Source organism: Mus musculus, chromosome 3 (genome assembly GCF_000001635.26).
Source record: "Mus musculus strain C57BL/6J chromosome 3, GRCm38.p6 C57BL/6J".
Classification (NCBI taxonomy): Eukaryota; Metazoa; Chordata; class Mammalia; order Rodentia; family Muridae; genus Mus; species Mus musculus.
In genome coordinates this window covers 124,377,534-124,449,622 of record NC_000069.6, presented here as the reverse complement: position 1 = coordinate 124,449,622, position 72,089 = coordinate 124,377,534, and the positions used below count along the sequence as shown (strand labels likewise).

General features: G+C 37.7%; 1 protein-coding gene, 1 non-coding gene and 1 pseudogene across 3 annotated transcripts; 1 reads left to right on the top strand and 2 right to left on the bottom strand.

Moving 5' to 3' along the window:
* Positions 1 to 23,583: 23,583 nt before the first annotated feature.
* Positions 23,584 to 48,633, top strand: 1700006A11Rik (RIKEN cDNA 1700006A11 gene). Of its 2 annotated transcripts, NM_027939.2 has the most exons (12): positions 23,584 to 23,687; positions 28,151 to 28,246; positions 29,689 to 29,867; positions 30,238 to 30,399; positions 32,779 to 32,888; positions 35,122 to 35,311; positions 35,800 to 36,058; positions 37,062 to 37,237; positions 39,849 to 40,007; positions 41,922 to 42,031; positions 43,103 to 43,292; positions 48,210 to 48,633. In NM_027939.2, exons 2-12 carry the CDS (start codon positions 28,171 to 28,173, stop codon positions 48,231 to 48,233), a joined length of 1,635 nt encoding a protein of 544 aa, NP_082215.1. In that variant the 5' UTR covers positions 23,584 to 23,687; positions 28,151 to 28,170; the 3' UTR covers positions 48,234 to 48,633. The 2 variants fall into 2 exon arrangements, with proteins under 2 accessions (NP_082215.1, NP_001344124.1); NM_001357195.1 differs by lacking the exon at positions 29,689 to 29,867.
* On the bottom strand, positions 38,859 to 38,968 carry Gm22575. Its single transcript, XR_003954729.1, has one exon. It is a non-coding gene; the product is annotated as a U6 spliceosomal RNA (small nuclear RNA).
* On the bottom strand, positions 62,947 to 64,114 carry Gm4617 (predicted pseudogene 4617; annotated as a pseudogene).

Here is a 72,089-nt window from a genome sequence, read left to right as displayed (position 1 = left end):
GTGTTTTCATTAATCCATGATATAATAACCAATGTGTTGTATAAACATTCAGCACTCCTCATGAGTTGTACAATACAGCACAGCAATGTCTATCAAAGTAAGTGAAGACTTCTAAAATATAGCTATGGTAAGTTTTAAAGCAACCAGATTTTATATCAAGGCTGGATAAGTCAAACCAGAAGTCGGAAAACGGTCCCAAGAAAGGCCAAAGGGTTAGAGTCATCCAGCACTTTCACTGTCAGGAATCTCATTAGAACTTCCTAACTATAACATACATTGAGAGGACCTTGCACAGGTCCATGTTTCTCCATGATGGTAGCTTCAATCTCTGAGCACCTATGAGCTCTGCTTAGATTTTTCTGTGAGCCATCTTCTCATGGTATCCTCATCCCTGCTGGCACTTTTAATTCTTCTTCGCCCCTGCTTTGCAGAATTTCCTGTGCTTCGCCTAATATTTGGCTGTGGGTCTCTGCATCAGTTGATGGATGAAGCCTCTCTGATGAGAATTGGACTAGGCACTGATGCATGAGTATCATAAAGTATCTTTAGGAATAATTTTACTAACTTTGTTGTTCTTGTTGTTGTTCAGGAGGCACATTTGGTTCTATCCTTTCAACTGTAAAACTCAGTTTAGTCCCAACCTTCTTTACAGTTACCACCGTGTCACCTAGTTATAACCTTGTCTGCATGGGGACCCTCAAAAGGTACTTGGGTTTTCTCAATAAGAACTAGAACCCTAAGAACAGATTTGGGATAGTGGCAGGAATCAGGCGATTCTTCTCTTGGCTCAACGTGCTTCTAGTGGACATCTGAGAAAACTAGAATACACTGAAGATATTAATACCTCATCACAAATATCATTTTAATTTGATGTAAATTATGACATTGTGAGATTAAATGCTTTTTGTTTCTGGCCCAAAAGGTTCTTAAATAAGTGATCTAAATGCACATAGTCATGTGCTCATAAGCATACATTTAATGGGACCTATAATTTCTTTCTTGTGCTGTGTTCTTGAGTGAAAATGTTTCTAATTATATCCTGTAAAAGGTGGAGGGAAGGAAATGTGTGTGCTTATATACTGACTACTAGATTAAAATCACAATGTGGGGTCTGCTACACTTTGTGTGAAACATAGGTAAACCTAGGGGTATGCCCCTGGACTCTCAGAATTCAGGAAGTATAAATGTAAATCTCAAGTTATAGCCAAAGCTGGAAATTACCACAGCAACCTGCCTAATTCTTTTGTTCATTAAAATTGAATGAAAATTTCAAGTATATATGTTCAAAATAAGAAGAGGATGTCGAACCACCTTGTCAGTTTCCAGAGATACTGTTTGTATTGGACCCACAGATTTAACTTTCAAAATAAGCATGATGCACAGCCATATCCACTAAAAATTGTGAAAGTCGAGAAGCCAGCAAAGCTGTTTGACACTGTTCCAGTGCAAACAAATACTGCAATTGCTGTCATTCTGTCTCTCACTGTAGATTTTGCTCTCTGTGATTATGATACATTCCATGTCTATTTCTGAGAGAATTATGTCTGAGTCTTTTTAGGAAAGTCCTAAACTTACTATCCCTTCTGCTCTTAGGGCAATAACTTTATCTGGCCCTATTTAGAAGTGTTCTTCCTTATGCCCTGGAGATTGTGATAATAACAGATAAACACAAAGATGCTAGGGATTCCTTTATGAGACAAAGCAAACTCAAACAGTACAATTGGAACAGGGTAAACTTTGTGATAGTTAACAAGCTCTGACTGGCCAGAAATGCCAATATATCCAATGCCTCTTTTCACAATAGACTTAGAGCTTTCTGAAAATGTAGTGTAAAGACAGGGTGCCATGAAGAATATGCCCCTGAGGGAAAGAAACTCAGCAAATAAGATAGATTGATTAAATAACTTATTCTTCTCAAAAGCATAAGTGATAAAAGAATATAAATAAAAAGATTTAGGTATTAGTATTTGTTATTCATGAATCATTCAAATATTTTTCCTTGTCTGCAATCCTTAAAAACTGGAAAAAATCCTAGCCTAAAGCAGACTAGCATATAATAAATGTGTTTGCTTTGGTAGAGACCTTTTTCAGACTCTTTAAATTTGAATTATAGGGTTGGTGATAAAAATTGAAATTTGTTATACTTGTACTTTCTAATTGTGACTGCACTTGTGACTCCGGACTTGTGATGAAAATTCAAACAAGTGTTTGGTAAAATAATGATATAAGCGGTACTTCTTGGATCATTTTTAGTCTGTCTTTGTTCTGTGAAAGCAGTATAAATAAAGAAGCAACCTGATTGCTAGTCAGAGCTGAAAGATCCCCTTGATCACTGCACCTGACTTACTACGCGCTCACTCTTTACCTCCTGCTAGGAATCCTGTAAGCCACCAAAGCTGACCCCTGCCATGTCACTATATTAGTTATACTTATGATTACATATTTGACAGGAACCATCTAGGAGAGGATAAAACTAGCAGGTGATCTTCCTGTGATAGTTTCACTGTGGACTGTAAAACTATGGAGTATGAACCCTTCTAGGTAAGACTGAAGAGACTATGTGTTAGGAAAGATTTCTTCCTGCTATTAATATGCTTTTCCTATTATCATTAAATATAACAATCCCTATGTATTAACTTACCCTTTTGAGGACATTTCTGCATATCAACGAAAACATACTGTCTTGTACTGATGCTATATAGACAAATAGATGTTTAATTCTTAATGATAATCCTATAAGAATTCCTAACATTCTACTAATAATCATTATGTCCTTTATAATAAAACTACTACTTAAGCCCTCTATGATATGAAAACTGCAATTAGAACTCTAATAGTTTACATATTTCATGAATTAATTGCTTCTGAGGTAGAAAGCTGGCATTTACAACTTAGAGCACATTTACAAGAAGATGTAAAACAATTAACCAAAGGTCATAAGAGGGAGCTAATGATTTATTGTAAGTGCAATGACAGAAGATAAAATATTGACTGGGTTTATCTAAACAAAACTTTGATAACTTAGTCACAAGAATTACATTTTTTCATTCTCAATGAACCTGTAGAGCTAATGACAGATAATGGATTTCTAGCTAGATAACTAGTTTTAATGAAAACGTATGTAAACATTCATAATTGATTAAGAAGTTTAAGACTTCTTATTCAATTATGATTTGAATTTATGTTTGAACTTTTAGTGAACTTTTGTAGAAAAAAAAAAAGCTTGGAAAACCATGCAAACTATTCCCCTACAAAATATACAAAACACTAGGAATAATTATATTACATGATATTATTACATCAGAGCAGGAGAAGAGATCAAGATTAGGAGAAGGAAGGAGAAGGACAAAAGAGTAGAGTAACTTAGAAGTTAAAAGGGAACTAAGAAATTAAAACTTCAGTATGCAGAATGCAGAAAGAAGAGGGCCAAATAAGAAGCTGCAGAGAGAGCCGAAAGAGCAGACAGGTGTGGGATAGAACAGGTCTTTTCTTACCAGCGAGACAGGCTTAATTTTACTAAAGAAGAAAGAGTGTTTTCTTTTTTTTTCTTTACAGACTTGAGTATAACTCATTTGGCCATAAAACAGTAGAGCTTTTTCTTTCCCTATACAATAAAGTTTGTAGCTCAGTTTTCATGCAGAATGAGTGAGTTCTTTCTGCACTAACACTTGGTCTTTCGCTCCATATGCACATGTAACTATGGATGTGTGTGTGTAAGTATGTAATTATGAGATAAGTATGTAGATTGACCCAACTAGAATGCATGAGGAAGTATGAATATGTGTTCGTGGATTTGTGTATGAATGTATGCAAGTTTATGCATATTTGCTTGTGTAAAAGTTTTTCCTTTTGCAAGTAACTCTCTTCTCCTGGTTCAATAAACGTTTATTGTTCCAAACCTCCACCCTCCCTGATAAGTGAGAGGCTAAGCTTCTGGGCAAGAGAGAAGAAAATCATAGCTGAAGGGGATTGCAACCGCATAAGAAGAACAACAATATTCACCAACAAGACCACCCAGAGCTCCCAGGGACTAAACCACCAACCAAAGAGTACACATGGAGGAACCCATGGCTCCAGCTGCATATGTAGCAGAGGATGACCTTGTCTGGCATCAAAGGGAGGGGAGACCCTTGGTTCTGTGGAAGCTTGAAGCCCCAGTGTAGGGGAATGCTAGGGCAGGAGACTCCACCCTAGGTGGGCTAGCCAGCTGTGGCATAAACAAGGTCTAAATCAGCCTGCTCAAGGATGGGGGAGGGCACAGCCAACCTCTGAACTTGAGCCCAGGGATCCAAATGGAAAAGTTAGGGGAAGGGCTGAAGGAGCTGAAGAAGATTGCAACCCCATAGGAATAACAACAGTATCAATTAACTGAACCCCTCAGAGCTCCTAGATACTAAACCACCAACCAAAGAGTATACATGGGCCTGTCAGTGGCTCCTTCGACATATGTAGCAGAGGACTGCCTTGTCTGGCATCAGTGGGAAGGGAGACGCTTGGTCCTGTGGAGGCTTGATGCAGCAGAGAAAGGAAAGCTAGGGGGTGAGGCAGGAATGGAAGGGTGGGTGGGGTAGCACACTCTTAGAGACAAAGGGAAGAGGGATGGGGTTGAGGAGGGGAGACCAAGAAGGGGGACAAGATTTGAAGTATAAAAAACTTTTAAAACTTAATTAAAATTAATTTAAAAGGCTTTTCAAAAAGAGTATTTTTGCATCTATGATCATAAGAAAGATTGGTCTATAATTTCCTATCTTTGTTGAATCCTTGAGTGTTTGGGTATCAGGTTGAATGTGACCTTATAAATTGAATTAGGAGATGTTTCTATTTTGTGGAATAATTTGAGGAGTATTATGTTAATTCTTCTTTGGGAAGTAAGGTAGAATTCTCCCTAAAAACCAATTGACCTTTTTTGGTTGTGAGTGGGGGGGGGGGGGGCGGCAATGTCTGCTTCTGTTTCCTCTTGGGGATTTTAAGTCAATTTAAGCTGTTTATCTGACCTTGATTTAACTTTGGTAAGTGGTGTCTACAGAAGAAATTATTTATTTCTTTTACATGGTGCTCTTAAGGAGAGGCCCCAAGCTGAGCAGGAAATGGACAACAGAAAACAAATTCTAGGGCATCTTTTGAGGTTCTCTGTCTCATCATTTATAGTCAGGATGTTCGTTTGTTTGTTTGTTTGTTTTGTTTTCTTCTCCACCTCTATACATTCTTTGTATATATACTATGCCTTCTGGTATTTTTTATTTTATTTTTATTATTTGGATTCCTTTCTGTGGCAATGTCTGTGTCTCCACATTCATATGTTTCTAACGCTTTTTTTGACACTTTTTCTCCTGTTTATTTGTTTTGTCTTTTTTCTCATTTATTTTTGTTTTATCTGATTTTATTTCATTTAGACTTCTTTAGATAACTGTTTTTCATTTGTTCCTTTGGTTTCTCCCTAAGAAAAAGAGATTTAAAGGATATGAATTTTGATGAGAATGGTGGTGTAGAAAAATCTCAGAGGATAAGGGGAGGGGAAAAGGTAATCCTCATATATTGTTTAATTATTGTTAATAAAAGAAAAAGAAAAATAGAAAGGAAGCCTGAATATTCTTTTTTCCCAGGGAAACTGTGCAGGTGATATTCATATCTCAAGTTGCTTTATGTCTGCAGTATTTCTGTAGATGTGTCTTCCCAGTGGATGAACAAGAGTTAGCTTGTGAGGGTAAGGATGATTAACAGATTGACAGAGTACGAGAGCTAATCACTATAATTATCAAAATAACATAAATGACATTGGATTTTAAATATAACTCAATAAAAAGAAAATAAAAATCACATAATAATTTTCTTCAGAAATAAAATTTTAGAAAGGTGTTTCTGTCATGATTCTGATGGAATTTAATCTTTAGGGAAAAATGAAATTACTACATAAGAAAATAAAGCTGTCATGGAAATTAATGTTTTTGTTAAGAACAAACAAAAGAAACTCTATGGTTAAAATGTCATAATCAACCTGCCACAAAACTACTAATAATGTATAAGCAAAGGGCTGTTATAATGCTAATTATGTACAGTTACAAACTCAACCTTTCTGATTCTCTTCCCTACCTTTGTACTTCACTGATTTCTTCTTGGCCTTTGACTGCCTAGAAGCAAAGAATTTTCTACCCATGGAGAGTAACTGTATTTTATAAATTGAAATAATTACTACCCTGCTAGAAAACTCCAAGTTGTGTACAGTTTATGGTACTTGTTAGGCATAGAGTCATTTTGACTGATGAGTCTCTTTTCTGAAGACTTTTCTCTCTCTTTTCTTCATAGTGCAATTTCTTCTGGGAACACCTATTCAGAAACCACGTCGTTAAACCTTCGCCTTCTCTCCTGTTAATCCTAAAGCAGATCATGGCTGAATGCTCAACGTGTCTCTCCAGATGTGTATGAAGTGAGCATCTTGGCCAGATTTCCTGTGGCAGAAGTATCCTCAGGTTCATTTTCAGCTGGCTATGAAAGAAACTGCTGCCTTCTGTTATGGAGTTTAAGAATGGCAACAATAGTAGAGAGCTTCTACAAATCATCCATCCATAATTGAAATATTTATGTTTTTACCTTCAGTAAATATCTATTTTCTTATCTCCAACATCTTACTTTGTCGTCAGACCTTCTTTATCATGTGTCAGTTTCAACTTGTTCTTACTTATTCTGTGTTGCAATTATGAACATTATCTAGCTGTTAAGTGACTTATAATTGGGCACAAAGTGTCCCTCTACTACTATATTCATTTTAAATTATCATATTCAATAAATACTTATCCAATACCAGTTTATGGCAAACAATATGTCATCATTTACAATGATTATTATTATAGTTACAATTTTTTTATAATAAAAGTAATACAATCAAGATTTTTGCTTTCAGGAATTCTGACCACATTGATCACAGACTAAACTCATAAATATTTGGTAAATATAAAAATTTATTTATTCAAGAAATAAAGATGATATTAAAAGAGAAATAGGTGACTAACATGTTATCATAGGCATATGTGCACAAGTGTGTATGTATGTGTGGACATATGTATGTATATACAAGCTCAGGTAGACATGTTTAAGCATACAAGAATGTAATCTGGCAGTTTCTGTCTAGTCAATGCTGGGTTACAGAGGTAACTCTTTCCTCTTCATCTGTCTTTCATCCATTTATTTCAGCATAATCAAAACCAAAGATAGAACAAAACAAAACACCAAGCAGGAAGCAGGCAATCCTGTCTGTAGCCACTGACATTCAACACAGATGAAGGTGTCCTGAGCCTGCCCCGGCCTGCAAGGAACTGGTGGACAGCATTCTAGAACACTTACTTCTGATTCTTCCATGTCAAGTGAGCAAATAAATAGCTCAGGTCTTCTTTGGCAACCCCAGTAACTTCACACTGAGTGCAGTTCAGCCCTGCAAATACTTCTTGGCAGACTGTGGACCAGACAAGACACAGAGATGCTTTGAAACCCCAGGTCCTAGGCTACAGCACAGATCTTCAGAGCAACTCTCAGAGCAAAGAGGGCTAGCTTGAGTACTTCTCTACAGAAATGTCACCTTGTGCATCCCATTGTGTTTGTCCCTGGAGCCTCTGCATCTTATTTTTCACCACATGCTAGGTATCAGCACTCAAGTTTGTCTCGCAAGAGCTTGACTCACTGACCATTGTTCCCACCCTGAAATTCGTATCATTTCAGAAAGTTCCATGGGTGCTTTTCTGTTGCTCCTCAAGACAAAGTTTGAGTCTGTAGGTCAGGTTGGCTCGAACTCACTCATGGCAATTCTCCTGTCTCAGCATCCAGAGTGAGGATGAGAAGAATGGACCTACTTTCCCAACTAAAATGTCACTTTAGTCAAGTCTATTATTTTAATTTTATGACAAACACACAGCAATAGCATTGAATACTGTATTCATTTTCTTTTTTCTATTTTAAAAATCATATTTTGATTGAATTAATATATTTGTATTTACCAGATATTACAAAATGTGTGTCATTTTTCACACTTGCATTCCATAAGATAATTCACACTACAGACACCACAGCCTAAAATAGAATTTATATAAAATAACACTTAACCTAAAGTCATTACACTAAATTTAAGTATATATTAAAGAATGTTATTGTTATTGGGTTAAGACATATGTCACTAAGGGTCACACATGTGCATGGATTGAAATAGCTTCAGTAATAATTTTCAAGCCCTTACATTTAAGTTTGTTTCATTGTTCAAGGCTCAAGATTCTGAAGACCCTCTGTTGCTAACTGCTAAGAATAAAAATGTTTCAAGGTAAGGCATGATGCAATCCCTGGTGTTCCCCCAAATTAATTTAAAATTTAAATGGCTTGAACTGCAGTCTCCAATATATCTCTGAATAGTGAACTCATACAAAGTCACAAGAATTTACTTGGATCTTTATAATTGTCTTAAACAAATACCCTTTATGCTTCTCCCTAAATTTCCATCACTTGTAAGCACTTATAGAATACAAATGAATAAAAAGCACTTTGTTACCACAAAAGAAAATTATTTTAAATATCCTTGCTGCTTTCAGAGGATTGGGTACAAAATTGAACACACACACACACACACACACACACACACACACACACACACACACACGAGCAAGGAGCATACACACAGAGAAACAATTATTTAAAAACAAAGTAAAATATATTTTATTGGTTATTTACATTTGGGGGGGTTCCAGACAGGGTTTCTCTGTATAGCCCTGGCTGTACTGAAACTCACTTTGTACACCAGGCTGGCCTCGAAATCAGAAATCCCCCTGCCTCTGCCTCCCAAGTGCTGCTATTAAAGGCATGCATCACCACACCCTGCTAGTTATTTACATTACAAATGTTATCCCCCTTCCCAGTTTTCCCTCCACAAACCCCCTATTCCTTTCCCTTTCTCCCCTGCTTCAATGAGGATGCTCCCCCCACCCACCTACTCTACCCACCCACATACTCCCCTGTCACCACCCTAGAATTACCCAAGTCTGGGGCATTAAGCTTCCACAGGACCAAGAGCCTTCTCTCCCATTGATGAGATAAGGCAATTCTCTGCTACAAATGCAGCTGGAGCCATGTGCCGCCACCCCACTCCCCCCCCCACACACACACATGTATTTTTTTGGTTAGTTGGTTTAGTCCCTGAGAATTCTGGAGGTCTAGCTGGTTAATAATTTTTGTTCTTTCTATGGGGTTGCAAACACCTTCAACCCCTCAGTCTTCCCTCTAACCTCTCCAATTGGGTCCCCATGCTCAGTCCAGTGGTTGGCTGTGAGCATCCTCATCTGTATTGGGCAGATTCTGGCAGAGCCTCTCAGAGGACAGCTGTATCAGGTTCCTGTCAGCAAGATCTTCTTGATGTCAGCAATAGTGTCTGCATTTGGTGTCTGCAATGGGATTGATCCCCAGGTAGGGCAGTTTCTGGATGGCCTTTCCTTTGGTCTACTCCACTCTTTGTTCCTGAATTTACTTTAGAAAGGAACAAACCTAGGTTATTATTTTTGAGATGGGTGGGCAGCCCCACAGCTTATATATCCCAGCAAAATCTTTTAAGCAGTATAAAAAGTGCAATGTGATAATGTCAAATTTCAAATATTATTCTCTAATAATATCCATAGTCTCAGTGTTCACAGTTTCTCTAAAATATTAATAGCCTAAGATATTCATAGTTTCTGTAAAACACCAAAATTTCTTTAATACATCCCAAGTCTCTTTAAATTTTCAAGTTTCTCTAAATGAGACACACACCATAAACATACACACAAATAAAGTAAAAGATACTATCAGCTCAAAAGTAAGGTAGGAGGGGACATGAGATTGACTGGGAAAAAAAGTGAAGGGGTAGCCAATATAATTACATTTTAACTAAAATGTAAAAAACCAAATCTATTAATGAAACACAACTCAAACATTTAATACTTTTAACTCAAATCTTTTATCTTTACCTTTACACATTGTATATTTTCCTCTTCTCACTTGAATAAAATTGCCTTACATATTAATTTGTTTGTAAATATTTAATATGCTAATATAAATATTATGAATATATAATTTATTTTAATTATTAATGCCCTATGTGTTATTAGTTAGAGAACCTCTGAGGTATCAATAGCAAGCCAGTTTATTGTCATTACTCTTGCTTACCCACGACCATATAGTTAAGTTGTTATTGCTGAAGATACCACACACCTTATCTGTATGACAGAGAGAAACACAGAGAAACACATATTCTGTTTTCCCTTCAAAAGGAGATCTATGCATTCTACCTTGTACCATCCTTGTTACTTAGCCTCTCTGGGCCTGTGGGATTATAGTATGATTGATGTGGAAATGTCTGGTTTATTTGAAAATTCAATTATGTCATATGATGTTTTGCTGGAACAGACAGGTGAAAGGATGCTTTGCTGAAGTGTAGGCATGTGAGAGAACGTGTGTTTAGTAGGAATATAAATATGACCCTATAGACAGTGTGAGGAGGCTCTGGCATTGGTTTGCCTTCCTCTGCCTCACTAGTCTTCACTGATGACGCTCTTGTATTGGTTCGCTTTGCATCGCTTTACTGATCTGTGCTTGTCATGACTTCTTAGAAAGTGACTTGCCAAAGAAATTCTTGTGATAGTCTAGTGGCTTCTTGGGGCTTCCATGGACTCAGGCCGATTGCTGGAACTTCATGGTTTCTTCTGGACTGCTGCTTCTTGTTGGTGTTTTGCTAGACAACAAAGATTATAATAGCCCCAAAGAACTCTTCTAAACAGGTCAATGTTCCTCTCATCCTATTAACCATTTTCCCTTCTACCTCTGATTGGTAGGTATAAGGGAGGTTGAAGTGTTTAAGAACCCTTATTAAAGTAGGTTTTGATAATTATAAGCCTATATATGATTATCTTTTCTTAACAGCTAACATCTACTTATAAGTGAATATATACCATGTTTGTCTTTCTGGCTCTTGGTTACCTAACAAGGATCATTTTGTTTTCTAGTTCCATACTTGAGGAAGTATAGCCTAGAGACCTGCAATAGAATGAAAGACAACTGGAAAAAATTTTTAAAATGAATAAAAGAATTGCTACTGATATTCTACTTTACTCATAAATTAATACCTAGCCAAACTGTTATCAGAGAGGCTACATCTAGTAACTGACAGTAGCAGATGCAGAGACTTAGAGCCATTAGGCTAGGTGTAACTTGAAGAACCCCACAGAAGAGGAGGAAGGACTGTAGGAGCCAGAGGGGTCTGAGATACCATGAGTCCATGGAATAGAATAGACAAGTCTTATAGGGGCTCATGGAAACTGAAGAGACAATCACAGAGCCTGCATGGGTCTGCACTAGGTCCTCTGCATGCATTTTATGGCTGTGTAGCTTGGTGTTCTTATGGAACTCCTAACCTTAGGAGTAGGTAATCATCCCATCACCCAGGATTCCTCACTATATATGCTGCCTGTCATCTAGTTACTTATGAACTAGTGTGTTACCAATGAGCATCTGTGGTCATCATTGCTCAGGCTCAAGATACCTAATAACAGTGACAAAACTACAACAATGCTGTTAACAACTCAGAAATGTCAAGGAAGAGCAGAAAATGCTTCTAAGTGGAATGTTTAGTCAGTGATGTATTGTGGAAGAAAGCTACTCAGGGTGAGCTATGACACATTATAGTTCATAGTAACAATCGTCCCACTATCATCTTTATGGTCGCTGTAATAGTTACATGATTTGTTGTTAGGATAAAATAACTGGTTTCTACAAGCAAGGAAGTTCAGGTTTGTATTGTTGGTTTTTGAAGTCACAGCTCATTTTGTCAGAAAGCTCTAGAAGTGAAAACTAGAAGTGCAGGGAAAACCCTGTAGCAGTTAACCAGCAAGAGGACCACTGTTTAACTGGATTTGTACTTTATAGCCTGAGATCCTAGCCCATAAGATGGGACCTCCCCCATTTAGTACAAACACTTCAACTACAATTTATGTAATATTAAATATCCCTCAAAGGCATTTAAAGCAGGCATCCATAGGGGAGGGTTTAGTCACAGGCTCTCAACTTGTTTTAGCCAGTGTCTTTAATAAAAGTACACCTAGGAGCCAGACACCTTGCCAGCATGAACTGTAGATACAGCATAATACAAAACATATATCTACCAATCTATTAGCAATCAGGAACCCCCGCCAGCATCCAGCTTCATATATACTTATTTGTTATCAGTGGAGTAACTTTCTCTTCCTCTTAAAGACCATCAAGCTTAATTTCTATTCACTTTCATTAGTTATGTCTTTATATAAAAATCGGTAGGCTTATCCATGCTACATCACAAGGAGATGTACCTGAGGCTATATTAACCACTACTTTGAAGATGCAATTGTAGTTTAGCAGCTTTTACTGTGGTTTCCCAACCCTCTGTTTGTCCAGTGTTCTCTTCCAGTTTTTCTCCAGTCACTTTTATTTCTTTTGTATTCATTTGGAAACTCAGTGGTCCTTTTTCTTCCTTATGTTAAATGTCTTTAGAGTACAATAATTTTAAGTGTGAATTTGAGATTCTTGTTTCATGATAAACCAAGGTAAAATTTCCCAACCCAAGGTTTGATGGGTGCTGTGAGCAAAGCTCTGTACTGAAAGAAGACAAAGCTTGCAAGCTATCCCAGGATATTACCTCCCCATACATGACTATTGCCTCTTGCCCAAATCTCCCAACAAGTGACCCCACCCCACCCCCCGCACTAAATTTCTTCTTACTAGGGTATTTAGGTGAACTTGAGACTTCACAAGTCCAGAGAGGATACTCAGCAGTTTCTAGGATCCCAGATGCCCAGTCTAACTCAGTTCTTCTGAGGTACTGACATTCAGACATAGCAACTTCTAGGGCAAATTTGGGAGAAAGGGGCTTGAGATTTTAGCCCTAGCAAGCTTTTCTGGCTTCCTAACAGCTTATCTCTTCCACCTATCACGTCTGCTGGGACCTCCTCCTCATTCCTCTTACTGGGACTGCTCCTTTTCCAGGAAGGACATGGAGACTTCTTCATAGGTAATGCCTCAAGTCCCCCAAGAAAGAATCCTAACAGACAGTGGGGCGGTGGTGGCACACACCTTTAATCCCAGCACTTGGGAGGCAGAGGCAGGTAGATTTCTGAGTTCAAAACCAGCCTGGTCTAAAAGTGAGTTCCAGGACAACCAGGGCTATACAGAGAAACCCTGTCTCAAAAAAACCAAACAAAAAACCAAAAAAAACAAAGAATCCTGACAGAGTCCATGGGTCAGGGGCAACACCATTCTTCTGAGAATGGAGATCTCTGAAATGTTCTGTTGTTTCTGATCCATGAGACCAGGTCAGGTGCTAATCTGAAGTCTATGATGTTTTATTGTTGTTTGATTTGTTAAACCTCTCTCTCTCTCTCTCTCTCTCTCTCTCTCTCTCTCTCTCTCTCTCTCTCCCTCTGTATGCATGTATATGTATATGTGTTTGTAGGCAGGAGGGCACATGAGTGGAGGTCAGAGGACATCTTGCTAGAGTTGGTTCTCTTCTTCACTCCACATGGACTTAGAGGAACTGATGTCATCAGGTTTGGAAGAAAGTGAATTTTCCCTCTGAACCATCTTCTGAATGTAAGGCTGAGGACTTTGAAAGTGCTTAAGAGGTTGACAGAAAGAGCCAAATCTCAGCTGGGCACATTGGTCCACACCATTAATCCCTGCTCTTTGGTTATGGAGGCAAGAGGATTTAGATTTCAGGACCACTTGCACTGCAAAACAATACCCTGTCTCAAAACATACACACATCATAAATGCCCATCACAGTGGGCCTCCCAGTACTTATAAAGCAGAGGCAGGAGGATGACCCTGAATTTCAGAAAAACCTGAGGTATCCTGTAAGTCCTTGTGACAAAACAATTCCTTCCCAAAAGGACCAAGATTATTCCTTTTACTACTTCTTAAACCTAACTGATGTCTGCTTATTTGCATTGGTTGGGAAAAACCAATACTTAAGAGAGAACCATGCCAAGTAGGCCAGGCTATCCTACTGTTCGCCACAAGCTGTCTGCTGTCTCATGAAGTCATCTCTGTTATTAATCCTGTCATAAGTTCTAAGAACATCTTTGGAAGATGTTCACCATTATACTGACCAGGAACCATGGGCTTCTCCAACAAACTTGTATTAGTTGCTAAAATGAACCCAGGGAGGCATATTCCCTGTGTTTTGCCACTCTTTTTTGTCAACAGGATCAGAGCCTTGCTCCAGAAGGATCTAAAAGGTCCCAGTGGACTATCCTCAGTGAGTAGGATATCCTATCCCAGCAGGGGGACTTCAACTTTGTCCAAGGAAGAAAGTAAGGCCCTGTTGCTATAGGTGTCCTTTTCTTGGCCTGTGGTATTACAAAGGCTCCAAAGGCTATCCCTGGTGGGTACAATGAATAACTGTCAGAAATGTGGAGGGAAGAGAGGAAGAAAGAAGTGTGAATGGAGGGCTTATAGAGCCATTTGGAGACTGGTTCTCTTCCTTGCCAACCTGGAATATGGTGAGCTGAAAGGGAGTCCTGCAAGTCTATCATCTTCTAGTAATTCTCCAATTGTGGATGGACCGAGGGAGGTTCCTAGCTCACCTCATTCTCTAGGGTCTTTCTTTCAGCATGGCCAAAACTTGGCTAGATTAGAGAGATGCCTTAAGAGAGAGCAGGACCATAGCAGTGTGGGTTCATGAGGGGTGTGTCTCCAGCTTTAGAAGTCCCAGTGTCCTTCCTCTCTCCTCAGTCCCCTTCCTCAAGTCAATTACACAAGATTTACTATGTTGTAAAAGATAATAGAAATGCTTATGCTAAAATAAATACATGCAGGAAAAAATGTTTCATGAAATTCTACCCCTACTTATGATAAGAACATTTAGAAACTGACATGCAACATCATTTTATTATTGTTATTGGAATATATGAATAGATTTGTCTCCCTCCTCCTCACCATGAGTCATGAGGGGAGGGTTTTGAGTCTGAATATCACTTTGAATGCAGAGTTAAACTAATACTAATGCAAATTAACACTATTTTTGAGAGTCTATCTTATCCCAGTCAGAATGTTCAAGATTCATAAAACAAGTGAGAACAAATGATAGATAGCAAGGATTAGAGGAAAAGAGGACACTTTGCTGATGGTGAGTCTGCAAAGTGGAACAATCACTATGGAATTCAATATGAAGGATTCTCAAAAGGATGAAAATGAATACATTTATAATTGTTGTAATGGATCTTCCATTGTTGAGCATTTACTCAAAGGAATCTACATCTTACTACAGATACTCAATCATTTTCATTTTTCTTCTATTTATAATAGGCAGAAGTTGAAATAGCCTAGATGGACATTGTCTGATGAATAGGTAATGAAAATCTGGCACATTTACATGATACATTATTATTCATCTGTTGAGGAAGAGGAAATCATGAAATCTGCAGAAAAATGGAAGGAGCTAGAAACAACCCTCTTGAATGAGATACCTTCAATGTGGCCTTGAGGATTTCGTGTGATTTGTGCTCTAGACAGAATAGATACAGCCTAACTTTAGAATCTACAGAATATAAACATAAAAGACAAGTCTACCCTACTGCTGAGAGAACTTTGACCCTATACAATCATAGAACTCAATGACACCGATTAATGGAATTGTCATGAACCAAGGGAAAATATATTCCACAAGAATTGAACCAGTTACAAATTTAGGGGAATAATTTAATTATTTCAAACAGGTAAATGTTGTAAAAATTTATATAAAAATTGCCTAAGTACTCTCCTGTACTATTGTAGACGCCCGACTCGCCAGTAAGAAGGATGCCACAACAATATTCTTCTGCACACATTTATTGGGAGAGCTTGAATGCAGAAGTGAAAGACCCCAAGCCCAAGAACTGGCGCTGCTTATATAGGCCTAGGAGTGGTGTGTCTATACCTGATTGGTTGTGCTTTCAGCACCTCATTTACATGCCTCTGGCCAGGCAGTGACTCGGCAAAAAACTCTACTGCACAAGCACACATTGGTTGTTTACCCATATTCACGGGTGTCGGCTTATTGAAACCAGCACCATCTTGTAATGGCGTTTATTGGTTTCCCACATACTATACAAGTAAAAGGATTGATATTTGCAGAAGTTGGGTTATTGGGTCATTTATGATAATGCAGGATCTGAAGGACATGGGCCTAATGAAAGCTAAAAAAGCTCAAGTCAAGAAATACTGGTTACAAATATATGTGAAATATAAAAAGCAAACAGCAACATAATCTCATGTGTGCATACGGGCATTTTAGAATTTTCCCTTTACACAATTTGAAGTATTCCTTAAATACAATGTTTACACATGAAAATTCACAGTGATTTTTTTCCTTAAGAATAGGAAATACAATCAATCGACTCAAATTCCAAATGAATAAAACCAGATAAATATTGCAACATTCTATCAAAATAACATAACACTTGTAAATGGCTTTTTAAAGAAACTCATATTATTTCTCTGTTATTGTATAAATTCTCTTTGATCTTTTCCATAAGACCTAATTGATCACTTTTCTATAGGACAATGATGTTCATTAAACATCATATCTGAAGGGAAATTATTTCCTCTTATCAGTGCATATTTTATAGAATTTCATCTATGCTACCCAGAGTCATGTAAAATTAGATGATTCTAATCACATTTATAAAACTATGAAGTACTTTTCATACATAGTCTATAAATGTTTGGATATCTTTCAATTTCTTATAGCTGAATTAACACCAGAAATGCCCATCTAAAGGGCATTTATTTTGACTGATACAGAAGGGTCCGGTGGTGTTAATCCTAGCCAGTTGGTCCGAAGATTTATAAAAATGTACATTGAACAAGCGATCAGGAACAAAATTGTAAGAAGAATAAATGCCCTCCAGACTTGCCTATAGGCCAGTCTTATGGAGGCATTTTCTCAGTTAAAATTACTGCTTTCTAGACATTTCTATGTTTGTGTCAAGTTGACAAACAGTACAACCTTACATCAACGTGACACACATTTATCTTTTATTAAACTATAAACTATAACTTTTCTTTTTCATCCCCAAATTTCATATTAATATCTTAATAGCACAATATAAATGATATTGAGTCCAACAGGCCTTAAAATATCAGTACTTAAAAAAGCTAAGGTGTGTGTGTGTGTATCCTCTTTAGTAAAGTGAAAGAGTAGTACTGATTAGCAATTACCATAGATTCTAACTCCCAAATTCTCAGGGGAAAAATTATATTGGAGCACTTATTACTCCTCTAAAAAAGTCATTCTGTTTAAAATACTCTTGAATTCTTATTTCAACCCACCCAATAAAAAATTAGTGCTGTTTACATTGTGTGTTTTAAAGATAACTTAATAAATAAATAGTATTGCTCTTTTATTTCAGTCACAAGTTCAGAAGCTAAGGAATCAAAATATTTTAAACAGTAGGCAATCATGCTATCTTTGTAAATGTATTTCTCATTTGTCTTGTTATTAATTTTATTTCAAACAAAATGTAAATACCATTATTGTGATTATAAAGCAAGTAGGCAGTAGACAAAAGAGTCCTTTTTAACTAAATAAACATTAACCCTTAATATATAAACCATACAAAATGTTTTCATTCTTGAAAACTTATATTTTATAAAACACACATTTATCAACCTACCAAATACTGCACTTATTAGCAAGACCATTCCTGATACTTTATCTTATTCAAGTTACATAACTACTTAGCCCAGGCCGAGCTCCTGAGTGGTTGGATGAGCACACTCTGGGAAGCAGCACATTACACCTACTGATCCTGGACCCTCCAGGGATGACCCAGCACTGTTGCAGGAGTCACTACCATTGCTGACAAGCCACTAAAGTTCCCCTTAGAACTTATTACAGTCTACAAGACACATTTGGTGTATTAGCTAAAGACAGAAAGCTGTTATAATTATTTACTTCGTTTTAAAAATTCAATCACTTTTTTTCATCGTACTATTCAGTTATGGCTCTTCCTGAGGCTGTGATTGGAAACTCACATAATAAAGTGTATTGTCTTAATACAGGGATAGCTCAGCCACAGCAAATTTCCCATAAATCCCAGATCTTGTCTACAGTAAGTTGTGGACTAATGGATTAATTTATTCACACACAAAATCCCAGAATTGTAGCAAATACATGAAGCATAAAACAAGTAAATGTCAGTGGGTTCCCATTAAATAACAGCTCCTGGTGTGTGTGTGTGTGTGTGTGTGTGTGTGTGTGTGTGTGTGTGTGTGTGTGTGAAATCATAGTAGAAATTGTGTGTTGAAGACTTTCAAGGTACTTTATATTTCCAAAGTAAATTAATATGTGAAGCCACTTTTACCAATCTGTTCACACACACACAAACAAAACAAAATGACAACGTTCTTGTTCTTCTGGATAATTTTTTAGAGTCTAACGTCATTATGAACACATATTTTTAAAGCTCTAATGGTCAAATTTTATATGAAAAGCGTTCGTTTCAAATTGACTTTTGGTTTAACAACTAAAGAATACACACATACCTCTGTGAAATCCACTAAGTCAGCATGATACTAGAAATAGGACCTCCATGTAGAAAGGAAATTTAAATCTTGCTCTGTCCTCTTCAATTGTCAATGCTGGATTTAGAACTGGAGATAGAAATTACTTGCTGCTTCCATGGTGGTGATTTGAGACATTGCTGGTAGTGTCTCCCTTTTATGTATTAATTTGCTATTACTTCTCTTTTGAGTTTTAATTTGTTTAAAGACTGAATGCCTAAAATACTGGATTAATAAGTAAGCAGGGATGCACTAAGTAACAAGTAACCACAGTTCTTAAAAAGAAATATTCAAATCTTACTATGTAACTATATAATGGCCGATACTACTTTCAAAACATTTCATCAAAAATACCACATGACCCCATGCTTCATGATGTCTCAAATTCTTTAGCTTTATACAATAGAAAAAGTTATTTTTCTGCAATACATGTTATGTGGTTCTGAGATGTTTGCTAACAGTGTTTCAGATGTGGAGCTGGAATGAAAATAGAAAATTATGACCTAAATGCATAGAAATTTGATTGACTGGATATCACAGTGTGGAACAAGTGTCTTCCCACAGATAATGCATTCAGGTAACCCATATGCTGGCAACCCCTGCAAATGTCGCAGGTTCTGTATTTTTCAATAACTGTCACTACAATACTCCTGTCTACATTTGAATGTGACAAGCTTATATGAAATGGCAAATCTATTCTTCCTTAGGCAAGTGACATTTTTCCAGGACCACTAAGGAACAGACTTTTCTTTGCTGGCTGATGCTTGAATTCTGAATAATAAAGAAAACCAGCAAGGGTCAGAAAACTGCACAAGCCAACAGGTGACCAAGTATCAAAGGCAAAATACAAAGTTTTGAGGGAGTCTACTTCAAAAGATGCTTAGGTTTGTCCTTAAAGATGTGGCTATGAATCAAGATAGGTAGCCTAAGTCACAGCAAAATTCAAATAGAGTCCCACTGTGGTTCTGGGACACCTGAAGTTCAGGAGCACCAGAGCCAAGGTTACAGGTGGAACAGCTTAGGGCTCTAACCTGACGCCCTAACTCTCGGGAGGGAGCACTCAGATCTGGGCATCAAGATTCATGGCCAGGCCTGGAGTTTCTACTAAACCTGAGCATTCAGACTTGGGTTGGCCTTATTTCCTGTTCTCCTCTTCCACTCCCTCCCTATTCCCAGGCTTCTCTTTGTTTTCTTATTCCCTGCACTCTCTTTTATAAAAACTTGCTTTCTACTGTGAGTTGCTCCTGGCTTCCCAACTCCAAAGCTCTTCTCCTGCCAGCAGGAGTCTATTCTCACTTCCTCTCTGACAAAGAAGTTTATCACAGTTCATTTTACACCCTTTCTCTGTATTTTTTCCCATGTTCACCATTCAGATGATAACCCCATTAGAACCTGAAACAAACAACAAAAACCCTCAAACAAATCAAAGGTCAGAGTACTTTAAATAAAGACTGTTCTTGAAACAAAAGCTTTGAAGGATTGACTTCCTGTTCAAGGTAAATATTTTTCGTTTTATAAAGAGAGTGGAAAGTGACTCTTTCTTAGCCCTGTGTTCCTGACAGATTTTTGAATTCTGCATCTACCCTCTCTCCCATTACTGTCCAGCCTACATCCACCTTGCTCTCTCTAATTTCCACTCCTAATCTGGTAGCAACTGCATTCTGGATTTTATTTAAAGAAGTAGGGAGAACAAGGGGTTTGGGGGGCATCTCCAAAAAGAACTCCGGTGGCTCTGTCCCCCTTCCCCTTTTTTTTTTTTTTCATTACCTCCTCGGACCTCTCTGACTTGGAGTGAAGTGATGAGATTCCAGACACAGTTTCTTTTTCCATGTGGAAAAAGGCTCAGTCTCCCAGCCCAGAGCTCACAATCGTGAACCCACAAAATTGCCTCTGTAGTCCAACTTAGCCCCTTCCAAGGTGCCACCATTGTTTGCTACAAAGTCATCCAGAAGGTTAAAGTCTTAAAAATGTCAAAGATATTTTTATCATTTCAATTTGGTAGGTTCCTTCCTACTTGTCTCTTGCTCTGCCTTTCCCTTTGGTAAGGCCCTAAAGACTGGACTTGCGATCTGCCCTCTACCTGACCCTGCCTTCAAATTGAGGCAGACAAGGGTTACAAGACAAACAAACAAACAAACAAACAAACAAACCTGAAAGCATGTGGGCCGGGCCAGAGGTTCTAGAAGCCCCCTCCTCTACCCACTCCACTCCTCTCGCTGCTCCTCTCGCTGCCTCGCCCCTTTACGCCCATGAAACTGACCAGCCCACTGATATTCATACCCAATCACTCGCAGCCCGAGACCCGCCCACTTTTTAACCAGAGTATCCAGGCATCTGCAGGCTCAGCCCACAGGCTACCCCATCTCAGCGCCAATCTTCAACCCATTTCTTCCCTCTGCAAATCCCAGAAAAGAAAAGGGAGGGAGTTAGTGGCTCACCGTCTCTAATGTCAGTGTTTCAGGATCAGAGGTAGAGATACCCATTAAATAATCGTTAAGTTTCTATAGATAAAGTACGGAGAAAAAAGGACCATGTGCTGCAAAAGTCATGTCTTCTCTTTTGTTTGTTAGTTTTTGTTTCTTTGTTTGATTTTGGTGTGGGTTTGTGTATGTGGTGGGGTGTTAAATATAAGTAATATTTCTCCATCTGCCCCCTGTCATATCAAACTTTCTGTTAAACTCAATAAATAATTGTCAAAACTGGATAAATTCTCAGATATTACCAAATCTCAGAATTTAATATCAATTCTGTAAATTTAAAAAAAAAATCTGTGAAGTTAAAATATCTGATTAGTGAAAGAGTATGTATGGAGAACAATGGAACTGCAGTCACTGACAGAGTTACTACCCATTTCTGGTCCAGAGCTTGCTTACAACTTACAGATTGGACAATTTAATAATCACCTTGGTAACCGGCACTTTTAATGAGTGGGCATTGTCGGGATGTGTGGATATACTAACCTATACAAACATCCCATAGCAGCAGTGAAGACAGTCCTGAGCTTCTGGACCACACAGGAGCCTAAGCCCTGATGCTGTTAGCTTTCCCTGGTTCAGTACCGAGGAAGTTGACCGTGTGCGGCCCCTCACCCCAACCTCAGGAAGGTGGCTTGTAAGGTTGCGCAATTTTCTGCCCTGTTTATCTGAGGGGTATGAAGTCTGTAGGAAAGTTTTAATTTACTTGACGATGTCATTTATGCAATCTCTATATTTTAAACATTTGACAACATTTAATGACACCCTGTCTCCTTTCACTTTCAATCCCCTAACATTCTGTATACCCCCTTCTTACTCTCTTTAAAATTAAAATTATTGGCCTTCCCCCCCCCCGGGTGTTATTGCATGCATATAGCATAAATGTGCACACACATTTATATCCCTAAACGTTGCCTGTTCCATTAGTGTACTGGTAATTGAATGTAAGCTTTCTGGGCTGAGTGGTACCTGACAACCAATTGGTTTGATTTTCCCTGGAGCTGACCCCTCCCAGCTCTCCCAGTTGTCTGAATTTATTTGCCTAGGATTCAGGTCTTAGAGGCTTTTTCCCACTCAGTGTGTCTTGTTTATGGTGTCATCCTTTTTCAGTTTAGGTTTAGACAGTCATGTCCATGAGGCTTTATGGGTCAGGCTCAGGGAACATTTCATAAGTGTCTGGCCTCAGTGGGAGGGGATGTTCTTGGCCCTGATACCCCAGAGAAGGGGGATGCTAGAGGGATGAGGTGGGAATGGGTGGGTGGATGGGAGAGCTCCCTATTAGAGAAGAAGTGGGGGTAAATAGGGGGCCATGGAGGGGGAATTGGGAAGAGGGACATTTGAAATGTAAGTTAAAAAAAGCAAGAAGAAGGGGTGTATTAATGAGTAGTCGGGATAAGTCACGGAATCAGGGACCAAACATTTTTATTTTTGGAACAGGCTTCCATTTTAGTTGTTAATTCAGGTACTATATTTTAGAAATAACTTTCATTTATCATATTACATTTATTCCAATGATTAGTAATTATTTTAGATGAGAAGCATGCATACAGCTCTTCACTTGTGTTAGTCAGAGGGCCACAAGCAAGAGTGATTTCTGTCCTTTCACCAAATGGTGTCTAGGGATAAAACTAAGGACTTCAGCCTTGGTTGCTAGTTTCCTTTACTGTTAAAACATCTTGCTAGCCAAGGTTTGTGCTAAGTGCATTGACACTGTTAACTGATGGAGACTCTACTGTAATCTAGTAAAATGATTTTCAATTTGTATGTCTGTTGACACACTGATAACATAGAGAAACCTTGTAGTAGTGGGAATGCCATATGCTTAATTGTATCAAAAATTACATTATGGTTCTCTGGTTGGATGTGATTTGACACTCATGGGCTAATTTGTTGTAAATTTAGACTCAAGTGTGGGAGTATTGATGTATAGTATCAAGAGACAAGGCCTGTAATGAAGTGACTCTGCCACTGAAAGTTCTGCTTTCTGGAGGAATTGATGCTGGTTTCGTTTGTTTGTTTTTGGTTTTGCTTTCTTTTGTCCCTGGTACTCTTTTTAGTCCTTGCATCAGGACTATTCTCAGACAGTAACCCCCGCCCCCCTTCACGCTGGCTTCCTCTCATAATGCCCTTACAATGAAGACACTTTCTATGATATGACACTATCAGATTGTCATGACCAGAGGACAAACTGATAAAACAAGACTACTGGTCCCTTTAAAACAGTGGGCAACAGAAAATAACATTCTCTATCTGGTTATGATAGTACACTAGAATTTGGGCAGGCATGTAACTGTTGATTTGAGTCACTATAGACACATGTTTATACATCTATTTATCTATGTATACATCTATATGTATGTATATAGTTGCAAAAACATGTTATTTCTTAAAAATACTTGTGTCTCAACAATTGCTTAAAAATAAATTTTCAAAGCCAAAAGTTGGGAGGAAATAAAGCCCATGTGTCATTTGGTCAGTTATGGCACGAGCCTCATGGTCTTGACATGACAGTTACCTAGACTACCACAGAATCTTCAGATTTCAGCAGTTGGTCTGCCAACTGCCATACCTACCTTTGGTCTTTAGTGCCACAGAAGACCATCCAGGGAAAGGGTCTCCATTTCAGCCTCCAGTGTAAAGGTATTTTTAAATAGTTTAAATTCTCATGATAAACTGGTGATATCAAGAAGTGATCTCTCTTGATTCTTCCAGATCATGTGAATTAATTGTTAACTGGCTTCATGAAAAGCTACTCATGTTAGCAATACTTAGTGCCAGTTCTATCAAGAGATAGGATTGCAATGTCAGGGTAGGTGTGCCTATCAATCTAAAATTCCATGCGTGTTTGTGTGTTTTTGTTTCCAAATAATGAGAATTATTCTCTGATGCATGTAACTGTTTTACCCACTATGACCACAAGTGTTTGCTGTGAACTGATCAAACTTCAGTCCAAAATCTAAGAACTCTCTGGTATTCACCAAATTGTTATTGTTTCCAACATATTTTGTGTTCTTGACAACCTGTTGCTCAATATTTACCACTAATTTAGATGAAGTAGAATGAAACCCCAAACATCCTCATTTACTTTCATCTTGTGTATTATGAAATGCAGTTGCTACTGTCCTTCATGTGTCACACTGCTCCGTGTGCATGAGGGTAGCCACTGGCCGTTGTCCCTGACCCTTACATGCTTGATGAGCCAAAGCTAGGGTGTCACTGTCCATAATCCTTGAAATCATTTGTGGAAGGAAACATATACTTTAAGTATGCAAGCTGTCCAAGCAGGAGACAGTAAAGTAACCTAGAGAATAGCCATTGTGTAATCATAAAGAAGGTCTTTATTGTGGCAGGGAATATATCCAGAGGCATCTGGAAGAGTTCGTACCATAGAGAAAAACAAGCAGACTGGAAAAGACCATAAGTGTATGTGAGAGAAGGCAGAATAGTAGGAGAGAGTAGTGACGATAACTACAGGGGAATTCTTACCTGCATAAAGAGAACAAAGGGGATTCGGCAACATTTTGGGAGTTACCATAGTGCAAGAGGAAAAGCTGGTAGTTAAGAAGAGACAGGGGATTAGGTGGGAATCTTTAGATATATAATGAGTACTTGTGAGTAGAAACTCAGGTACTCTAGAGGGCAGAATGGGTGTTGCTATCCTGATAGGCAGCACAGGTATATGTTAACTGAGAGACATTTGTCCCTTTTGCCAGAGGTAAAGGAAATGAATACTTTTACAACTTCTTGATGAATGCTATTTTTCTTTTTCTTTTCTAATCACCAGAAATCCTTCAAGACTGACATTTCCGAATATACATATTCCCTGAGGTCCTCCAAAACTAGTATGCATCATTAGGAAAACCCGATTTTTATTTCCTTCACAACTGTTTAAGTTAGACTACACAGTGATGGGCTTAATTATGGCATTTCAATATTTAGATTTCATTCTGTTTTGTTCATATTTATCACACTCATACATATCATTCATTTCAAATTCAAATTATGTAGCAGAAAATGTGTGTAGAGATCTTAGCAGTTTAATGGAGTTTGGATATTTTAATTAGTATATGTAATTATACATATCAGTACTATATAATTGCACATATCAGTGAATACTCAGTTTGCAGACCTCGGGATCCATTACTAACAACAAATTTCAGTCATTTTAACAATATAGGGATGTTAGTTTTAGTGGATCTTTCTAGATACTGCATATTTTATTATGGGATTTAGCATAGGATCTTTCAGACAATCTTTTGTGGCTCTAGGTTTCACCTAGGAGCATGCACCTTCTCCCTTGTTTTCGGGGATGTCTGACTTCCTATGCCTGAAGCATTTGACTCTACCTCAGTAAAGCACATTCACATTTAAGGTCTCCTGATCCTTGCACCTGTTAGATGCTACAGTTCACAGTATTAATGATGTCTGCATGTGGATGTTGGATAGGTTAAAGGATCAGGGCTTGGGGATCTTTGGGATGAATCTGCATTTCACAGTCTTTTGCACAACCATTTCTGCTTTCATTGCATACAAGTTACTGCAGTTAGGCTTACCAATGGCATCCATGTTGCTACGCCAATAACCAGTTTTCACGAGTCTGGCAGTTTGTCCTTAATTTAACAATTGACATGGATCTCTTCTTTCTTGCACATCCCTCTAGTCTGTGGGATGTACAATAGTTCTTCTACTCTCCAATGGGTGCTTTGAAATCGGCTTGCTGGGTTTTGGGTTTAAGTCATGAATAATTTTAGTAAATTTCACTTGTTTTTCTTTTAAATTGGATATTCTTTAGTATTCAATTACAATTACATGATAACATCTTTTTATACAAGGGTCTTTGGTCTAGTGAGAAAATAATGGGACTATTTCCATCCTTTCTCAGTTGATATGCATAATTTTCCTAAAAAAGTTGAACAACAACAACAACAACAACAACAATCCAAAAAACAAAAACAAAAGCCTGGATATTTTTTTCTTTAGAAAGAAATTGAAAAGTTTTTATTTGTGAATATTAAGGACTATTCCTAGGTTCTAGAAGGATCTATCAATGATTAACATCACTTTTTTCTCTTGTCAAAAGCCTGGGTTTGTTTCATAGCACCCACATGCTAGCTCACAGCTATCCTTAATTCTACTTCCAGGGAATCTAGTCCTTTGTTCTAACCTGCTCAGGCATCAGACACAACGTAGTGCAAAGATATATATGCAAGCAAAATATATGTAAAATAAATAAATCTAAAATCAAATTTAAAACCTTCAAACTAATACTAAGTTTCCTCTATACTATGTAGCTGCTGGTTTGGAATAAAACTCTGAAGTATAGTCATTTCTCTGACATGTGAAAAGACTCGGTTCACATCTGTCTGTGACAAGTATTTTCCCCCAGTGAATGTGAACTTTTTGTGTTCAGATTTCTGGAGCCTTCCAGACTCCGAATGACCTGCTAATCCTTATGTTGATTTTTTCCGGATTTTTTTTTACAAGATTGTTGACAAATGTGTAATAGCAACAGAAGATCTATCAGAAGAATCTGGACAAGAAAAACTTAGACTACCAAGAACACCCAGCAAGGCTGGCCTTTTAAAAGCCACTGAAAAAGGTGCAATTCTAAAACATTTAGAGAGTCTCAGACAAGTGACAGTCATGATGCTTAGTGGAAATCAAAGGACAATGTATTGTTCAAACCCTTCTTGTGTAGCTCAGAAAGAATCAGTGGGCACTCTGTTGGTTATTAAAAAATAGACTGAAACTACACCACTACTATATTTTTCTACAATATAAAACTACTATATAAAACTACTATATTTTCTACAATATTTATGTTCAGAGTTTTAGTACACTGTTTTCTATCTAGGGCATAGGAAAGGGTACCATCCCCCCACATATTTGATAATTTTACCTTTTTATGACATAGGGTATTGCTTTTGAGCGGCAACAACTAAGGTAGTCTGGATCTTCGCTCCCTGACATAATCTAATGAACACTGGGAAGATAGACATGCACAAAAATACGGAAGGGGGCTAGCCACATTCTGAAATAAATTTATTTAGTGATATGTGTCAATTTTATAGAATTTTAATTCTAAGATTTGAAATAGTATTGCACAGAAATCCCAAGAATTTAACCCTCTTGTTTGCACAGTTGTCACTTTGAATGCATATTTCAACCCACTGGCCATGTCTTCCCACCTAGATCTTTCCATATTGGTTACTTGGAAGCTTTTCGAATCCTTTGACTTGTTTCTGTAACTCTTGCTTGGATTTTACCACTGTTGCTTTTTCTGCATCTAAAGGAAAGGGCAAGAGAGAGTTGAATCCCTTCAGGTAAGGGCAAGGTTTCGTATCTCCTGGAGAAGCATAACCATGTCAGACACAGAGTCGTTAAGAATCCTTTACAGAAGAAATAGTTTAAATCACGAGAGAGCAAATCAAACATCTGGACACCAATTCCAATTTTGTAGCAGTTGCTGTATTCTATAGTCATAGTCACTGCTGCTCATCCAGGGAGGCTTCGGTATTTCCAATACCCTGCAGCATCAACCCGGCCATTGTCAGGGGAGCATCCAGGGAAGGTAGGGGAACCCAATCCATCCTGCCGCTCCTGTCCTCCTTGTCCTCATCCTGAAGTGGGAGTGGACTTGCATACATCATGAAGAGAAAATCCTGAAGGGGCGCAGTGTGTAATAGAATTATTCAGAGAGAGCTGACTTCCAAAGCATATAAACATCTTTCCTTTTTACTGTTAATCTCAGTTAAAGGGTGGGAAGGATTTAAATTGATTACTATAAAGATAGATATGCCAAATAAGATTCTCATAATTTAAAAATCTTGTTGATAACAAGGCAGAAAGTGGCAGGCCATAAAACTACAAGAGGCAAACACAAAGGCTGACATTTTTTCTCAGTTTTAGCTCTTCTCAGATTAAATATCTTTGTCTCATCACAGACTCCCCACTGAGGCTATTGTTGCTCTAAGGTGTCCAGCCTCTTTTGTACAGAAGCAGGAAGAAAATGCAACACAACCGTGTGTGTTCAAGCACATCAGCAGGTTTGGTCATACACATTGCCATCAGTTTCAATGTATATTTGTATTTTCTCCTCACAGGGCTTGACAACCCTTATTATATGATAATGAGCAACCATCAAGGAACTTCTGGACCACATGAGTCAGAAAACTTCGTGGATGTTCTCAACCTGCCAGGTGAGGCGCTGACCATCCTTCAAGTTCCCGTTCTCACTTCCATTTCTATGACTGCGTAAAATATCAACGCAGTGTCTTTTCTTGCTTGAGGGAGGGACATTATAGAAAATAAAAACAAAACAATATGCCCCAGCTCAGGCTTGAGAGAATGGTTCTGATGACAAAGCTCAGCTTGTCCCTAGGAAGAACATTTCATCGTTTCAGGCAGAGAGTGACCATGAGCTAGTATGCCAAGGCACTGTTTACACATGTGTATGCATACATCTTTGTCCCATTAGAGTATGGGTTCTAAGACCTGAATCCTCATGTGTTCCCCACTGTTTTTTTTTTCATGATTGGAACAGAAAGTGACTTAATGGCTGCACTGAGACAAACCTGTAAAGAAACCTACACAGAGCAAGTGTGTGTGTGGCATTGCAGGTTATCTGTTCAGGGCTTGAGGAGAAATGGCCTTAGGCTTCTAGACCAGTCTGTAATCTCATTTCAACCCAAGCAACACCCGTGTTTTGTGCATGTCTTTATACCAGCATCTGGAGTCTGGACCACAAAGGGACCTAATATTCATATCCTGGAGCCTCTGTTTTAGTTAAATATGTTATCCTAATTATACTTTCATCATTTTCCCCGTTTTTCTTTTCTTCCTCCAAAAATGTCCATGTACTCCCCTTGATTGCTTTCAAATTCTTGTCTCTAAATTTGTGTGTGTGTGTTTATTTATAAACACATATACACACACATACACAAAACTTATTCTAACAGTATTGGACAGCCAACCAGTATGTTCTAACTAGAGAAAGACTATTTAGTCACAAGTTATTTATGATTTCATTGTGGTCCTCTATTCTATAAGCAGTCTTAGAAAAGCAAAAGACACTTTGATCTCAGCCTCAAACTAAAACTATACCAGCAAGGATCCAGATGTTCGCTGATGAATGTCTTATGTATGCTGGCGATACAGTCACAGGATGGTGCTAAAAGAAGTTTGACAAAGGTTCTAAAATCTCAGTGAGAAAGCTTCACAATGGGAGGAGATGCACTATGACATCTAAGGATAGCCCAGCACTGCTTGGTCCTAGCAGAAAACAGCTATGAAAAAAAATTTACAACCTCTGAGACAACTGACTATATAACTTAGGAAGCTGCTCAAGTTCTCAAGTACCACATGGTACAATGTGGGGTTAGACAGCACTGGCTTGTGAGCATGCTCACTGAAGAACACTCAGATCATGTCTCAAAGATTAACAACAGTGTTGAGTCTAGGGCAGAAAAAACTCCCACATGCTACAACATGACTAATACATTTTAGAAGACATAGAGATTTATATTACAAATGATGCCCCATCATTCTATGAATTGCAACAGACATCTTATGCAATCAGAATTCTTTGATAAAGGTTGTATAAAGAACACCAGTCCATGTAATGCTCTCAAATTCTCTTTAGATGCAGAGAAGAAAACAGTTAACAAAAAACAGCCTTTCATAACTCAAGTATTCCACAAGGCCTCGGTGCCCCACCAGGACCAAGTTTGCACATCCCTGCCAGTTACTAAGAGAGGAATACTTTTTGGAAATGATCTCTCTGTTGTTTGTGATGATGGAAATCTTCCTAAAGCAATTCTGGTATCACATATTCCTTCCCTAGCCACCCTGAAGACAAAATACTGCTTTTAATTATTGCCGTTCATTTCTATCAGTAGGAGGGGAAGCCGTTATGAATCAAATCATTGGCTTAAAATAGGGAGATAAGACAGTGCTATTCACCACAACCCATATCTGGGAAAAGTTAACTTTAAAGCTATTACTTTACTATAATGGGAATCTCGTACAAATGAATATTCCCGAGATTTCAGGATTCACATTAGAGGAATGAGTAGAACAAAAGATAATCAGAGGCACCAATCAGTACAAGGTCCTCTTCCTCAGCTCTTGCCCATGCGCACTGCTGCTCTAGTTCAGATGCAGTGACAGGTGCTCCCCTTCTCCCATTTAGGATATGCTCTCCATTCTCAACGAAAAAGGAGCAATCACTGAAGGCATCTTCAGGATATCAGGCAATATGTCAGCATGCCACGCCCTAAAAGAAAGGCTGGATTATGGAAAAAAGGTGAATCTGAAAAAGGAATGTGTTCTCGCTGTGGCATCTGTCTTAAAGGTATGGAGAGTCCTTGGGTCGTCCACATTCAGGAGTCCTCGGTGTCTGGGTAGGACTTCCCTTCCTCATGCTTTCCCAGGCATAAAGAATTAAAATCTGACAGGCTGAACGTTTCCAAACATTTCCAAAATGAAAGGACTCTCCTTTTATCGTAAAAGCTGCCTATGTTATACACATTTTTATTTGCAATAATACTCCACTCTTTATTGTTTATATGTTTATTGTTGGCCATTCCAGGCCAAAAAAGTAACATTACTGATAGTGGAATAAAATATGATTTGAACCATTAACCACTCATGTCCAAATGCAATGTAGCTAAGTAACTTTTCTTTGATTCCTCAATACTAAATGAGACACTCATTCCCAAACAATATTAGTCTGTGGAGGGGCATTTCTGACATGCACATTCATTTCATCTAGTGAGCATGCCTAGATGGGTGTGTTTTGCCCCCCCCCCCCCGTCCCTGTGTTCATCATCCTTTGTCATTCTGTACTTTATTTCTGAGAAGCAGGTATTTCTTCTGAAATAGGCCATGTGCCCCCTCCAAACATACCTTGTTGACGCACAGCCAGCAAGATCCAATAATCTTCCCCCTACCACCACCTCTATCTCCCACATAATATTGGTATCAAACCCAAGTCCTCCTAACTGTGAAATGCCTTCTCTCTCACTGAGCCAACCCTGAAGCCCCACCAAGTGATTATATTCATTCCTTGTCTTTCTTGCTCTAATTCTCTTATGCTTCTCCACATTCTCCCACTCACTCCCTCTCAAATACACGGCCTCCTTTTTTTCCTTAATTTTAAATGTTCTTATTAATTTTTTAATTTACACTTAGTTATTCCCTTTCCCTGTCCCCCTCCCAGAGTTGTTCATCTCATTCCTGCCCCCCTTTGCCTCTGAGAAGGTGTACCCTCACCCACCAACCCCCCACTCACCTCATCCTATGCCCAGTACTCCCTTCCCTAGGGCATAAAGTCTCTATAGGATTAGATGCATCCTGTCCCACTGAGATGGCCTCCTTTTTTAAAATTGTTATTATTACATTCAGACATAAGAATCCGCAATCCTTTTTAAACAATCTGACGACTCCATTCACAGTTGGTAGTATATGTACTATTTCAGAGTACTGAATTATCAATTAGGGTGTTCATCTTTTGGAAAGACCAATTTTTCCACCCTCATTTGTATGTATCTATCTGTAGTTCTTTGTCTAGAAATTCAGCTTCATGAGATTTTTCCCATTTCAGCTGTTATTAGAGGGATGATGGCTTTGTTCAGGTATTATTTAAGCAACTATATCGCTCCCCCTGTTCACTAACCCACCCACTCCTGCTTCCCTGTCCTGACATTCCCCCTACACTAGGGCATTGAGCCTTCACAAGACCAAGAGCCTCTCCTCACATTGATGTCCCAACAAGGCCATCCTCTGCTACACTTACAGCTGAAGCCTTGAGTCTCTCCATGTGTACCCTTTGGTTGGTGGTTTAGTTCCAGGGAGCTCTGGGGATACTGGTTAGTTCATTTTGTTGTTCCCCCATATGGCTGCAAACCCTTTCAGCTACTTGGGTACTTTCTCTAGCTCCTTCAATGGGGATCCTGTGCTCCGTCCATTGGATGACTGTGAGCATCCACTTCTGTATTTGCCAGGCAATGGCAGAGCCTCTCAAGAGACAGGCTCCTGTCAGCAAGCACTTGTTGGCATCCACAATAGCATCTGGGCTTGATAACTGTATGTGGGATGGATCCCCAGGTGGGACAGTCTCTGGATGGTCATTCCTTCAGTTTCTGCTCCAAACTTTGTCTCTGTATCTCCTCCCATGGTTATTTTGATCCCCCTTCTAAGAAGGACCAACATATCCACTCTGTGGTCTTCATTCTTCTTGAGCTTCCTGTGGCCTGTGAATTGAACCTTGGGTATTCTGAACTTCTGGGCTAATATCCACTTATTGAGTGTATAATATGTGTATTCTTTTGTGACTGGGTTACCTCACATTGGATGACATTTTTCTAGTTCCATCCATTTGCCTAAGAACTCCATGAATTCATTGTTTTTAATAGTTGAGTAGTACTCCATTGTGTAAATGTACCACATTTTCTGTATCCATTCTTCTGCTGAGGGACATCTAGGTTCTTTTTAGCTTCTGGCTATTATAAATAAGGCTGCTATGAATATCATGGAGCATGTGTCTTTATTACATGTTGGATGGAAAATTGCAGGTCCCTTTAGTGGGCCTCCATGTCAGACAAGGTTCAAACTAGAGGACAAGATGAACACCTGTGAAGGAAGTTGGGACTAAACTGAATTTTACAGTAGAAACTATTTTCAATAATTTCTGTGATTTATATTTTCCACAAAAATATTTTTTCTATGTAAGGAGTTTCTTCATAATATACAAGGAAGTGTGCTGACTTCTAGACTGTATGATATATGGCTTGATGTCCTTGACCAAGAAAATGAAGAGGAGAAACTAGCTGCAGTGCAGAGGTAATGATTAGCTAATTGCTTGGACAACACTAACAAAAAGAGGAAGAATGTTTGCTTAGAAATATTAGATTATATGTAGTTATTTATAAAAGAATTTTCACTGACAACAAATTGTTTCAATTGCTTACAAACATGGAAGACATTTCAAAAAATAGTATGATTTCTTTCTTTCAGCAGTCACAATATATCATGCTTATAATCATAGCATTTGAGAACCAGATATATAATCACCAGTAACTTGGGGTTAGCTTAGGTCATCTAAACTGTCAAGAACACACAGGCTTTATGGAAAAAGAAATAAGAAAACTAAAGAAAAAGAAATATATCTTATAACAATAAATGTTTTTCTCTTAAAAATCTATTTTTAAATTTTATTTTATTTTTAGTTTATTTTTTACACTCCATATTCCATTCCCTGCTCCTCTCATCACCTCCCCAACCCACCCTGTCTTCATGTCGATGCCCATATCCCTACCTCACATGACCTCTAAACTCCCTGGGGCCTTCATTCTCTTTGAGGGTTACACACATTATCTTTGGATGAACACAGACCCAGAAGTCCTCTACTGTATGTGTGTTGGGGGCCTCATATCAGGTGATGCATGCTGTCTGGTGGTCCAGTGTTTGAGAGATCTCCGAGGTCCAGATTAATTGAGGCTACTGGTCCTCCTACAGAATTTCCCTTCTCTTCAGCTTCTTTCAGCCTTTCCCTAAATCAACAAAAGGGGTCAGCTGCTTCTGTCCATTGGTTGGGTGTAAATATCTGCATCTTAGTCTTTCAGCTGTTTGTTGGGGCTTCCAGAGGGCTGTCATGATAGATCCCTTTTTGTGAGTTCTCCATAGCCTCAGTAATAGTGTCAGGCCTTGGGACCTCCCCTTGAGATGGATCCAAATTTGGGCCTGTCACTGGACCTTCATTTCCTCAGACTCCTCTCCATTTCCAATTCTGTAATTTTTTCAGAAAGGAACAATTATGGGTCAGAGATGTGACTGTTAGATGGCAACCTCATCCCTCAGTTGATGTCCTGTCGTCCTGCTGGAGGTGGGCTCTATAAATTCTTTCTCCCTACTGTTGGACATTTCATCTAAGGTCCCTCCCTATGAGTCTTGGGAGTCTCTCACCTCCCAGGTTTCTGGTGCATTCTGGAAGATCCTCCCAACCTCCTATTTTCTGGTGTTTCCTGTTTCCATTCTTTCTGCTGGACCTTGGGGCTTCTTCAATCCTTTTCCCTCACTCAATACCAGATCAGGTTCCCCTTTCCCCCCTAATCCCTCCCCAACCCCACACGGTTCACTTTTCCTCCCAGATTCCTCCCTTCCTCCCCACGTGTAATTGCTTTCTTCTCTCCCCCAAGTGAGCACTTGGGCACCTCAATTTGTTGAGCTTTTTGAGTTTTGTGGACTGTATCTTGGGTATTCTGTATGTATTGTTGTTGTTGTTGTTTTCATTTTCATTTTCTTTCTTTCTTTCTTTCTCTCTTTCTTTCTTTCTTTCTTTTTTTCTTTGCTAATATCCACTTATTAGTAATTACGTACCATGCATGTCTTTTGGGTCTGAGTTACCTCACTCAGGATAATATTTTCTAGTTCCATCCATTTTCCTGCAAAATTCATGATGTACTTGTTCTTAGTAGCTGAGTAGTATTCCACTGTGTAAATGAACCACATTTTCTGTGTCCATTCTTAATATGAAAATTTCAGCATTGTACACACTGAATTTATATTGTCCCATAGGATATAATGAACATCCAATTTGTCAGTGGTATACTTTAGCTTCTATAATATTTAACAATGAAAACCATGTCTAATTAACAATAAAATTTCAATTAAATGTGTATATGTACATAAAGTTCCTCAATGAACTCTCCCATAATAGATAAGCTTTAGCCTCTAATAACTTGACATTATTGCATAATTATCTCCAGAACACAGGGATTTTGTAAATTTTAGCAATTTGCTTTGCAGTGTTATCTTAGTTGAACACTTATTACAGAATGCCATAAGTGTTTAAGGTAAGCTTATATTAAGTTATATCCAGCTAAACTTTTCCTTTTTAAAAAAATGATTTTTGGACAAGTATTTCAAGTGATATTTTCAGGGCACATTTCTCCTTTCATTGATTTTTTTTTGAGGGCAATGAATAAGATGTAGACATTTACTCTGTTGCCTTTCTTCAAATTTACCACTTCCTGAGTAAAGAATCCTTGTTTTAAAATAACTCGTCTCTGTTCAGTCTTTTACAGCGTCTGCCTTACCCAAATGTCAGCCTCTTGAGAGAACTTTTCAGAATGCTACACAACATAGAAAGAAATTCTGCAGTTAACAAAATGACTGCTTATAGTTTATCTGTTTGCATGGCCCCATGTATCCTATGTCTGCCTCGTTCCTGCAACTCGGGATTAGCAAATGATATCTCCAATGAGGTAATAAGACACATATTTTACACCTAAGGTAGCCAAGTCTTCACAGTGAGACAGGAATACAGAACAATTTTTTGAGAGTCACGTTTTGTTGTTGTTGTTTGTCTGTTTGTTTTTTAAAATATACCTTTGGAGAAACAGAACAATTTGTGAGATTTGAGTCAGTGAATTGTCAGTGGATTGTCAGCTATGCGCGTGACAAATGGAACCAAAGTTAGTCAAACTGACGATATAGAGTAGCCATCACAATAGAAACACTGGAAAGCCTCCTCTTATAATGTACTCTACTGTGTTGTTTGCAGTTTTTACATCTGGTCTCAAGATAGTCCTTTAAATTTCTAAGAGAAATCTCTCTCCTCTATTTTATAACAGCTGACTTTTTCTCAGAACTTTGAACTATACAGTTCTAACCTCTAAGCTCCATATATCAAGTGGGGTTTATATCACACAAAGTGACAGAGGCTCTCTGTATTTTTCCCATTTTCTTCCAGATTTCCCTTGTAAAATTTCTCATCGAAAACAGTCTGAAAATATTTGGAGAAAGCACGGTTTTACGTTATGATGCAAGCTCAGTGTCTTGCCCTGATGTGGAGAAAGCATCAGGTCCCCTAAACAATATAACTAACTTTGATGAGATGAAGGATAAGGAATATCAAGACAACCACTGTCAAAGTGGGATGACATGCCCTACAGGCAACAATTCAGTGCCCATGAGTCCAACTGCTCCTCTTCACAATGAGGGGACTATAGGTAGGTAAAGATACTTTATAGGCATAATTTAAAAGTTAGGATCACTTAGCACCCCAAATCACTATTTACAACAAGTGGAAATGTAGCATTTACTAAAACCATTTTGAAGTATACCCTCAGGCATTTATTACAGATGTTCTTCTATTGTTAGAAACTGCCTGTAAATTTTTATCCCCTCTTCCCAGTGGTCCTGAGTATATGTAAAAGGTAAATCCCCAAAGTGTCAAATAGTTAAGTATATGTGGAGAAATATCAATTATTTTGATATTTTTGATTCCTGTGTTGATTTTTATAATAAAATAACAACTCAATTTTGCAAAAAAAAAAATCATTTTTTTGATCTTTCGAGATATGGTTTCTTTATATTTAACAATGCTGGTTATCCTGGACCTTGCTTTTATAAATGAGGCTGGCTTTGGCCTTGCAGAGATCTGTGTGCCTCTGCATCTCTAGTGATGGGATAAAAGGTATGCAACACCATAACTGTCTTTTTTTAAAGCCTGAGTGTAGCATAACACAGCCATAGGGAAGAAGTAGACATGACAGTATGTGGTATTATCAGCAAGATAAGTGTTAAATGCAGATAGACCTACTAGATTATAGTTCCCCATGGCTGTTCAGTCAGAAATCACACTGTGAGACTAGGAACTGTACACTATATAACTGCTTCATTTTAATACATTTATGCATAGCATTGAACACAAATTCAAGAATTTACTGAATAGACCTAGACATATGGGTCATATACAACCAGATATCAAGTACCACACAAGTTAGTGCAGTGTATTTTAGACAGCACTACATAGGAACGGCACTAGAAGAACTGAATCTAAATTAGAACCGGCCTCTTGCTTTACCTATGTTCAGGATTTCAGGGAGAATAATCAGCTAATATAAAAGAGGTCATTAATCAATCCCTCAACATCATAAATGTTACATTATCAAGTCAATACAATGTAATCATTGAGTTCAACTACACACAAGGATTTTCCTTCTTTCTTAGCTTCTGAGAAACCTGTCAAAAGATCTTTTATAAAGCCAATGATTACCTGTGGCTCAACTACCAGCCATGACAATGTGTGTATAACCCCATCCCCATCAGCACCAAACAAGGGACACCTCTTTGGAAAGTCTCTCACCATTATCTGTAAGGATGGTAATCTGCCTGCTCCAGTTTTGGTGAGTGCCATTTTGGTTTTCTATAGCTTTTGTGTACCATATAGTTTTTGTGGATCGTGTGTTCACACTCAGTTCTGTTACCAAGTGGATAAATGTTTAGATAACCCTACTAATAAGGGTAAGATTCTTTTAAAATAGTGCCTTAAAGAAAGAATACTCACTGAAGTTTGATTCATGTATTCTAAGAATGTTGAAAACAAAAATTATTGCCATATCCTTTACTGATTTCAGCATTAACTCAAACCCACAAGTTTTAAGGATGAAATGGGTCTCTGCCTACTTTTTAAATTATTTTTCAAATGTTATTCCCTTTCCTGGTTTCCCCTCTGCAAACCCCCTATTCCATCACCCCTTACCCTGCTTCTATGAAGGTGCTCCCCCACCCACCTACCCATACTCACTGCCCTCTACACTGGGGCATCAAGCTGTCATAGACTAAGGGCCTCTCCTTCCACTGATGCCAGATAAGAGCCCTTCAGCTCCTTCAAATCTTTCTCTAACTCCTCCGTTGGGTTTCCTCTGCTCAGTCCGATGGTTGACTGAGAGCCACTTAATAACTGACCATCTGTATTGGTCAGGATCTGGCAGAGCCTCTCAGGAGATTGCTGTATCAGGGTCCTGTCAGCAAGCCCTTCTTGGCTTCAGCAATAGTGTCTGGATTTGGTGTCTTCATGTGGGATGAATCCCCATGTGGGGCAGTTTCTGGATGGCCTTTCCTTTAGTCTCTGCTGCACTCTTTGTCCCTGTATTTCCATTAGACAGGAGCAATTCTGGGTTATAATTTTAGTGATGGATGAGTGGCCCCATCCCTCAACCGGGGAGCCATGCCTAACCTCTGGATATGGTCTCAACAGGGTCTCGCTCCCCTTTATAGGATATTTCAGCTAATCATATCCCCATGGCGTCCTGGGAGGCTCTTGATTTTCTGGCATCTGGAACTTTCTGGTTGCTAACCCCCAGTTCCCCATACCCCATTGCTACACACCTCTGTTCAGTTTCCTGACCCTCTGTAATTTTCTCCTGATTCTTTTTCCCTTCCCCCTCTTCTCTTCCTACCAAAGCCCTCCCCCACACTACTTCCCTTGATTATTCTGTTCCCCCTTCTAAGTAGGACTGAAGTATCTACTGTTTGGTCTTCGTTCCCCTTGAGCTTCATGTGATCTATGAGTTGTATAATGGGTATTACACACGCTTTACTTAATGCCCACTTATCTGTGAGACATACCACATGTTCTGCTTTGACTGAGTTACCTCACTCAGGATGATATTTTCTAGATCATCAATTTGCCTGCGAATTTCATGAAGTCATTGTTTTTAATAGCTGAGTAGTACTCCATTGTGTAAGTGCACCACATTTTCTGTATCCATTCCTCTGCTGAGGGACATCTGGGTTGTTTCTAGCTTCTGGCTATTATAAATAAGGCTGCTATGAACATAGTAGAGCATGTGTCCTTATTTACATGTTGGAGCATTTTCTGGTTATAAGCCCAGGAGTGGTATAGCTAGGTCCTCTAGTAGTGCTATGTCTAATTTTCTGAGGAACCTCCAGACTGCTTTCAAGAGTGGTTGTACCAGCTTGCAATTCCACCAGCAATAGAGGAGTGTTCCTCTTTCTCCACATAAAAATATGGAGCACTTGAGTAATTTGCGTTTCATCCTTGAGCAAGGACCATGCTAATCTTCTCTGTATCATTTCAATTGTAGTATATGTGCTGCTGCCTAAGTGAGCATTCTCTGTGTCTCTTACCCTAACCCTCCCCAGCTTCTCTCATGACCCGATTTTATTCTGATGTCTTCCTTAATATCATTGCTGCTGAGATAATTAATCTCGAAATACAAAATATATTGTGCTTTGTTTTAAATTATCAAGGAATCGGTCATAAGCATTGTTCTCTTCTAGATAGTAGTACTTGCATCTGAATAGAACATGAAAGGCCACCTAATATGGTTTGAGTTTTTAAATTAAATAACCTACTAAGTTGCCATTGAAAATATATTTTTACGGTTCAACAAACACTTCAGCACTACACCTTGTGTAAGGAATTTTTCTGCACATGTTCGAAATTATCCTATCAGATACCTAATAATTATTGCTCATACCCTGAAGATTTTATAGAAAAATTTTCTGGTAATCATAATTGTATCATCCAAACTTTGCAAAGAGAAAAAAAAATCCTCATTAAGGTTGTGAATGTTAGTCATTTTTACATAGTGAAACAATGAAGAAGGAGTTGAAATTCTCTTGGGTTCTTGACTATCACAGTGTCTTTTGACACTGGAAGTTGAAAATAAGAATTCAGAGAGCAAGGAAATTAAAAGCTTTGAAAAATGAAATGAAATGAAAGTAGGAAATAAGAAGCAAAAGAAGAAAGGAAGGGAAGTTTAATGAGGAAAAATCTTCTAGGGAACACAGGTTAAAATAAAATGAAACAAAACAACCAACCAAAAATCCCTCCAGTGTTTAAAATTGGGTTATAAGAGAAAATATATTTAGAAGATTGAAAACATTCACTCTCCAGCATTCGTCCCTCCCAGCTGTATCTCTGTAACCATGGTTGCCAATGCTCTGGGTGGCTATGCCGTGATTGTTGCTTGTCTTTCTCCCATACAGGACATGCTTTCTATCATCGATGCAAAAGGACCAGACACAGAGAGAATATTCAGAACATTAGCTAATAAACCATACCTCACCTTAAGAGAAAAGCTTGACTCTGCAGAGGAAATGAACTTGAGAGAGGAATCTGTTTATATCGTAGCATCTGTCTTAAAGGTAGAGAAGGATTTCATTGTAATTACAAGCAGCAGTACCTACAAGCAATTACAATTCATAAGTAATTTGCTTCCTTGAGAAAAAATGATAATGATGGCCCAAGGATAAGAGACATGGTAGATAAAAATCTGACAGTGTGTGTGAATCATCATAATGGTAGAGTTGAAGACAGGTCATGAGAGGTTAACATCTCGCTCTATCAAATGCACTCTGGTTTGTAATTATACCGACCACTCCATTGATTTCACCTTTGACCAGACTGTATGGCATAATAACAAAACAAGTAATAATAGTGGCAAAAGTTGATTTACATATAAAACACATTTCATAAATTATACTTGCCAAAGAAAAATTTTCTTCATAAATAACAACAGTTCAAAATGGCTAGTCCATCTCTGACATGTAATAGGTTCACAGAGAGTTCGACATTGCCATCTATGTAGTACATACACTATCTTGCTCTCTTTCTCTACCAAAAAAATGTTTCAAATTTCCCAGACATTTCTTTTTAATCCCATATTTATATCCAAGAATTAGTCTGATCTGCTGATGAATACTGTACCATATTGATCATTAATGGAGCTGTCTATAAACAGTGGATAAAATGCAAATAGCTTCTTTTTGTTAATTTCTGCTGTTTTCTGAGCTCAACACTCAGTAGATTCTGGAGGAGTGGCCCCAGATATCAAGGGAAGAGATAGTGGTTTGAGAGTAGGCAAGCTTACAAACGTTAGATGAAGGTACCACTTGATACTTCCTTGACCCTAGTTTCCAAGTGTGGTTTACTTTGACTGGCAGAAGACGAGTACCACATTATGGAGAAGATAAATGACTACCAAGGCAGCCCCATGCTCACATAGCACTTAAAATTATAAGAACACGGGATTTTCCCACATTTCTCATTTCTTAATTCTTGTTACCTCAAACTATGTCTGACCCTTTACAACTCAGAATACACCGAAATGAGTTAACGAATGAAATATAAACTTGAAAAGTGACTCAGGTGTTTCCAGAACTAGTTAATTATGAACTATCTACCTATTTGCAGTTATTTATTTACAAAAGGGAGAATATGCATTTTAAGCTATATAAGGGAATTTGTTATCTTGTTTTTCTTGTCAAAATTGAGATTTCCTTCATTTTTCTTATTTATTTTTCCATCTATCTATCTATCTATCTATCTATCTATCTATCTATCTATCTATCTATCTATCTATCTAGTCTATCTTTAAAGCCCATTCTAGTTTCTAACCTAAGGCCAAATTGCATCACTCTGATTTCTGAGCTCCAAGGTGTGTGCTACCATGCCTACCTATTCCTCACACACATCTATGTGCTTACCCTTTTAAAACCTCTGAGCATATGTGATAAAATATGAGGTTTGGAAGGAGCAAAATAAAATGATTTGGCTGTCCATCAAACAATGTGCTGCTTACAATGTAAAGAGCTGAATTCTTATACAGTTAAGGGAATGTGAAACTATCAGAGCTTTTCACATGGAACCCAGGGAGCTCAGATCAGGAGGCTGGGCCCTTCTCCACTGTATCTGCAAGCAAGGGCGCATGTGCATATTAGAACTTTACTCAACTAGGAATTCAAACCTAGTCAACAAAGGATAGAATCGTAATATCCCTGTTTATTTTTAGTAGCTGCTTATGTCCAAGTAAAGTCCTTTGAACTGAGAATAAGTTCATTTTATTGCCACCATGTCCAGAACTCTGTTTCTTAGACTCCACTTCTCGGTGAGAAAAGCTACACTTTCTGGGTCCTTTGGTCGACTTTGAGGTGAGATTCTGGATGATGTCAGGCAGAGAATATCTTAAGAAATTACATTTAAACTGATATTCCTCAATAAAAATGATTTCCAATAATTTCATCAAAGTATACTGACAATTACATTTTTATATATGTAAGGAATTTATTAGGAATATTCCAGGAAGCTTACTTTGCTCTAATCTGTATGGAAAATGGCTTGCTGTCCTTGATCAAGAATTCCATGATCAAAAGATTTCTGCTATCCAAAGGTAAGGATACATTAGTTACTTGGATAACAACAAACACACATATGAGTAATATGTTCTAGGGTAGGTGTTAGCTTCTATTTACAAGATTATCCACTGAAATGATGATGAGTGGCAAGAGGCTTCTTTTGCTCACATGTGTAAAGTTAGGTTATAAACAGATATCTTTGTCAGGCATATGTCTTGACTCATGCCTTTAGTCCCACCACTAGGGAGGCATCAACATTATAATAGTCATGGTTTGGAAGTCAGGCTCAGCCATATAGTAGGGTCCATCCCAGCCTGGAATACAATCTAAATTCCTCTGTGGAACAAGTTAAATTCATTTTTTCAACCATTAAAAGCTGGAGGCATCCATATCAGGTTTAGCTTTGATTTCGATGTCCTCTATACTGACTCCACGGAATGATGTCTTAGATAAAAGAGGAAGAACTTTGATGCCCCATGAGTAGCCAGGACACCAGCATATTTGCTTTATTTGTTAAAACACCTTTTATAAGTGCATCGCTTAGCTTCATCAGTGTGCTTTCAGCCCAACAATTCTAGAATGCCAGTGGATTGCTACAATGTGTTTATATTAAATTATTTATGTTAAATATGTCTCCATGGTGACTAGAGAGATGGTTCAGGGTTCAACAGCTCTGCTGCTCTTCCTGATGAACATTGTCACTATCCATATGGTGGTGTGCAAATATCAAGACATCAAAACTCTAATTTCCAGGGACATGACACACCCCTCTGGGTTCTCTGGGCACCAGGCTCATGTAGTATACATGCATATATACATGATATTCAAAATGTTCCAATATACCATCCATTGAATTGATTTGTGGAAAGTATTTTAGATAATATTGTAGTGATATTCTTTTTAAATTAGGTATTTTCTTCATTTACATTTCCAGTGCTATCCCAAAACTCCCCCATAGCCTCCCCCCCACTCCCCTTGATTTCTTGTGAATTTTGATACTATGAGGTGTCCTACAAAAATGTTACTGATTTTTCTTTGAATTTCAGATCTAATAGAATCATTACCTGTAAAACAGACATACATAAAACCCTCCCTCTTCTGTTTAGTCTTTTAATACAGATGCCATTACCAAATGTTCTCCTTTTGAGACACCTTCTCTCTGTGCTACACAAGATTAAAGGTCGCTCTTCTATTACTCACATGACTGCTTACGCTTTATCAGTTCGCATAGCTCCAAGTATGCTTTGGAATCCTTCTCTCTCCAACTCAGGGTTTGGGAATGATATCTCACAAAAGGCAAGTGGACCTCTTGTTTTTTGCTTTTGGGAAAAGAGTCTTGATCATGATCCAGAAGCTGGGGACACCTTTGACAGATCATTACTCTTAGAGGGCACCCTTGTGGTTCAGTCCTCTGGAGGGGATGAGGCACTGACCTATTTCAGGGAGGTTTGGAAGGGAGCTTGTTATAATGAATTGGAAATAAGTGACTTAATTCCTTTCTTAACTGGGTTTGAGATTCCAACTTGTGTGAATCTTAGACATGAATGAGAGATGTTAAGATAATATCCAGTACTGTATCAAAACATTGAATGAGATACAGACTTGGACAAATATCTCAAGGTGTTTTCGCTTTGTTTTGGTTTTTGTTTTTTGTTTTTTTTGTTTTTGTTTTTTTTGTTTTTAAATCCCTATCTTGGAAGTTGCTGTTATTCCTAAATACTCTTGTCTTCAGTCACACTTGCTATGTGGGTTGACCATATAGGCACTAAGGTTCCATATACAATATATTCTGTGTAGTTTATGGCTCAATCATAAAAAAAAAACCTTCTCTTCAAGCTCCTAGTGCCAGGCTGGCTTTCAACTCTATAATAGCATACCTGTAATAATCCACTTATAAAAATGAAATATATTATTACATCATATTCTGCCTGTATAAAAGTTTGTATATTCTAACCTTACTTAGTGTCTATAGATGCCAAGAGAAATCTTTAGATTTATATTTAGGGGTGTGTGTGTGTGTGTGTGTGTGTGTGTGTGTGTGTGTGTGTGTCTGTCTGTCTGTCTGTCTGTGTGTATGTAATGGCTCTTCACCATTATATCTGTAATTCTAGCACCAAAATGCTTATTTTAATATGTGTAAAGCATAAATAAAATGTTTACTTTTTTACTTTAAATTAACTTTATGTTGTCTACATGTAAATGTCTGCACCACTTGCATTCTTGGGCTCATGGACACTAGAACATGGAACTGGATCTCATGAAATTGAAATTACAGATGATTGTGATCCACAATACAGGAACCAAGGTGGATCCAGTAGTCACTGCCAATGACCCTAAGAGCTGAGCTAGCAATAAAACATATATCAGCTTGCCATATTGATATTCCTAATTTATTATTGACATGGTTTCTTAATTTAGAGCTATAGAAATACTTTACAAAGTGACTGAAAATTTCTGCTAGAACAAATATACTCATAAAGAGAAAGCAAAATTAGAGAGAGGGGAAAGACGTCATCTGATATTCCCTCCATGGTCACAGTCGCATTATCCATTTATCTCATAGTAAGGTTTATCCCTGAAATCTTAGCTCTCAGTACAACTTAAGACTGTGAGGTTGAAAGACTAAGTAAGATAAAAATCTCCTGAGAAAAGACATAATTAACAAAATGTTCATGATAGGTTTTCAAGAAAGGGTACAGAGTTATGTAGAAAATGGACCTAGTTATAGGAAGAGTTCTGGGTACTTAATATCACGAAAATATTCACAAAGAAAAGTTTAATATCTTAATTATCCAATATTTAGTAAGGCATTTTAATACAAAAATATTTTTAAGGAAGCAAAGGTGTATTTTAGTTAGTAAGTTCCAAGGACAAGGTTCAGAGAAAGGGAAATCATGTAATGTCACACACAATGGGACAATAAGGCAATAACAGAGTGGGATTTTCTGGAGAATCTTTTGTTCTCTACCTTGTAAAAGACTATGAAAATATAAAGTCAGTTGCATCCTGGGTAGAAATGTAAACAATATATTAAGTTTACTTAATCCCACTATCTCAATTTTTTTTAAAAAAATAGCATTGTTATTCAACTTAGCACATTTTTTTAGTTTGCTACTATTACTGTGAAAAAGCAACTTTTGGAAAAAAGAATTTATTCCATCTTATACATGCAGTTATGGACAATTACTGAGGGCCCAACCTGAAGTAGGGCAGGAACCTGGGAGCAAGAACTGAAGCACAAGTCATGTAACATTACTATTTACTGTCTTATACCTCATATCATTCTTAGCGCCTCTCTCTCTTTCTCTCCTCTCTCTCTTTCTCGCTCTCTCTCACTGTCACTCACACACACACATATATAGAGCTAAAGCTAGAGAGAAAGAGAGAAGATAGATATAGGTACAGGTACAGGTACAGGTACAGGTACAGGTACAGGTACAGGTACAGGTACAGGTACAGGTATAGGTATAGGTATAGGTATAGGTATAGGTATATAGACAGACAGACAGACAGACAGACAGACAGACAGACAGACAGGCAGACAGACAGACAGACAGACAGACAGACAGACAGACAGACAGACAGACAGACAGATAGATAGATAGATAGATAGATAGATAGATAGATAGATTTTTTTTTTCAAAAAACCAGTAGCTGAAGGATTGCCCCATCCTAGTGATCTGGGCACTACAAATTAATCCAATCAAGACAATATCCCACAGACTTCCCTAACTTTCAGACCAAACTTATAAAGTCATTTTCTAAATTCAGAGTTGTTCTTCTCAGATATTTCTGTGATTTGATACTTCTAGCACAAACATGTTTGTTTTGATTACTTTTCTCTTGCTTTGTATAATATGACCAAGGCAACTTACAGAAGCAAGTGTTTATCTGGGGCTTAAAGATCCATATAAATTAGTGTCCTTCACAAGGACAACAAAGGAACCTGGCTGCAGGCAGTCAGGGAAACTGATCCAGGAAGCAGGAAGCTGAGGACTCTTATGGACACCAAGCATGAAGCCGAGAGAGTAACCAGGAAATGGCCCATGGCTTTTAAAAACCTAAATTCCAACCAAGGACTTACTTCCTCGAGGAAGGCCAAACTGCTAGATCCAATCAAATGGTGTCAAAAACAGAGTATGAAGCATTGAGATGCCAATACTAAGAGAAGCAGCCTATTCAAGACTCTGCAACTAAGCTGCCCCTCCCTTTGAGCTCCATAAATTGAAAACCCAAAGAATAAAGAAAATATTGGTAATGTCACTTATTCAATTTGCAGTTCCTCTTGGCTACAAACATATCAGCTCTGAAATATCAGTTTTCTTCCTAATTTCTTTATTCATTGCGATATGAATGCAACTTTAACAGACTATTTTAGGAAGATGCAAAAAAAAAAAAAAAAAAAAAAAAAGAAAATCTAGAATTTCTCTATAGTCCAGGCAGAGACTTCTATAACAGCAGCTTATTTGCATTCATTAAAAAAAAATAAAGACATGAAAGCCTATTGTTAGCTGTTCTCAGCATTACTTACTCCTTGTATTCAGTCTGGAGCATACAGAAATAGAATTGTGGACACATTAACATCTCACTTAAGCTTCCATAGAAGCACCTATTTGGACAGACCTGGAGGAGCACATGTGCGTACAAGTGTACGTGTGTGTGTACAAGGAAAATTAAAATTTAGGTTATCAATAAAACTTTACCAGGGATGATGTGTATGTGCCCCTCCTCATCCCCTACCATCTAATTCTGGCCGTCTACAAATGCCTGAGAACTCAGTCCAGGCGTCTAACCACCTCTTCTAGCTCCAACAGTCATAAGCACTCACATGGGCATATGCCTACACACACACACACACACAAACACACAAATTTACCTTTAAAATTAAACATAAAATATGAATCATTGCAGTGAGAATTTTGAGACCTTTTTTGATTTATTGTAATGTATTGCACTGAAAACACATTTAAATACATCCTTAAAATACACTTAATCACTTCAAGGGCTCATATATTTGTATAGTAAGTGCTATTTTCTCATTACTTTTCAATTCAAAATTTTCTTCATGTCAAAAGTCTAATATCCAATGTGGTTGTAAATTATATGGAATGACCAAGTGTCCTGCTTTTGCCTTGGGGTGTTACAGATTTCAGTTGTTGAAATTCTCATTGAGAGCTTTCTGGAGATATTTGGAGAAGATGCCATCGTGTTTTATGGAGAGTTCCCAAAGAGTTGCAGTGACATAGAAAAAGCTTTAGCTTCCTTGAATAATGGTGCTGACTCTAATAAAATGACGAATGCCAGAGGTGACAGTAAAGGCAGCTGTCATATTGAAAAGACACACCTCCCCAAAAAACAATGAAGAGGATCTATCTGCTTCTCCCCAGGCAGAAGATCTCAGCGGTAACGGAAGTTTTTAAATAGTTATCAAATACATTGAACGATGAATTATTCCCCCATTTAAGAAAGTTGTAACATCACAGCAGCATTGGGACACAGCATGATATGAAAACATTGGGGGAGTTTAAAAATCCTTTAATTTAATTACATATAAATTCATATATACACATATATAGATACACAGACAATTACACACATACATGCATATGAATATTTAGATATATACATATGTATATATGATAGATGTAGTCCTACTTTAGTCCCTGCAAGGATATCAGAATATAGTCTACTATCATTTCTTACCTTTCTTCCCTCTGGTTCAAGAGTCATGTAAGATATCTCAGATAATAAAATTATCCTTTTTAAAAGAATCAATTAGAAACAATGATTTAAAATCAATCAACCATTCTGGAAGATAAAGCTCTATGCCACCATCTACGAACCACACTATCCTTGTGCAACAGTATTGCTGGTTTGATTTCAGAGGAAAGATAAATTTTTTCAAATGCTTAGCATTGGTGTAAGTATTAAATGATGCAGAATCCACTACAATGAATGCATTAAGAATGATAAAGAGGCAAGAACATCCCTGAGTCAAAAATTAATACCACTTAGGGATGGGTTTAGAGCGAACATAAACAGTTCACTGTGCAGAGTGTGGATGATATTCATAGTTGACTTTTCTTGGTTTGATATATGTTTTATCTAAATTGAGAGGAATCTATAACCTGAGAATATCTGTATCAAAATAACATTTATGTTTCTTTTGCAATGAAAACAGAACAACCCCCTCAATCATTTCCTTTTCTGCAGAAACGACTGCAGAAGGAGACTTGACAAGCAGCAACCGGATTGGCCAAATAGCTTCTGGATGGAGAAATTTTTTTCTCAGCAACTGAATACTTGAATCCCCAGGACTACATTGAATTCCATTTCTCCTTCACTTTATTGATTATTCCACTAAGACCCCTTTTTATTATTTAATATAACCAGCTTTGTCAGCATTTGAAGGAATTTGTTTGGATTTTTGCTTCTGTCCAGAAATGAGAATCCCACCCCCAAATAACATGCCTCTGTCAACCAATAGAGGCATCGGGTTGATTCTCTTAGATTGTGGACTTGAGCCTTAAGTAAGCACTTCTCAGGTCCCAGCTCATTCCTTCTGAATGTGTCATGTCCCCTCCCACTTACTTATACCTCTGAAAAGCTTATTAATAAACAGTACTTCTGTTTCTCCATTTTATCATACTGTATTAATTACAAATAATAATCTTCACTTATATTCATTGTTTTATGTTCTAGACTATGCTTATTTTGTGATAATGTCACTCCATAATTTGATTGCTTAGATGTCAATGTGCCTTATTCATGATTCTCCATGGAGAATGGCATTTGGGTCTTCTCTACATGGTTTACTCAGGGAACTGGAGCCACTTTACAATTCCAACGGGATCACTTTATGATTATTTTCTTCAAAACTCCCCTCAGAATGACCTAGCAATTTCTTCTTATCTAAAGGAATTTAGAGATTTTTCTGACGAAATTCTTCCAGAGTCTAGTCACAAAATAGTTCAATGGCTAAGAGCCAAATAATGAGGTATACCACAAGGACAACCTCACTTCTGTGCATTTTACCAGTACTCATTTTTCATTTTTCCCCACTGCTATGAAAAGCTACCTTAGCATATTATTTACAGGAGAAAAATGTCTGTCTTTCCCAGTGTTAGAAGGCTCAGAGCATCTTTGTAGGACAGTTCTGATGACACTTGCAGCTAGCCAAGTGCTTACCTCATCAAGAAGCAGAAGACAATGAATGCTAATACGCTGAGCTTCCTCCTTTTATTAATTTCCAAGAACAGTGAATAGAGACTAGTACTGTTCAATTCTGGTGTGAGTTTTTCCATCTTGATTGCCTAATTTAAATAACTCTTCAAAAGTATTGACAGACTCTAATTAAAATAGTCCCTCAAAGTTGTACTTAGAATCATGTGTCATGGATGATAACACTCAAAATGTATCATTACACAGGTTGAACGTAAACTTGGAACAAAATTTAAGACTATACACAAGGGTCTAAAAAGATGGTTCAATATCTAAAGCAATGGAGATAAAAGCTTTGTGACATGAATTCAGATCTTCAAAAATTACATTTAAAACAAATCAAAACTGGGCATTGTATCTCAGGCATCTCTAAACTAGAAGCTTTTACCAGGATGGGAGCTGGATACACAGGAATCGGCTATAGATTCTTGGGCAGATACTTCTCAAATGTTGATAAGTATCGAACAAAAGTAACCCAGTCTCAGAATAGATGGGAGGCAAAGACTAACAGCTGATGTTGTGCTCTAACCTAAATTAGCTTAAGCCTTCCTATGTGTCCCAAGAATACTGCATGCATAAACACACACACACACGCACACACCATATACATTCACAGACACACGTCATACACATTCATGTACACACACAGACACAGCTTATCCTCACACACACATAAGCGCTTTGCATATTAGTTACAGCTCTTTTTATAAACCGAGTTCTTAATCTCAACATAAAGAACCAGCTCCTGGTTTGGTTGATTCTTTGTATAGTTCTTTTTGTTTACACCTGGTTGATTTCAGCCCTGAGTTTGATTATTTCCTGCTGTCTATTCCTCTTGGGTGTATTTGCTTCCTTTTGCTCTATAGCTTTTAGGTGTGTTGTCAAGCTGCTAGTGTATGCTCTCTCCAGTTTCTTTTTTTTTTTTTTTTTTTGGGCGGGGCACTTAGAGCTATGAGTTTTCCTCTTAGAACTGCTTACATTTTGTCTATACATTTCGGTATGATGTGCCTTTATTATCATTAAATTCTAAAACATCTTTAATTTCTTTATTTCTTCCTTGACCAAGTTATCATTAAGAGTTTCCATGTGTATCTGATAGGATGCATGGGATTATTTCAATCTTCTTGGATGTGCTGAGGCCTGTTTTGTGACTAATTATATGGTCAAATTTTGGAGAAGGTAACATGAGGTAAGAAGGTATATTCTTTTAGGATGAAATATTCTATAGATATCTGTTAAATCCATTTGGTTCATAACTTCTGTTTCACTATGTCTCTGTTTAGTTTGTGTTTTCATGATCTGTCCATTGATGAGAGTGGGGTCTCATTGTAGTCTCCCACTATTATTCTGTGAGGTACCATGTGTGCTTTGAGCTTTAGTAAAGTTTCTTTTATGAATGTGGTTGTCCTTGCATTTGGAACATAGATGCTCAGAACTGAGAGTTCATCTTAGTAGATTTTTCCTTCAAAGAGTATGAAGTGTCCTTCCTTATCTTATTTGATAACTTTTAGTTGAAAGTCAATTTTATTCAATATTAGAATGGCTAGTCCAGATTTTTTCTTGGGACCATTTGCTTGGAAAATTATTTTCCAGCCTCTTACTCTGAGGTAGAGTCTGTCTTTGTCACTGGGGTGCATTTCCTATATACAACAAAATGCTGGGTCCTGTCTATGTATCCAGTCTGTTAGTCTATGTCTTTTTATTGGGGAATTGAGTACATTGATGTTAAGAGATATTAAGGAAAAGTGATTGTTGCTTCCTGTTATGTTTGTTATTAGAGGTGGAATTATATTTGTATGGCTATCTTTTTTTGGGTTTGTCAAAAGAATATTACTTTCTTGCTTTTTCTAGGGTGTAGTTTCACACCTTGCCTTGGCTTTTTCCATCTATTATCCTCTGTAGGGCTGGATTTTTGGAAAGATACTGGGTAAATTTGTTTTTGTCATGGAATATCTTGGTTTCTCTAACTATGTTAATTGAGAGTTTTGCTGGGTATAGTAGCTTGGGTGGGCATCTGCGTTCTCAAAAAGTCCTAAATACAAATGTGAAATACTGAAATGTTAGAGAAAATTTTAAAGAAACTTATATTTTCTACATTAATTATTCCCCTGATACTCCTAATTCTCATTGTGTTCAAAATATTACATTCAGCCATTATAATTATTTAAAACCTTTCTATAATAGAATTTTATCATTCTTCCCCTCCCTTTCCTGCCTGCAGTTCATTCCATGCCTCATATACTCTTGGATATGGTTACATATGTATATGTGTATGTGTTTGTTTGCTTATATGTACAAATAAACAAATAAAACATGCTGTATCCATTTTTTGTCCTTCTGTATGTAGTTGCATGTCCAAAATCTCTGTATTAGACAATAAATAGGGGAATCATTCCTAGAAGAAGCTGATTCTTCTTCCAACAATTATTAGCTGCCTTTAGTTCTTTGTCTAGGGAGGGGGCCAAATAAGACTTTTACTTTTTGCACGTACATTTTCATTTTTATATTGTCAGCATTGTGGTCTTGCATTCATTTCTATGAAGGACTTTCCCACACACAGCAGGCTTCCAGGTATGCCAACTTTTACAGTCTTTCCAAACATTTCTCTTAAATCTTTCCTGAAATATAGACAAGGGGGGTGCAATGTAAATGTAAATGTATTGCTGCTGAGTTCCCTACCGCCCACTGGTCTTTTCATCAAGTCCAGTCTGAGTTTTCTGTTAAGGTCTCCATTTGTTGTAAACAGAAGGTTCCTTGTTAAAGGTGATGGCTGTCCCTATCTGGGGTTAAAAGGATCTAGTAACGTACTGGTAGATTTTCTTTTCTTTTTTTTTTTAAAGACTTATGACCTCACTAGCTCCACAAAGATGATTAGATTTCCAGCACCAGGCATGGGAAGTTTGATTTCTGGTAACTTTCTAATGGTTAGTCAAGATATTTCTATGACTCTTTCTCAAACATAGGTGTCTGCTTTAGCCTTTGGTTTCTCTCAGCATTGAGAGTAGGTTCCCCCTTGCTGAAGAAATAAAGCATGTAACAGGATTCAAATGATTCTACCCATATCTGACTTGAAAGCCTGTATCTGAAAATTGAGTTAAATAGTATACAATCTGCCATTTGAGGAAGCAATTAGCAGTCCTACCCACCTGAAACATTTGTGAATCATGACAATAGCCAGCCTAGCAAGATATCAGCATAGGCAGCATATGCAGTAAGTGGCACTCACAGTAACCAACAGCAATCTGAATAGACTTTAGTGCATTTCATAAACCACAAAATTTACCATAGCACTCAATGTCTAGACCACCTTCTATAGACTGCTACTTCCCACGCTCCGCCCCCCAACCGAAAATTCTTCTGAGGCATTTCCATAGTTTATTATTTTATGCCTTGTAATTATGCTCTAGTACTGTCCTACACATGTTCTTTTTCTTATCTAGGTCAGAAATTTCACTCCTCTCTAATGACAAAAATTCAGTTTCCTAATCTAGAAACTTTAGTTTTCTACTTTCACGTTTTGAAGTATCACAATCAGCTGCTGTCTGTAATGGCAAAAATGAAAATTTCTCAAATAAAAAATAGTATGCCTTTTAAAGTTCATGCCATACTGAGTCAAGTGATGAAATTTTCACCAGTGCTTGCCTTATATCAGTTATGGTAATTATTACATACTGCAAAACATTTAGTGACATGTGAACTATTTCATTACCAAGCCTTTCTGTGTTAATCTTTGCTCAAGCTCAAGGTACCATTATTTAATAACAGTAACAACATCAGAAGTTGTTACTTCTGTTGAAAAACCATAAATGCTACAGAAAGACAGGAAGTGCTTCCTTTAGGTGTAACACAGAGTCCAGTGATATGTTGGCACAGACATATAGGAGGTTGAGCTAAGTCATATTTCACAGAGATATTTGCCCTATTATTGTCGCTATCTACACTGTATTATATTACTTGTTGGGATAAAATAATGACCTGAGCAGGTAAAAAGTTAAGATTTGTTTTGCTCAATTTGGAGGCTGCTGGTCGTTCTGGTAGAAAGTTCTGGCAGGGAGAGCTTGAAGTTCTTTGCTAACCCAGTAACAGACAGTAACAGACGAGGGGCAGTAAGATTTGTTCTTTCTTTAATTTGCGTTTTACTTTACAGTCTGAAATCAGCCCACAAGATGTGATCTCTCACATTTAGTGTAGCTATTCCTACTTCAATCTGTGCCATCTAAAGTATCTTTCCCAGTCACTTAAAGCAGGCAAGCATAAGGAAATACCTAGTTGCAGAGCACACCACTTGGTTTAGCTAGTGTACATACCCCTAATAAATGGCATGTAGCAGCCTGGTCCCTTGCTAGGATGAGCTGTAGACACACTAAAAAAAAACAAAAAAACAAAAAAAAAAAAAAACCATGCATTTATCAACCTATGAACAACCAGGAACTCCCACCAGCGCGGAGCTTCATAGACTTATATTAGCATCGCAGAAATTTTCTTTTCCTTTTAATGTCCTTCAAGCTTAATTTATATTCCTTTTCACAGTAATGTGCTGATCTAAAGAGAGGTAGGCCAATCCATGCTTCATCACATGGAGGAGATGTTTCTGAAGCTCTATGACTTGCCCATTCTCCCTTCAACTTGCATACCTAGTCAAGTATCTTTTACCATGTTGTTGGAAAAATATAATATACTGGCATTCACAAAAGAAGCAATCATATTGGTACATGAATGAATTTTGTACGCATTCACATTCTACAACTCAGAGCCTCAAAGAATTAAAGTGATTATTTGTTTTGTTAAGATCTGCAGCCTCCATACGACTTCATCATGGAACACATGTGTAAGTTAATAGTTTTTGAAAAATCACCATTATTTCACAGAATTGACCCTGAGATACTCATAGATACCACATTTTTCTTACTCATTTGAAACTTATCACATGATAATCACACAAATATGAAGGCAAGTGGAGCTGATGCAGTCTGTGGAATTGGAAATTATAATGTAGACAGCTAAGAGGTTGTGGAAGGATCACCTGGCTGTACAGACATAAATACATGTCATTCCTAATGTTCTGTTGTCAGGAAAGACAAACACCTGACCCTTCAAACGGTGTTACTTTCACCAATAGCAGGGACTGTAAGACCAGTCTCCAACAACTGGGAGGCAAGAGCCACTGTGTCCAGAAAGAAGGGTAGAGCCACTCTGTCCAACAGAAGTGTATGCTGTAAAGTAAACACGGCGTTGAAATCTCCAAAAGTCAGAGATAGTCTCATAAAAGAGCTCCAATTGTTAATTCAGCGTGCCCATCATCATCATCATCATTATCACAATCACCATCATCTGCACTCAAGCCTGTGACATACCCAAGGCTTCCTTCTAGCTCTTCTAATAATCAGGTCATTCCTGTAGCGTTAGTACAACGCTGATGACCTGGCACATCACACTTCATTTGATTTGCTCTTAACCTAATTTCATACATAGGAAAATTAACTTTCTCAAGTTATAAGTAGCAGAATTTTTGCCACAATTTGAATAATTTTAAGGTATTGTATAAGTAGCACTCCATCTAAAATTTGTGTGTGAGTGTGTGTGTGTGTGTGTGTGTTGCAGAGAGGACAGTGGGAGAAAATAATAAAAATAACACCCATTCATGAAATTGTCAATAAAATAAAATGAATGTAAAATATCCCTACTGGTTCATGTGTGTGTGTGTGTGTGTGTGTGTGTGTGCTTATGTATGCATGTGTACACACAAACACAAAATAAATTTGTCACTCATGATAAAATTGTACATTTCCAAATGTAAAATGTAGGTAACATTTCTCAATATGTCCCCACACTTCTAAATTTCTCTTAAACTCATCAACTATTTGTTGAAAAAGATAATCCCAGCACTTGGGAAGCAGAGACAGGCGAATTTTTGAGTTTGAGGCCAGCCTGGTCTACAGAGTGAGGTCCAGGACAACAAGGACTATACAGAGAATCCCTGACTCGAAAAAAAAAAAAAGTTCTCAGATATTATCAAATCTCAGAAGTTACTGCCAAATTCAAAAATGTCTGCTTAAATAAATGAGTATGTGTGGAGGGAAGTGGGATTGCAGACATTGGCAAAGTTATCCCCCATTCATGGTTCAGAGTCAAAACTTGCAGTTGTAGATTATTTTGATGGCTGACACTTTTATGAGAAAATATTGTCATAAAGCCTGGATAGACAAATCTATACAAATAACCCTGAGCAGCATTGAAGACAGGCCTGGGCAGAGCACAGTTCTGCGGTGGAAATGAACCAATGGAACTAAGAGAAGCTGTCAGTATTCTGGGGCTCAGCATTGAGGAAGATGTAATGCTCTGCCTTACACCAGGCTCAGCAAGGCTGGTGGGTAAAGTCAGGTCCTCTGTTCACCTGGCAATTGTGGATAATTGGAAACACAAACAGAGAAAATTCTTCATTTTATATTGTGTGTGCAGTGGACAGAGCTGAAAGAACTGGGAAGCAGTTTTAACCTTTAAAGAGATTCCCCCAACATGATTGAACTCCCTCAGAAGTGCTTCACTTTCTAATGTTTTCTGACTATCTAAAAACTGCATTACCAGCAATGAGCCAAGGGTTTAATCAATGGTTAGGGAAGCCCCAAGGTGAGTCCACACTACTGCCCCTCATCCCCATGAACACTGAATAAATCAAAATGCTGTTAAACACTTCAAATTGCCACAAAAGACATAGCAGTTCTAGTCTTGTTTAAAATCCTATGTCCAAAGTTCCCCTTGAGAACTGAGGCAAACCTGTAACTCTAAAGAGTTATTAAAAACAACAAAAGAATTCAAGTCCCTTACTTCTTTTTTTTAAAAGAGTAGCTTCTGTTTTGTTTATTATTTTCAGAATATTTTTATTGATTGCATCATGAACCTGAGCACACTCACTTCCCAGTCCTCCATGTTCTTTTACCCTCATCCTTGAGATCTCCACACAACCAAAAATTTATTTAAAAATTATTAATTTTTAATAATAAAAATTTTAAAAAGAAAAATAAACCATCAACTGTGGAATTGTGGAGAGGTACACTTCAGCATCCTCATCACATTTTTAAAAATAATTCTCTTCAATGTTTTTCTACCTATGCTGTTATTTTGTGGGTGTGTGCAGTGAGGTGGGGTAGTAGTTGTCTTAGAAACCTATGACAGTCTTTCTGTTGAGTCTGCAGTCTTCAGTAACCATGGCAAAAGCAGCTTCCTTGCCCTTTGCAGTCAGCAGGAACACAGATCATGGCCACATACATTTTTGCAGCAGCATAGACCACACACATCCACATGGTCTCTAGCTTCAGCATGTGCCATTGACCTCATCATGGTCTCTGGTGGCAGTATAGACATAGACATCAACACAGCTCCTAGCTGCTCTAGGACCACAACATCCATATGGACTTCTGGCTTCAACACACCCTAGGGCAACAGACCAAGAATACCAAAGTGCCTCCAGGGACAGCATGGGCCATAGAAGAGGTCTAATCCAAAAATGAACCATTCTTGGACATCAGTCATTGTTCAGAACCAGAACAATCAAGAGGCTGAGCAGTGTATTAGGGGATAAGTCGGAGTGCAAGCTCCAAGCTGCTGCCTGACTCAGAAACGACAGCTCCTCATCAGTTGCTGTCTTCATTTCAACCTCTCTCCATCACTCACTCACTGTTTTATTCCTACATCTTTCTTACCTCTCCATCTCATATTTGTTCATCATAATGGCTCTGGAAACTGTAGTGTGTCCCACAATTTTTTTTATCCAAACACCTTTACATGCAAATATTCATTGTAATGTATCATTAATTTCACTCAAGGCTCCTGGTTTCTGACTCTCAGAGTGATCCTATAGCTAGGCAGGGCATCTCAAGGAAGGTTTCTTGCAAGCTCCAGGCTCCTGCAACCCTCTGTCCTGAGGCTGGCAGAGCTCAGCTTTTGTGTTTGTATGCTCCAAGCCATAAGACTAAGCTGTAATCTCCCAGCAGGACAAGCAGCTCAGGCTGCGGCCACCCATCCGTGGGCTAACGACCAGCTCTATTCAGTAATGGCATCTGCTACTGTAGGACTGGCTCCTTCATTTACTCCAGCAGCTCATAGATGGAGTATGTCTTGGTGAACCGACTCAGAATGCTGGATCTGGCCTGGAAGACAGCTGTTGGGCAGCGTGCACACCAGGTGTTATAGGAGGGCCTTTCCAAGTCCTGTACTTCTTAATGGAGAAATAAAATGAGTTTATTAATGGTGGGGGTGTGTCTAGAACTTCAGGTGTCTTCACAGCTCCCTCCTAATCAATCCACAGCAAAATGACTAACTTCTGTTAAATGGTGCTAATCTCTCCATCACCATATTTTACTTTCCCCCAATATCACATATGAGGCTTATTGGCATGTTGCAAGGGTTTAAGATGTTTCTGTTTTGGTTTTTCTCCTTGTACTCAGTAAGAATATAAAGGAAAGCTGTTAGCACTAGTCATGCCATAACCTAAATGCTATACTGAAATGAAATTTCCCTATAAGTGGCTAGAGAAATCAGCGATTTAGGGCACATAAGGGTCTTTCACAGGAATTGGAGTTTGGTTCCCAGCACTGTCTTGAATCACAGGCTCCTGTAACTATAGTTCTAGGGAATCCAGCTTCATATATTTTGACACCTGAAGGCACATGAACTCATATGCAGATAGACACATATACATAAATAAATAAAGTAATCTTGTACAAACAAGAAATTTCAGTGTAAAATTAATAACCCGATTTCGTGTGTGTGTGTGTGTGTGTGTTCAGCCATTTTTGTAAGTCTCAGAAATAAAATAAAATTAAAGCAAAATCTAGATAATTTATTTACTTTAATATGTCTCAGTTGATCTCTACTATTATTTACCAAGAATGCATTTCTCCATCCAAAACTTCCTGGCTCTGGTGTCCACTGTGTGCAGTCTTGGAGGTTGTCTGATTTCTGTATATATTTAGTAGAATTATCCAATAGGCTTTAATTATAGCACTGTCTATTGTGTAATACGGAGATCTGAAAATTTCCAAATTTACCCCAGAACAATTCCTGAAGTGAAAATTCTTATAGTCAGACTAAGTATCCTGAAGGAGCAGTGCTTGTTTCATTTGGTTTCAGGGGCGTAGTTCATGATTGATTGTCACTGGTCACTTTCACAGGACATCATGATAATGGGAGACTATGGAAAGGAGGGACTTGCCTAGAAAGTAATTTCGATCTAATTAGTGAACCATGTTCACAATTAGTGACAAAGGTATTCTGGAAAAGTGTGAATCCAAAAATTTAATAGCTAAGGGAGCATTTATGAGCCACATCAGATTCTGAATACAATGGAAGGCTTCACAATAATTAAGTGGAATAATGAAAATATAACCTCAGAATCATTGGGAAAAACTAAGGAGAATAGGAATTTACATATATAGGCAGGTGTTATACACAGTACACACACACACATTGCACACACACATGTGCACACACACACATGTGCACACACACACATGTGCACACACACATTGCACACACATGTGCACACACACATGTGCACACACACATGTGCACACACACATGCGCACACACAAACGTGCACACACACATGTGCACACATGTGCACACACACATGTGCACACACACATTGCACACACACATGTGCACACACACATTGCACACACACATGTGCACACACACATTTCACACACATGTGCACACACATTGCACACACACATGTGCACACACAAAGGAGTACACGCTTTGGTAGGATATGCAGATATTAGATAAAATATGTGCAAGATGGAGCTTGTGAAAAGACAGCAATTAACAGGTTCTCAAATTGACCAGAAAGCATTACTGTACATATTAAGAGATTTTGGCAGCTATAATGAGAAGCAAGTAAAAATGTATCCAGGAAGATAAAGAATAATAGGTAGAAAAAGGCTGGCAAACAACTCCTTACATAGACATAACTAACACTGCTTATACATCTAGATGAATTTTCAGAACCCATTTAGACCAGAAAGCAGGGTTGTAACATAAAAAATGTAACCAAGGAACTCCACACCTCAAACTCCACGCCTCCCGCTAAGCCTCAGGCTGGCCTTAAACTCCAGCCTGCTGACTCAGTCTGCTGAGCACAGATGTTATAAGCAGTGCCAACAATCTCAGCTTTCAAATAAATTCTAAATCCAAAAGAATAAAAATTTAAAAGCTGGATTGTAAATAAAACAGAATAGAGTTAGGTTTCAAAAGAATGTCAAATTATGTGTTCTCAGATATATATTTACTTCATTAGCCTGTATGTGAAGTAGGTGGCCATTTATGAAGAAAGCCAAAATAATTGGCTATAAAAACTTGTCTCTTGACACTTTTAGTTCTTAATGCCTGTTTGTGGGGAAAGAAAATTGTAGTGAGAAATAACATGATGGAGATAAGAGATAGCCCAGAAGAGTTCCTGACAGAAAGGCTGAGATGTTTAATCATCCAGAGTTGCTTTTGCAGCTTCTGCCAAAACTCTCAGCCTTGCCAGCAGGATTGAGATGTCTGTCAAGATCCCATTGAGCCAAGTAGAATCACCACAGCCCTGCTACTGTCAACAGACGAGCTACACACAGGATTTGCTTTAGTTCTGTAAAATTGGGTCTTGTGTTATCGCTAGAACATACTGAGCCTGTGTACCATGACTTCTGAAGGAAAGATGATTGCTGGCAAATTCAAAAAGTGAAGGAAAATGGTACTTATTTCTTAACTTGGACAGGGTCATAAACTTGCTGCTATCCTAGGCAGATTGCTTGACAATGATATCAGAAAACACTAAGCTTTAGATAAAGCTAGGATAACTTGGTTATAGAATAGAAAGGTAATATAAATAAATGTTTCCATGGAATATAAATGATCTTATTTTTTTTACTGTGGATAATCTAAAGAAAATCACATGACTCCTTGACTACTTAGGAGCTATGATATTAGTCATAAAAAGAATTTTATCTCATGTGTTAACTTTCTATTGCTTTTGTGAGTATTAATTCAGTATCTTAATTTATTCTTATAGTTCTAAGATCTGTAGGTTTGTCACAGGTCTCCCTGAAATATCATTAAGATATCAACTGAGCTCTCCTTTTTCCTGCCTTTACTTTGGACAGGAACATTTCTGGGTTTAAAATTTTGAGATGGGTATTTCAGATAAAACCATCACCATGGGTCCTGGGAGCCTCTTGCTTCACTGGAGTCTAGTGGCTACCCCCTAGTTCCCCATCCACCAGTGCTACGTGTTTCTATTCAATTTCCTGATCCTCTGTACTTCAACCCTGGTACTTCCAATAAGTAATCCTGATACTCTTTTCTCTCCCTCTCCTCTCTCCCTCCATGACCACTCCCTCCCTCGAGCTCCTGTGATTATTTTGTTTTTCATTCTATGTAGGATTGAAGCATCTACACTTTGGTCTCCTTCTTAAGCTGCACATAGTTTGCCAGTTGTATTTTGAGTATTCTGGACTTTTAAGCTAAAATCCACTTGTCAGTGAATACATACCATGTGTGTTCTTTTGTTTCTGGGTTACCTCACTCAGGACAATACATTCTAGCTCCATCCATTTGCCTGCAAATTTCATGAAGTCATTGTGTAAATGTACCAAATTTACTGTACCCATTCTTCTCTTGAGGGACATCTATGTTCTTTCCAGGTCTGGCTATTATAAATAAGGCTGCTATGAACATAGTGGAACATGTGTCCTGGTTGTATGCTGGAGCATTTTTTGGATATATGCCCAGGAATGCTATAGCTGGGTCTTCAAGTAGGATTATTTCCAATTTTCAGAGGGACTACCAGATTGATTTCCAAAGTGGTTTTACCAGCTTACAGTTCCATGAGCAATGGAGGAGTGTTCCTCTTTCTCCACATCCTCACCAGCATCTGCTGTCAAATGTGGTTTTGATCTTAACCATTCTGATTGGTGTGAAGTGGAATCTCAGGGTCATTTTCATTTGGATTTCTCTGATGACTAAGGATGTTAAACACTTCTCAGCTATTTGAGATTCCTCATTTGAGAATTATTGTTTAACTCTGTACCTCATTTTTTAAAAATAAGGTTACTTGGTTCAGTATAGTCTAACTTCTGGAGTTCTTGGTATATTTTGGATATTAGGCCTCTACCTCTATTGGATGTAGGGTTGGTAAAGATCTTTTCCCAAACTGTAGGTTGTCATTTTGTCCTATTAACAGTGTCCATTGCCAACAGAAGTTTTTAAATTTTATTGGTCCCATTTGTCTATTGTTGATCTAAGAGCACAAGCTATTGGTGTTCTGTTTTCCTCTTTGCCCATGTGTTTGAGCCTTTCCTCCCACTTTCTCTTCTATTAGTTTCAGTGTATCTTGTTTTATCTAGAGGTCCTTGATCCACTTGGACTTGAGCTTTGTACAAGGAGATAAAAATGGATCGATTTGCATTCTTCCAGTTGAACCAGCACCATTTGTTGAAAATGCTGTCTTTTTTCCAATGGATAATTTTAGCTCCACTGTCAAAGATCAAGTGACCATATATGTGTGAGTTCATTTCTTGGTCTTCATTTCTATTCCATTGATCTACCTGCCTGACTCTGTATCAATACCATGCAGGTTTTTTTATCACTATTGCTCTATAATACAGCTTGAGGTCAGGGATGGTGATTCCCCTAGAAGTTCTTTTATTATTGGGAATGGCTTTAGCTACCCAAGTTTTTTGTTATTCCAGATGAATTTAAGTATTGATCTTTTTATCTTTGTGAAGAATTGTACTGAAATTTTGATGATGATTGCATTGAATCTATAGACTGCTTTTGGTAAGATGGTTATTTTTACTATATTAATCCTACCAATCTATTAGCATGGGTGATCTTTCCATTGTCTGAGGTCTTCTTCGATTTCTTTTTTCAAAATTTAAACATTTTAAAGAGTATTTTAAATATGAAAAAGTATACAGAATAAGTGAAGATTTTAAATAGTGCATATCCAATAACTGCTTAAAGCTACATTAATTTCTAGTATATAACAGACTGGAAGGTCTTGTCATACAGATCTTTCACTCACTTGCTTAGAATCACACTAAGATATTTTATATTATTTGTGACTATTTTGAAGGGTATAGTTTCCCTAATTTCTTTTTCAGCCCATTTATCCTCTGAGTAGAGGAAGGCTACTGATTTGTTTGAGTTAATTTTATATCCAGCCACTTTTCTGGAGCAGTTTATCAGCTGTAGTAGTTCTCTGGTTTGTTTTTTGTTTTTTGTTTGTTTGTTTGTTTTGTTTGTTTGTTTGTTTGGAGGGGTCTTATGTACACTATCATGTCATTTGCAAACAATGATATCTTGACTTGTTCCTTTCCAATTTGTATCCCTTTGAACTCCTTTTGTTGCCTAATTGTTCTGGCTAGAACTTACAGTACTATATTGAATAGATAGGAAGCAGTGGGCAGCCTTGTCTTGTCTCTGATTTTAGTGGAATTCCTTCAAGTTTCTCTCCATTTAGTTTGATGTTGGCTACTGGTTTGCTGTATATTGCTTTTATTATGTTTAGATATGGACCTTGAATTCTGGATTTCTCTAATACTTCTAACAGAAAGGGTTGTTGTATTTTGTCAAAGACTTTTATAATGAGATAATTTTGTGGGTTTTTTCTTTTCTTTTTTTTTCTTTAAGTTTTAACTGTATACTAAAAGAGTGTTCCTCTTTTTTTTTTTTTTTTTTTTTTTTTTTGTTAGAACAACTCAGCAAAATAAAATTCCGGTTTATTGTTGGACATTGTTTCACACATACATCAAACAGGCCAAAAAAAAAATAAACAGCAACTTCATAGACAGAAAGAAAAGGAAAAAAAAAATCTTTTTATCTTTGGCCTTTTTAACCATCTCATACAAACCAACTACTTATAGTACAGCTAGGTACATACTGGAATGCTCGGAATAAGATTGTTTTTTTGTTGTTGTTTTTGCTTTTTTTTACAAGGTTTTTTTTTTCTCCTTTGAGATTATAATGAACATGGTCACACCACAAGTAAAGTCTGAAGTAGGACAGAAAACGCTCTGAAGGCTGGTTTGGTCACCCGTTATCATTAAAAATGGCTGACCCCTAACAATATGTACAAAAATATAAAATGTAAATAAAAAATACAAACAAATTTTCCTTTTAAAGTATTTTTAAGAAAAAAAGTAGGGCCTGGGAAGTTCTGGTTCTTTTTTCCTCCCATGTTGCCAATTCATGTTGTAGTTTTGGAGGGGTGGTGGAGAGCGCATGTCATATCTGTGGGTGGCATTGCCCGCTGTGGGCGGGCGGGGCCTGCTTCTCTACTCGAAGGTGACCACGTTTAAATTCTGAGACGGGAAGTGGAGGGTGAATAGGTCACGGTGCGTAAGGTTATTTTTCCTTTTGCTGTCTAGTCATCCTCCTCGGTCTTCTGCTTCTTGGTGTCCACATCGTCATCCTCATCATCCTCAGCTACCCGCTTGCCCGTAGGAGCCTCAGCTTCCTCATCTTCATCTCCATCCTCCTCCTCACCGTCACCTTCTTCCTCCTCCTCTTCCTCCCCACCTTCTTCCTCTTCTTCATCTACCTCATTGTCAGCCTCCTGCTCCCCATTTTCCTCATTTTGAGCGTTCCCATTGGCAGGTGCATCTCTTCCATTCTCTGCCTCCTCCACAACTTCCTTCTTCTCCTTCAAGTCCTTGGTGGTGATCTCGGAGCTGGTATCCACTGCCGCGTCTGACATGGTGGGGCACGCCGGTGGTCCGATGCCGCGAGTGAGGGAATTAAAGTCGAGTTCGAGGACTCTGGCTGGAGGAGGCGGTGGGCGGCGAAGGTGGCTGCAGCGAGCGCGGAGCACGACCCAGGAACAATGCAAAGATGGCTTTTCGGAGCAGCCAGTGTGTTCCTCTTTTAAGAAACAAAATGTAATGCCATTTATAATCTTAAGACACTTTAAAATTACTTTTATATAGTAGTAGCAATAATTTACATTCATAAAAAGAACCAAAATATTTCAAATCATATAGCTAAACCAAAGAAATCTATGACAATTTATCATATACATGTTTTTAAACAGAGGTGGTGTTATTCCGTCAAGTGCTTACATTCATTCTCAAAAATATCACGAGGAAAACCTTTACCAAAAGTAAGCTACTTTTACCCTAGCAATCTCTATAAGATCCCCAATTGCTTTCTTCCACAAGAAACACTGTGATGCTGAAAAGGCCCCAGCAGTGTCCTTTATGACTTTAATTCAAAACCTTTTGTTCTTAGAACTAAAAACCATCACAAAGAACCAAGAGAAAGAGAGTATATTACTACAAAACTAAAGTAAGATTTAAACTTAGGAAAGGACCATTGACTCCTTCACACAGAAATGTGCACAGGCACACACCACACAGAAATGTGCACAGACACACATCACACGGAAGTGTGCACAGGCACACATCACACGGAAATGTGCACAGGTACACATCACACGGAAGTGTGCACAGGCACACATCACACGGAAGTGTGCACAGGCACACATCACACGGAAGTGTGCACAGGCACACATCACACGGAAATGTGCACACAGGCACACATTTATTGCATGCTTCCATTGGTTAATTTTCTACTACTGTGACAAAATCAACTGAAACCTTAAAATGATTTATTAATACCCTTAGATACATTTTCAACAATTAGATGTCATCTAGGAAATAATGTCATCAGACATCATTTATATTTCATTTTATGAGTTGTGTTTCATGGAATGTGTGCAATCAAAAGCTCTACACACTCACACACACACACACACACACACACACACACACACACACATTCAAGTTTTCTTATATGGAAAAGACATTAAAACATAAAGACGAATCAAACTATGGGAGTATAACTCATAATCCAGAGCAATGGTCATTTATAAGGAAAGCTGGATAGTGACATCATTACAGATAGGCTCCACCCTTTCGTTTTGTTCTTTTGCAGTGGTAGTGAATGCTTTTGTGCTGGAGTGAGGGGATGATGCTGTCTCCTGCCCTGACAGGGTTTCTGTTCATCTTATTGTCTCATCCCTGTGGAGTTATTACAGAATCTGATCATACTTAATTATAATGAGTATATAAATTGTAATTAATAACAAATTACTAAGTTGTAGAAACTCCATAGGTTTTCTACAGCACTTCAAAAACACACTGACATTAGAATAAAACCAATATTTATATTAACATACATATTTGACATTAGAATGGGTCCATCAAGCACTTTTATTCAGATATATCAAATATGTCATGTTATGTGATCATCATCAGTATGTGCTCATCCTTCTTGACTGCTTCATCCCACTACTTCATTCCTCTGTGAAATGTTGAAGCTTTTCACATATTCTTGACTCATTATATGGAAGAGAACATGGGATAGTTTTCTTTCTGTCTCTGTTGTACTTCTCTTAATGTCCATTCATTTTTTCTGCATATTTAATAATTTCATTTCTCCTTAGATAAATAAAATTTCCTTCTTTATAAAAGTATTACATTTTCCTTTATTCGTTTTATTTGACTTACACTTAGGTCGATCCCATTATGTGGCTTTTTTGGACAGTGCCGGAATATATATTTTTCTGGTGTGTGCAGGTGTATTTTTCCTGCATGCAATTAGCATGGGTATGTCTGAAATGTATCAGTTATATTTTAAGTTATTCTTGAGAAATCTCAAGATTTTCATAGTAGCTTTACTAATTTTTGTTTCAACTAGAAGTATATGAAAGATCCTCTTTCATATATTCATTAAAAAGGTTATTGTTTGGTGAAGGTTTCAAGTAAATGTTATGAGTAATTTTATCCATTCCCTCGACTCATCCTATATTCACACCTACAGTTCTATACAAAGTTAACATGTGCATACGCTCTTATATTTTTAATTCCTAAAGACCACATTATGCTGTTCAATATATCTTGGGTCATCTTCCACTGGAGTGTGGTAAGCTCACTGTAATGAATATTCTTCTCCCAACAGCTAATGATTACCAATAGCTTCACAGTTAGGGGTGAAGTGCTTGCCAAACTCCCCTTTCTATGTTGGGTTTTTGTGGGGCTAATCCTTTATTGAACAAACTTTGGAAGTGCTGTTTTGTTGATAGCCTGCCCTGTCTAGAAGATGTTTTTAATTGTAGTAACCTATCAACTTTGTCTCTTACATTCGTTCTGTCCCCTCCTCTTCAGTAATTCCTGAGCCTGAGTATAGGGAGTAGGAGTGAGGTATAAGCATTTCACAGTCTATTATCTCTGCTTGTTGACTAGTTTTGACTCTGTGTATTAGTCACCACTAACTGTAAATAGAAACTTCTCAGATAAAGGTTGAGAAATGGATTGATCTCTGGGTATATTTATAAAACATAACAATCGGTTTAATGCTATGTCAATTTAGTAACTTAATAGTAGTAGGTCCACTCCAAGGGACGATGATAACTGTAGCATAATTTCCAATACAAATAATGGTGCCAGGTATGAGTTTCATCTTCCAATCTGAAAGTTGGGATTACTCCCATGACGTTCATGCCACTATTGTACCAATGAGAATATCTTGTTAAGCCAATACTTATTTTAGGGGTTCATAGCTGAGTATGATTAATGGATACTTTTCTTCCCTTGTAGCTTGCATAAATACAGTAGCACTATGAAAGCTAGACAGTGAGCATGAAGCTTCCGGGTCTGTTCCAGCTTCATTTCTCCATGTTCTGTAACAAAAATTGTTGGGGTCGTTATCAACAGAGTGACAGTCTAGATATTGGTGGCAGCCAAGAGCAGCGTCATGTGATGTTTGAGGGTCTGGAGAACATCTCTTGTCAACAATTAGAAATAAGGAAGTTATTCCATGCACTTTGCCTTTAATTTGACACTTGGCTTTAAATTGGTGAGTTTTGGGTATCTAAGGGACATATTATTGCCTTGCTATAGGATAACTTTTTTTAACTCTTCATAATTATACCTATATTACCTCTATCTCCCTCTTTCGCTCTATATCTATCTATAATCTATCATGTAAATATCTATTCCTGTGCCTACTTATATCTGTATCTATCTGTTGATATATAGACATGGCTATTACAGATATATCCATAGGTAGACACAGGTATACATCGGCTTGTTCTATAGACTTATACCTCATTACTCTCCTCTATGGATATAACAGAAAACTCTCCATTCTCCTGAGAATGTCATATTGTCCTGGAATGTACAGGAGAAAGTACAGGGTTTCTTTAAGCTTCTGAGAGCTTGTGTCCTTCGCCATTCTCCAGAATTTGAACTCTGAATCAGGAAGAATTTATTTCATACACTATATTTAGAGAAATTAAAATGCCTATTAAATTTTTAACCTTCAAGAGAAAAAATAGCAGAAATAAAATATACCAGTGAATAACTTGACTTTCAATAAATGAAAAATATCTCCATACACAAAGGGAAATCAAACTTGCTAGCATAATAATGATTTTTATTTACATGTAAGTATATAATCACATCATAATAGACTGATTGGATGGAGACAATAAGCATCATTAATTAATTATCTATATTTCACATTGCTTACTATCTGAAACATGGTGAATGGTCTTTAAGTAAGATTAAATTACAGATGTGTAGTAGGTAGAAGCAGTATTGGGGACTGAAACCAAGCTACCATGCCTGTCAGGTAAGGTCTATACTTTGAATAGCATAACATACTTTCAGAAAAGTATGTTTATGACATTGTAGTTCTAGATATATATTGTAGTTCCACTATAGTGGAATTTCCAAGTTAATACAATGTCTTAAAATGATTATTTTGTATTATAATTAGGAACATTTAACATAGGAATGAATAAAGAAAAGGAATTCTGAGAATAATGAAAATGACCAATAAAGATCTAATTAATTGATTATTCTGATGTTCCCTTGATAACAATTGCTCAGCATCTATGGAAATTTAGTTTACATTGCTATTGAGTTAAGTGCTATACCTAGAACACTAACCTAAAATGGGAAAAGGATTTAGGAAATGAAGACAGTATTGAGAGGATAATTCAGAATGCATTTGACTCTGATCAGGGTGAAAGTCATGACAAATTATAGATAATTTTATTGTATAACAAGATTCTTAAGCATCTATAATGGCTATATCTGTAGGAAGTCTGAACCCCATTTTACTTGAAATAAATATCTGGTGAATAATTTAAGCAAAACTTCAATAATAACTGTCTTCTAAAGCCAGTGGCGAAATAGTTCCATGCTTCTTGGCCAGCTGCTGAACATGTCACACTGCTTCATCCTGGAGTGCAGAGATTGTTTGGGGGATGTCATCTATCAGAAACTTCAGCACATACAGATTCTAGAACTACAAGATACTAAGAGAATAGTGGTCTCTACTCTAACTCCAAATATGCAAATATATTGATAGACATTAAAATAAAATCCAATTCTAGAGTAATTTTGGCATATTTAAGAAATTTTCCATTAGTAGAAATTTGCAGTTAAACATCACTCTTAAACTATCAGCCACACTGCCTGTTCTGTAATAAATATGTTACAGTGTTGATTAGTTGTTTAACATTATATAAATCTTACTTTGCTAAGTTAAAATTTAGAAGTTAAAAAAATGAGCAAGCTTGTATGATCTGAAAATGAGTTTGATACAACTCATAGAACTTTCTATATAAAATTTGCATATTAGAAAGAACCAAGAGACATGCTCTGATAATGCTGACATCTTACTGTTCGTCACAAACCTCTTCTCACACAGTAGTGTGCTGAAGTCACTACTGTCTCTTTGTAGTTATTCGGTTTGATCACATATTGCTAAGTAGAAAGTACTTAGATTGTTCATTGATACCAAAGTTCCTGATTGTAAATACACTGGAAGTTAAACATCATTTACCAACGTGATATTAAATATTCTGAAAGATCAGTACATTCTGCTTATATAATGAAGAAATTGTGTGTGTATTTGTGTGTGTGTGTTTGTATGCATGTGTTGATTTGTCAGATAACATGATTAAATTAATTGTTTATATTTCCTACCTCAACCACTAGTTTACTATTTAGCACACTATGTTTGTTGTTTTATATCTTGTTGCAAAATAGCACAAACATTTTGGAAATGCTAATATATATAATAATGTATAAATGCATTACTGCTTACAAATTGAGCAGGACATGAAATAGGTCAAACAGGATATAAAATTGGTCACACAATTCTTTCAAAATTTCCAATAGGTAATCAGCTTTTATTCTAATGGGTCATACTTTATAGTGACTTATATTTTTCCTCTTGTTCCTTTTAGTTCCTTCTCTTAGTTGTATGAATGCAATGTTTTAAATATAATATGTTGTGAGCTGGGTCTCCATAGTCCACATTGAATTGCTATCTTCTAAGCTTCTATACGGAAGGACCACTAAGTTCCATTTAGTGTTCAACTGCTTCAGAATTCAATGTCTGGTGTCTTCCATATTCCTCTAAACTCAGCATTAGTCAGGCCTTTCACAGCAAAAACCTACTTTCTGATATTAACTTCTATCTTAGTTACTTCTTTAAGTGCTATGCACTCCCAGGTAGCTGTGCTTGTGAATCAGGATCGAAACTCTCAGCTACTGCTCTAGAGCCATCTTGCTTCTGTGTTTCCCTCCATGTCAGTCATGTGTCCAACTAACCCTACAGAACTGTATTCCAAGTAAAGCTTCCTTCTATAGATTATCTCTGTCATTGAATCAATAGAACAATAAATAAGAAGCATTCCAATGCTGAATATTAATTACCCTTCTTTTAAAGTAGCCTTTTTTCTAAACTCAACCAACCAACCAAAAAAAAAAAAAAAAAAAAAAAAGACAACAGAGAAGATAAAGAGTACAGACACACAAAGCAATAAACAAACTACATAGGCACTTTTTTTTCCTTTGATGAGATAAAGTTCTGCATGTGCTGTGAAGCTTGTAGATTGAGAATTCTCATCAGGAAAGAATGAAAAGATTCTGAAAGAATCATTTACTAAGAAATCACAGAAGAACTCAAGCAGAAAATTAAAATCTAAGTTACATAAACAGTATGATAATAAAGAAACACTATTCAACATTTTGAAATCATATTTGCAGACAGGTGAGTTTTGAGCCATGAGGTTGAATGTCCAGATCTCACAACTCTCCTTCTTTTCTCTTAAAGCATAAAAACTCAGGTAGATCGGCTCTGTAAGGATGATGGAAAGTTTTCATCTGAGTTGGTTTTTTTTTTTAATTCTAATGCAACTTTTTATGGGTCTCTGAGATAGCAGGATGCTTGTCACAATGATTGATGGGCAGAATGGTTAAATATGTTTGTGAGCTTGAGTTCTGGGGTTTTGAACAAAGGGTCAATGAAAAAATTTAAGAAAAGTTACTTGTCAATATCTTGATGGATTAGGAGGCAATCTGGCCAGGGAAGTAGATGGGTAACTGTAGATCATGTTCTCTCTATTAGCTCTTCCAAATCCAAGACCCCAGTCACAACCCCAGCTCTGCAACAAAACACCTGCTACAGCTTCCCCTTCCCTCCTAAATCTATCTTTAGCTGATCCCACAAATCTTTTCCTTCTAAACTCCATCCCCAACTCTGCTTTTCTCAGCCTTCAAGTCCAGGAGTCACTCCCTGGAAACCCAGAGACCACTCAATCCAGGGAAGCTAGTAGGATAACTGCATGCATAGGTCTCCCACCAGGAGAGAGCTGGTCTCCCGTGAGTGCTTTCACTTCAGGGCCAAGAGGTGAGTTCTCTGCTTTTCTCATGCAGAGGGCACAGGAGCAGTGGAACAGCTGAAACAGGATCCTTCTGGTCACCATCTGCACCCAGGAGCTGAGGCTGTTCTACAGCTTGCTGTACACAAGTCCTGCCAGGAGAGAGCTGTTCTCCCAGGAGTGTTCTCATTCCTGGGTTCAGAGGTGAGATAGTCACTTTATCTCCAATGACTGTGAGGCGGGACAAGTGACGATCACACAGAGTACAGGACAGTGGAGCAGCTGGAACAGGATCCTTCATGTGGCCAGCTGCTCCCAGAGCTTCGGCTGTTCCACAGCCCTCTGTATACAAGTTCCACCAGGAGAGAGCTGGTTTCCCAGGAGTGCTGACAAAGGCTTGCAGGCCCACAAGAGCAACAAGCTCCAGCCAGAGGTAGCAAGACCAATTAACAACAGAAATAACCATATGGCAAAAGATAAGTACAAGAGCAATACCAACAGAAATCAAGGCTAGTTGGCATCATCAGAACCCAGTTCTCCCACCACAGTAAGTCCTGGATACCCCAACACACTGGAAACACAAGATTTGGATTTAAAAATCACATCTCATGATGCTGATAGAGAATTTTTAAGAAGGGCATAAATAACTCCCTTAAAAAAATACAGGAGAACACAAGTAAACACAAGAAGCCCTTAAAGAGTAAACACAAGAATCCCTTAAAGAATTATAGGAAAACACAACCAAACAGGTGAAGGAATTGAACAACACAATCTAGGATCTAAAAATGGAAGTAGAAACAATAAAGAAATCACAAAGGAATACAATTCTGGAGATAGAAAACCTAGGAACGAGATCAGGAGTCATAGATGCAAGCATCATCAATAGAATACAAAAGATAGAAGAGAGAATTTCAGGGGCAGAAGATTCCATAGAATCACAATTTTCCCAATGCCAGGGTCCTAGACACCCGCATAAAAATGAATCAATAATAACCAGGAAAATACATCTCAACTATAGCTCAGAAACCTTACCAAAGCAGATGCCGAATATTCCAACATATCTGAAGCACAAATAAAAGATTTTAGAACAACCTTTAAGAATATGTCAGAGGCCTTTAAAGAGGAAACAAAGTGGTTGTTGAGGACCGCTT

Excerpts from the sequence above, each read along its gene's own strand:
- 1700006A11Rik (NM_027939.2), top strand. The coding sequence starts at position 28,171 with ATGATAATGAGCAACCATCAAGGAACTTCTGGACCACATGAGTCAGAA. Across the intron at positions 35,312-35,799 it reads CAAATGATATCTCCAATGAG|ATTTCCCTTGTAAAATTTCT; the intron begins GTAATAAGACAC and ends ATTTTCTTCCAG. Across the intron at positions 42,032-43,102 it reads AAGATTTCTGCTATCCAAAG|TCTTTTAATACAGATGCCAT; the intron begins GTAAGGATACAT and ends TCTTCTGTTTAG.